Raw genomic sequence first — 72,089 nt, forward strand, 5'->3', positions numbered from 1 at the left:
AATTACTTCTTGCTCGAAAACTGCGTCACTTCAGAGGGAGTCGTTTCTCACAATGTTTTATACTACCAACCTCTCCCCAATATTCGTTACCAAGTAAGGTTTTATGCCGATAATTATTTTCAGTAATTACCAATAGTGTCCACTGCCTTTAAAAACATAATTATTTAAATATGCAGAAAAAAAAATAAAAACAAAAAATACATTGTGAATACATTCTCCTGTGCTTTTCAGAAACATTCGCGAAAAGCCCATGTCATCATCGCACATGTGACGTAATTGGGTGGGAGCTCCTTTTTGTTTTCGCCGCTTTGAGCAATTTTTGAGTGCGAACGTTGACTACTGACCAGTAACGTACATGCCCAGTGATCTACTCACTCGAACGACTCATTTGAAAGTCTAGTCAACCATCGGGAACACTCCGTCATACACCTTTCCGCAATAATTACTCGAACGCCAGCGTAAAGCTAAGATTTAGGTGCACTGTGGTCTAGCTGGTGATCAAAACAGGAGCGTCAAACATCATGGCAGTAAATACATGGCAAAATACTGGGTGCGTTCGTTTAGCTTCCCTGGGTCGACCCCGGTGTGTGACGAGGTTTTTTTCTGGGACGAACGTGTGCAGATAATTACCCACGTTCGTCCTGGAAAAAACCCGCCACACACCGGGGTCGACCCAGGGAAGCTGAACGAACGCACCGAATGTATGATACAAATCAAAATGACAAGGGTAATTTGATCCATGGCTATCCCACAACTCATTCAACAGTTTGCGCTTGCGCAAATGGTATGCGAAAAGTATGGCTTTAGCCGTGGTGTCACTGGTGCCCTCTGCGCTTTACGCGTGTTACCAAGGAACAGGCTACCAGGACCACGGAATGAACAATGGTCTTGGCATGGGTCCAACGGTCCAATGGTCAACCAGCCTGGGATCGAATAAAAATAGTCCACCTTTTATAAGTAGGATTTGAAACACGATATGGAAATAAAGTTGATACACGATATGGAAATAAGGTTTACGGTAACACCATGCAATGAATATCTCTAAATGAGTTGGGTTCTGAAAAAAAAACACGTTCGTTTCAAGTCGACGTTTGTATTTGCACACATTTATTTCATTGCTGCCCTACATTTAAACTTACACATTTTACAAAGTTTTATAAATATATTCAAATTATGAGTAGTTTACAGTATTACTTAGTATCTTAGGATATGAAAGTTTACAATGATTTAGATAGTTATATATTAGGAAGCTTTTAAAGTAGGACAACAATTAGGTTAGGGTGAAGCAGAGGCTTTTGTGCCTTAACCTATGGACAGACAAACAACATAAAATACTATACGAAAGAAAGAAAACACAAGACAGACTAGACAAACAGAAATACACGACAGAGGCTAATATTTGATGGTGAGTAAGTTAACAATATACTTAAATAAACCTATGAATAAGCATCAAGAAGTTTTTTTTTGTTTTTTTTCTTGTGAATGCAGGAAGAGTGATTGAAGATTTAATTGAGTTAACTCAAATTATTCCAAGACATAACGCCACGTTTCGATCAGTATGCTCCAAACATAGTGCACGCTCAAACTTGCTCTAATTTGTTGCAACACACAAAGCATCGTCCCTTGACGTCAACGTATTATCAAATTAACGTGCGTCATCAGCGGCAGAAGTGTTTCTAGTTTTTTTGTTTGGCTGTTTTTCTCTCTCGATAACTACAAGCAGTTTCCAAAAGTATAAATAATATCAAAATTACATGAAAAAAAAAAAGAAAAAAAAATCATAAACAAGTTTGGGGGCTGTCAGGTTAAACATCGCTCATGTAACTTAATTATAGCTGTCTTGAATATATACATATAAAAATAGTTCTTTAAAAATTATTTTAAATCAAACTTTTTGAATCGGTAAAAGTAAGACTTTCCGAGGTAATATAGCTTGTCTATGTTTATGAATCAATAATATGTTTATAATACTTCAATCTTTTCATCGTGTTAATTTTTTGTATTTAAGATTATTATAATCATTCAACAACTTAATATATATATTTTTCGAATTCTATAATTGCATCAATAAATCTGTGATTAATAATTCGCTTTAAAAATGTAATTTTATTTGAATTGTTTTATTAAAGGGACACATTGCCTTGGATCGGTTAAGTTGGTCTATGGAAAGGTTTTGAAACCAATTGTTATAACATGGATATGATTAGAAAGTTGTTTTAAAAGCATAATATAATGATCCACACAAATATGCCTCGAAATTGCATGGTTTTCTTTTTACGTCTTTTAAAACCAGGACTTGAATGCGGCCGGTCAGAAACACAGAGTTTGAGTCCAGTGGTCTTCATGGCTCGGCTAAGACAACTCACAATATTTAAATCTGCATATTTGCGTCTGTTTCATTGTGTCTCATAGAGTGATAATTCTACTAGTTATATTTTACATTTTTACATACATTTTGTTCAATAGATTTTTTGTAATTATAAGTGTATGTACATTTTTGCAAAATGAAAATAATTATATAATAATATGTTTAAAACTTCAAAATTTCACAATTTAAAACATGATACCTTGGCTATTTAAAGACAGTGGGTACTATTGGTAACTGTCAAAGACCAGTCTTTTCACTTGGTGTATATCAACATTATTCCTTAAATAAGAAACATGTAAAAATTTGAGCGCGGTTGCTCGTTGGAGTTGCGAGATGAAAGAAAAAAACACCCATGTCACACGAAGCTGTGTGCTTTTAGATGGTTGATTTCGAGCCCTCAAATTCTAAACTTCAGGTCTCGAAATCAAATTCGTGGAAAATTACCTCTCTCGTGAAGACTACGTCACTTCAGAGGGAGCTGTTTCTCACATTGTTTTATACTATCAACCTCTCACCAGTACTCGTTACCAAGTGAGGTTTTATGCCGATAATTATTTTGACTATGTACCAATAGTGTCCACTGCCTTTAAGTTAAATGACCCAAGTTATTCAATGAGGCACACCCAGTTTTGTAGCCAAAGTAAATACGGAGCTTTTTGGTAATACTAAAAAACAATATTCAATTCTAATTTCCAAATTACAAACTGCATATTATTGATGAGAATTATTGAAACAAATGTTATGTATAAGATGAGATTTGCACACTCTAAGCTAAAGTAACTTGTTTACCAGTGTTGTAGGTCTGGAGACCAGTTTTGCCAGTCTCAGGTCTCAGTACCCTGTGGTCTCTGAGTTTTTGTGGTCAAACCCAAAAATTCTTTTTCCGTATTTTTTGTTTAAATTTGTTTTTTTTTCCGCAAGTCGCCTAACACACAAGGCCTGCAGGCCACTTCAAGGTGTGGGCTACAATCAATTTTTTTTTCAAGGGGCCTTTGCCACTACTCCTGGGGCTGAGACAGGGTTATACCCCCTTTAAAGTCAAAACCCTTTTGATCTCTGGCTGTGCTCCGGTTCTATGGGTTGATGTGGCTGGCTGCCTAAGGCGCCCTTGCATGCCCGCTTCTCGAAACATGTTGTAGCCGCGTCCATTGTGATTAAGCTCTGAACTGTGAGTAAGGATGATTAGCCTCCCAAATTATTATTACAGTCTTTATCTTTAAGTTCGCGCTAATCCTCCAATCAGATTTGCAGAATGGACTGGTGATATAAACCGAAGTTGCATGACTAATATCACTACCTCTATCTTGTTGGTTCTATGTCACACGCCAAGTTTGCTTGAAGACAAATATGTTATCACACACGCGCTCGTGGAAAAACGGAAAAATGTAGCACGTCTGCATCCCATACCAAAACGCAGAAACGCTATATTTTTCGGTATTCCAATCGCGCTTGTGTGATAACTTAAAATATACGGATAACGGCTCTTTACCCATCAAACGTGTCTGGATTTGGAGATTTGTAATCTGCCGGTGTGTACATGACGTCAGTTCTGATTGCGTACTTCTTTCCTTTCTTCAGTAACGACCCTTCATGGTAGATACGATGCTCAAAGATAAGAACACGCCCTGAAATGAATCAATATTTAATTTTTATAAAATGAAAACATAATGGTATTTATAATACTACTTAAAGGCACTGGACACCGGTGGTAATTACTCAAAAAAATTGTTAGCGTAAAAACTTACTTGGTAATGAGCAATGGAGAGCTGTTAATAGTATAGAAATATTGAGTGGCTCAGAGTAGAATGGAACAGTCCAAATACCGAGCGATAATATTCCTTCCATTCCATGAATTAAAGCCACTCAATATTTGTTTTATATAACTGACATAATATCCTTGTCATTTGATGTATTTTAAATCATAACATTATGAAAAATCACACAAATTACTGACAACCAAAAATCATATAGCGCCGCGGTAGTGGCAACAATGCACAAATCGGATCACAACCTTTTGCACAGGTGCTCATTTGTTTTAGCAGCGGCGCGGCGGCGCTGTACTGCTCAAAAACATTGGGAACAAGGATGATCCTAACTGTTGAATGGGAAATGCTATTCCCCATGGGCGAATAGGTCTTTTTGATCACCGGTGCAGATTGGAGTAATAGTGAATGTCACGTGAAGTAAGTTCAACCAATCAAATGACAAAGATCTGATTCTGTATGTCAGTTATATAATATAAAACATTGTGAGAAAAGACTCCCTGTGAAGTAGCGTAGTTTTTTAAAAAGAAGAAACTTCTCACTAAAAATTTGAAATTGAATTCAAGACCTCAGCTCATCTCTCGAATTCAAGCAACTTAAAACACACAACTTTTGTGATAGGAGTGTTTTTTTCTTACGTTATTCTCTCGCAACTTCGACGACCAATTGAGTCCAAATATTTTCACAAGTTTGTTATTTGTGCATAGTATATATGTTGAGATACACCAAGTGACATTTACCAATAGTGTCCAGTGCCTGTGAAGGGTCTGTTTACATTTGGACATGACCCTTGTAGTGTATTTCGCGTGGGATGGTAGACACACACTGCGCAAAGGAGCTGCCATACTGGAAAAACGTTTTATTAACTATACCTGGGAATGCAGGTCATGGTGTGACCTTTGACATGAGCTGTATGCAAAGTAGACAGTACTTAATATTTATGAGCTGGGTGTAACCAAGTGGGCCAAAGCAAATATATCACAACCCTGAAAACTGATGGCAATGCAATGTACTTTGTAAGAAGCCTGTTTTGTACAGGATTCATTTTAAAATCCCGTTGTTGACATTTAAAGCTCTTCATGGTCTTTCTCCAAAGTACATACAGGATCTTGTTTCCATCCGGAAAGTATCTTCTTATAAACTTAGGTCAGGGAATAATGGTATTTTCTTGGAGTATCCTTCTGGTAAAATGATGACTACATTTGGTGATAGGGCTTTTTCTGTGGCAACATGTCCCTTTAATAGTCGCAAGAAGCAACACTAGTTGCCCCAGTCGCCCAGGCCTACAGTTTGTATTTTACATGTTTTTAAACCTATGGAATGAACTCACCTGTTTTGGGAACGCACTCGACTCTCTCAAATTCATCCATGGAGAGAAACGTTGTACTGCCTCCTTGAAAACCCTGTCAATAAAAATACGTCACGTTTAAAGTCACTGGTCACTATTGGCAATTACTCAAATTAATTGTCAGTATATTAACTTACTTGGTAACAAACAATTGAGAGCTGTTGATAGTAAAAAACATTGTGAGAAACGGGTCCCTCTGTAGTAACGTAGTTTTTGAGAAAGAAGTAATTTCTCACTAAAATATTTCAATTGAATTCTATACATCAGGCATCTAATTAGTGCCGGGCGAAAAATGAAATTTTGTTATTCGGATATCGCTGGCCAACTATCCGAAATAACCGCTTTTTTGCCGCTAGAGGGCGCTGTTCGTTTGTGAATGAGATCTTATGGGCGGATCGGTATTAGTTTTAGACAGTGTCACTCGGTTCATTCATAAAAATGACCGGATCTAATTTAAAGATGGCGATTTGCTTTTTCTTTTGATCGTGATTGACTCTACGTGAAGGAAAACTTTTGTAATCTTTGAACAAATTACGTGAGAAATGTCATTGTTTTAACTCTTCACGGAGGTGAGCATAGTTAAATACTTAATTTATGCTGTTTTATGCTGTCTTAATAGAAGTTTCATAAGGATTCAGACAAAACATTCATATCAGTTGTCGCCCGACGTCCGCGGATCTTCGAATATTAAAGAATATCCGGTTACTCGGTTTTACAGAATTATCCGGTTTGTAAATAGGTATTCGCGCCCTATGCGGATATCCGGTTAAGAAAAAAAAGGCATTCGCGGTTACGGATAGGAAAACCTATTCGCCATTAACCGGATATTCGAATAATTCGCCAAAGGCCTACATCTAATAGCACACACTTGTGGAATCAGGTTTTTTTTCTTCATTATCTTCTCGCAATTTCAACGACCAATTGAGTTAAAATTTTCACAGGTTTGTCATTTTATGCATTTATTAGGATACACCAACTGAGGTGATTGGTCTTTGACAATTACCACAAGTGTTCAGCTCCTTAAGTATATATTATAAAAAGCTCTAATGTATAAAACAAGACCCTGATTCGACAATCGACTCATTTTGCTTCATAAATAAATGAACACCGGCTTAAAGGAACACGTTATCTTTGATCAAAGTTGGTTACGGTAAAGCGTTTGAAACCGTTTGTTATGAAATGCCAATGGGTAGTTAGGTAATTTTAGAAAGTAGAAAATAATGAGCCACACAAACATGCCTCGAAATTGCACGATTTTCCGTTTAAGACGCGAAAGAACATGGTCGGCCATTTTGTGGAGTCAAAATTTGACTCCATAAATTGGCCTCATAAATTTGCCCGCGTGTTAGTTCGCAACGTAAAAAGAAAATCGTGCAATTTAGAGTAACACTTGTGTGGATCGTTATATTCCACTTTTAAAATATCTTTCTAACCATAATGTATTTCATAACAAACGGGTTCAAATGCTTTTCAAAGACCAACTCGACCGATCCAAGGCAACATGTTCCTTTAATGTGAAACAAGCTGCATTACATTACCTCATTCAGATAGATTTGTACGGTGATGAGAGAAGCTTCACCGTTGTCTCGTTGATAAATGCCGTCATGATGCGGCTTAAAGTATTCTCCAGGGACATAGCGGAGAAATCGGAGTCTGCGAAATAAACACACAAAGTGATGAAGCTGAGTATGACAAAGTTTAAAAGCACTGTACACTATTGGTAATTACTCAAAACAATTGTTAGTATAAAAACTTCTTTGGTAACAAGCAATGGAGAGTTAATGATAGTATAAAAGCTTGTAAGAAACAAGCACCCTCTGAAGTAATGTAGTTTTTGAGAAGGAGGTAATTTCTCACTCGAATAATAACAGATTTCAGCTTAAGCCTTTTATTAGGCATCTGAAAGCACACAAAAGTAGCTAAGCACAATAAAATGTTGCTTAACAGGAATAAGGTTACCAGCCAAACTAACATGTCACATGTACAATTTTTGACTGGTAACCTGCTCATTATGCGTAGCAGAAAATTGTTTACCAATATTTTCTGCCTTTAAAGACAGTGTACACTATTGGTAATTGTCAAAGACTAGCCTTCACAGTTGGTGTATCTCAACATGCATAAAATAACACCCTATGAAAATTTGAGCTCAATCGGTCATCGAACTTGCGAGATCATAATGAAAGAAAAAAACACCCTTGTCACACGAAGTTGTGTGCGTTTAGATGGTTGATTTCGAGACCTCAAGTTCTAAATCTGAGGTCTCGAAATCAAATTCGTGGAAAATTACTTCTTTTCTCAAAAACTATGTCACTTCAGAGGGAGCCGTTTCCCACAATGTTTTATACACTCGACCTCTCCCCATCACTCGTCACCAAGAAAGGTTTTATGCTAACAATTATTTTGAGTAATTACCAATAGTGTCCACTGCCTTTAAGCATCTCTATGAAATTGGGCCCAAATCTTGAGCCCTACACCACTGATAAGCCCAGTTCATACTTCCTGCGAATGCGAAGCCAGTTTTGGTGACGCAACAATCAGTATGCACTCCCTTTCCACACGAAGGATTCACAGTAAGTATGAACCAGGCTAAATAGTAGTCTTTCCATACCACACATGTCTATGGTACTCAGTGCTTGAACAAACAGGAACCTTAGACAGAATGTAGCAGGTTCTTTTACATGCATTACACAACACACAGGACCAACAGCTTTATGTCCCATCCTAGGGGCGCAGCAATAATGGCTAAGTGTCTGGCTCAGGGACACAAGTGTCAAGAACGGGACTCGAACCCACACTCTGATGCTGAACAGAAACACAAGAGCATCTATTTGCTCGGCTACGCGCCAGGCCATCCTTTCAGTGTAGAGTCAGTACTGCTCAAACAGCAACACTACACAGCAAAGTTGATATGGACACAACTGACTGTGCAATGCCTCAAACCCCATAACCCAAGAAAGAGTTCAACTTAAGTGTTTTATGTTCTTCATTTTGTTACTAACCTTTCGTTCAACATGTTCAAAGCTAATTTCGTGTTGCCGAATTTCCCCATGGTCTGTGGAATCATCTCCGTAAACGCTATTTGTTTGCATTCCACTAGCGCGCGTGTGATAACGTAGATTATCTTCAAGCAAACTCGGCGCATGACATAACACACAAGGCGCAGGTAGTGATATGGGCAGTCAATATAGGTTTATATCCAACTTTTTGTTAATAACCTTTCGTTCAATGCTATTTTCGTGCTGCCGAATTTCCCCATGGTCTGCGGAATGAACTCTGTAATCCTTTCCCAGAATGCATGAGCTATCTCTTCAGAATCAATAATACACCGGAAGTTGTTGCGAACATTAGGCATCAGCTTCTGCCTAAAAAGGTAATAAATAAACAAACAAAGAAAATAAATGATACAAACTGTTCTAGCAATGCAAAGGTCGAGGGTTCAAATCCCCCTCGAGTGATTTGCCTTGGGTTGTCTTTTTCACCGGCTCGAAAAGAACTGATTGTGCTCAATACACTGGTGTATTAAGGATACAACAAAATTATATTCTTTATCCCATTGCAAAACTAACCTCTTTTACTATTCTTTGATACTACATTTTGTAAACAAGGTGATTTAGCTAATAGACCTAGTAAGAAAATCCTGTGTTGTAATGTTGAATTTTATTTTAAATGATTTTCATCAAATAAGCAATTTGAAATTTGCAAAGTAAGGTAGATTTGAATAATGTTTGGTAAAATGACTTGCTTAGTCACAAGTTACCGCCTAAAATTTGAAATAGTTTTCCAAGTTTTTGAGTTGAACACAGCAAAAGTCTGAACTTGATAACTTAGACTGGACCATTCCACATGCCAAAGAGGGGAGTCAGGTCCCACATCTTGGCGTATTTCTTTTAAGGGGGGCTGAAAAATATCTGCACTCATATCGGGAGTAAATGGTCAAAAACATACTATCCAAATTACATTTTGAAAAAACCAAAAAACCAAAAACACAAGTCTGGGAACTGATCCCCTCTTAGGTATGGAATTGTCCAGTTTAGGATATCAATGAACGACTCCCTCAGGGGAGGGGTTAAATAAAGATCAAGGTTGAACTCTCACCTTCCCATACCAATATTGACAAGGGCTTGCTCGTACCCTCGTTCCTCAGACACGCGGATAAGCTCATCACATTCCTGTAGGTTTTCGGGAGGAAAAATTGAGGCATTGCTTAAAGGGGCACTGTCCACGACCACATGATCACAGCGAGTCTGTGGCAAAACATTTTAAAATTCTGAACTCTCACCCAAAATCACTCCCACGGATGATGGCAACTTTAAAATATGATGGGATTTGATCCACACAAGGGCAAAGTTCAGAGCTACATGTAAACAGCGCTCACTCTTTACAGTGGTCCGTTGGCAGTGTCTTAGCCAGGAATTTGGAAAGTGGGAGTGCAAACTGAAAAAGTGGGAGTGCAACCTAAAATCACTACAAAAAATAGAAACGTGTGCGTAGCACACAAAAAGAGCGCACAGCGCCAAGTCTGTCTCACCCCCCCCCCCTTCTTAAGGGCCCTGGAAGCTCTGGATACTGTAGGTGCTCTCTGGTGGTTTCTGATGCATTTCTGGTACCTATTTCTGTTACAAGTAAACTATTTTGATTTAATTTTTGTTTTGTTTTCAACTCGAAAATGAGAGGCTTTAAAGCACAGATATTGTAAAGGTGATCGACGTCCACTATACATTATTAAACTCTATAAAATGTTTCTGGGTCAATTTTAGGCCAGTTCAAAGCAGTTACTTGGGCCATGGAGCTGCGCTTGGACCCTGAAATGATTCAAAAGCGATCAAATAATGCAGTACAAGTTTGCTGTCAACAAAATATTTTTTGGCATGTGTTTATACTCTTGATACAAATTTTTGCTTGAAGACTAAAGAAAATGGAGAGGTATTGAAGAAATTAAGAGTTATCATTTACTAATGTAAATTTTCTATCCATTCTTGTCCATTTGATTTCAGAACTGTATGCCTAAGGTCAAGAAGCTGATAATAGTAGTGGTATTTATTTTATTTATCAATTAATTAATGTAAAATAATGATTCACACAAGTATTTGCAACCAACCAAAATGCCAAGAGTGATTTACATGTACCATAATTGTTTGCTTATTTTAAACTGACTGACCATGGTAATTAATATTTTCCTTAGTATTTTTTAAGGTTTCATAACGTTCAAGTCTTATAGGTTGTTTAATTGTTGAATATTATATGTTTGAATATTATATGTTTTTGGCACATTTTAATGTAATATCATACAGTGTACATGTACATGTACATTCATGTACACATACAATACATGGTAGTATATGTTTGAAGCTTGTGTAACTTATTTTTTCTGGCTAGCAAAAAGTAACATCAACCCATTGGCATCTGTGGTGTCTGCGTGATACACAAGTACATATTTTGTTTGAGAAATGAGTGTTTGCATGTGATACACATTAGAGAAGTATTGTTCTAAAAAAGTAGTGTATGGAAAGTAATACCAGCGTTTAATATGCAAATGAGGTGACCATGTGATTGGAAAGTTTAACCAGCATAAACATAGCATGGAGGAAACAAAGGGGACTGGGGTTGGGTTAAAACCAGAGAAGAATATGACAGATAGTTAGTGTCAAGTACTGGCAGATTTAATTTGTATTGTGTGGTTTGATCCATGTTTCAAGTGAAACTACACACGGTACACTGGGGTATGGTTCCATACTGGGGTATGGTTCCAATATTTTGTGTGTGTTATGGGAGAATTTTGCAGCACTTTGTGGTACCTGCCTTAAATTATTTATTGCAGTTAAAAACATGCATCATCAACCCATTTCTAAAAACAATAACACAAATAAACTTACTTTTTTGCTAGCCAGAAAAAAATAAGTTACACAAGCTTCAAACATATTTTACCATGTAGTGTACATGTGTACATGAATGTACATGTACATGTATACTGTATGATATTACATTAAAATGTGCCAAAAACATATAATATTCAAATTGCCACCACACCATGAAGGAGTTGAGTGCCAAAGCTGAAAATTGGTGTATAAGTAGATATAATATATATGTTTAACTGGTATCAATTTCAAAAAACATTTCAATTGATCGCGGGGTCAACCGGGGTCAAGACGGGCGGGGTCTTTTTGACCTTTTTCTGGCTGGAACCAACTTTGGGCCCATGCTATTTCTGAATGAATGCATTGGTGAGCTTATAATTGCTTATGGGTAAAGACATGCACCCATAGATAATACCTAGGGAATATAGGATTTATTTGACCCCTCATGTGGGCACAGGGTGACCCAAAAAATCACAAAAAACATTTTTGGCTGATTAAAGTGCCTATTTTAGGTGACCATAACTAGAAAATTAAAGGAGATACATCTAAATTGAGTGCAGATTCATGAAATTTGGCAAGAAGTAAGATGGAATACCAAATTTGAGCTCTCTACCTGGTACAATAATTAAATTATGAGCTTTCAAAGTCGGAAATTATAAAAAAAAATCACTTTTCGCGTCCGGCGCGAGCACAAAATGGCCGCCTCGACCAAATTTCAATGGGTCATATCTCGCAAACGACATGGAGTATGACTTAGCTTTTTTGTATGTGTTCATTTGAGCCACATTCAATCATTCTGATGAAGTTTCATCAAAATCTGAGGGGGTCACCTGGGAACTTTTCTGAAAACTGGTTGATTTGACACGGAATGACCCTTTTAAGGACGGAATGAGTTGCCAGACACTGCTCAAGATGGCATGGTTTATGTATATGTTGATACACCAAGTGAGAAGACTAGTCTTTGACAATTACCAATAGTGTCCAGTGTATTTCATGGCCTTTAGGTTGAAATGTTTACACTAGTAGTTACCCATCACTTGTTGCTGCTGGTATGGTACCAGGGGTTTCATGGTTGCATCTGCATCTGTGGCCAGGGCTTCATCACAGGGCTGGTTCATGGAGGAAAGGATTGAGACCACAATATCTGCGGTGGACCCTGGGGTGTCATTATGCAATATTACGACCAGGGTGCAGGTTGATGTTTGTAGGGATGCGGTGGACCTCCAGCTGACACTGCATTCACTCCATCTGGGCTTTGATGTGGTTAGAACAACTGGTCACAAGCCAAACGCTGTGGGGGTGGTCTCTCTCTGGGGGTACGGTCGGGCATCTTCAGGCAGACCAGGTGCGACGGCTTCATCGGGAGCAGTTGCAGGGGGCGAGGCTTTGGCGTCTTGCTGGCAAGGCGCCTCCTGTTGGACTGGTTGACTGGCTTCTTTAGAGACGATGGGCTTGATTGAGAGCATCTTCGACTGGACCAACATCATCCTCAGCTTATCACTGGTTCTGGAGCTTGGTCGATGGAGATGAGAGAAAGGGTTCGCCCCGGTGTTTCTGGTCCGATCGGTAGCAAATTGTGCCACAGCACCTTGTAAAGCATTACATGATGCTATAAAGAATTAGGTCTCATAATTCAAAACGTAGTCCCACATCTGGCAGGAAATACTGTATGTTACAGCGCCAGGAGCGTCACCGGGTGAAGGACGTTATGCGCTATGTAAGAAGCCACAATTATTATTATTCTCCAATGCTATCAAGGACACATTTGAAACGGGGAATTGGTTGTCGGTCCGTCACAGTCTTGCGGTTTAACTCTCGGTATTCGATACACAGACTGAGAGACCCATCCTTTTTTTTACCCACACTTATTTTGCTAGTGTTACTGCAGCTGCTGAAAATACTGATATAGCTACTGCCATTGCTGCTGCTTCCATGTTATGTTACTGTTGCAGCAGTTGCTGTTGTTGTTGCTACTACCGTGTTGCTATTTATGCTGTTGCTACTGCTGCTGCTGATGCTGCTGCTGCCACTCACTGCTGCTACAATATTGTTGCTGCTGCTAGTGTTTGTTATTGCTGCTATTAGTCTACTATTGTTCCTGCTGCTGCTCTTACTTCGATACTAATGTTGCCGCTGTGACTGCTGCTGATATTGTTGTTGCTAGCGTTACTGATATTATTATTGCTGCTGCTTCATTGATATGCTACTACTGCTGTCGTTGCTGCTACTGTACTTTTAGTTCTGCTGCTGCTGTTGTTGCTGCTACTTCTGCTGCTCAGTACATGCCCTGATTTTAAACTAGTCCAAGGGAGCACATAAACACTCCACTGATTTATTTGGTTTACGTGTACAATGATGTCTACTGTTTATGTTACAGCCCAGTGTACCTTTTCGCAAATGAGTTTTCCCTGAGTGAAGTTGGACAGCATGGACAGAGCCGCGTCTGTTGTTTGCTTTCTTCTAGCGTGGGGTGCTATTGCACATCTCGCTAAATCTGGTAAGTTATTGTTTTGAATATCAGGTTGTCAACCACAATTGGGGAAACTGACTTCGGGTAACAGTTAAGTGATTGGGGAGAGATTAGAAACATTGAATAACAAGTTATTAACTACAATTAGGGAAACTGACTTCCGGTAAAAATTAAGTGATTGAGGTTTAGAGTAGAACAATTTTACTATTAATCAGAAATTTCTAATTTGCGTGCCAACGCTCTACCAACCGACCCCTTTATGCGGTCTCGTTGTTCCAAATTGGATCAGATCCCTGGCTGTTCGTCTTAGACCCAATACTTGTAGATGTACATTGTTCACCGAGTCGAGTCTAAGTACATTTTAAGTTTCACACCCAAGTTGCATAAGAAACTGTACTGTTCAACCATGGTTCAACTCAGGTGCATCGCTATATATAGTCCACTTCGTGAGCGACACAGCCGCCCACATTTAGGGCGTGGCAACTGTCCATGTACAGCTGGCACAGCTGCAGCTGCAGCCTTTCTCCTCTCTCGGGCAGTGAGCAGGCCAGCTCTTCTCTGCTCCTCGAATATGACAAGGGCTTGACGTGTGAGAGCGCGCCTATCTGTACAATCCTGAGCACACTGTTTTGGGAGGAATACAAGCATTTGTGATTTTGTCTTTCACGCCACTATTGTACCTCTTGCGAGATGTTCCTGTAGTTCTCCTACTAAGAAATAGTTCTGCATAAAACAGTTTTTTTTGGGAGCGTGGAGTCTTTCGTTCGGATCATGTGTCCAGTCCAAGGATTGATCTCAGGCTGTGCACGTGGAGGCGTTCCAGCAAGCATTTTCAGATGTCTTCTGTACACGATCCAAGTTTCACATCTATACAGCAAACTTGTGAGGACGATTGCCTTGTACACCTTAAATTTTGTATGCGTTTTATGCTGTGTTGGTTCAGATTCCGTGCTCGCAGGCGTCCAATGGCTCGGCTTTCCTTGCAAATCATGGTCCTGATTCCTTTTTCAAGAGAGCCATCATTACACATAACACTGCCGAGATACTTGAAGCTTCCCACTGTCTTGAGCTTTGTATTAAACTTCAATCGAAATCGAAGGTGGAGGGACAGCTACCGAGGCAGATTGGTATAGCACTTCTGTATTACAAAGGATGGTGGTAAGGCACAATAGTTGCGAGGCTCCTGCTATCTTGCGCCAAATAATGCAAAGCCATCGGTAAAGAGTGGCACAGTCATGTTCTTCAAAATGAGATCCATCAAGTACACTCCTAGCTCGAGGTCGCGTACAGCATGGTTGAGAACACTGGAGAAGAATAGGGTGAAGAGCCCAGCCGCCAATAGAGATTTGGAATGGCTGGGAATTTTCTCCCTTCGAGAGTACAATACCATTTATGTCATCATAGAAGAGGCGATTCATTTTGAAAAAAACTTTCGAGGACAACCCGGTTTTGACAGTATAGACCACAGCCCTTTGCTGGTTAGATCTATGAAGACCATAAAGAGGTCCAGGTTTTGTTAGATGCATTTTTCCTGAACCTGTCGTACTGTGAAAATCATATCGATGGTACTACGGCCAGCACGAAAGTCACACTGAGACTCAGGTTGACTTTTCTCTGACGCAGTGCCGATGAGGCGATTGAGTATAAAACGAGCCAATATCTTTCCAGCAATGGAGAGGGCAGAGATGCCATGGTGTTTCCCGCAGTCGCATTTGGTTTTGATTAGAGAAACAATCATCGCACCCTTGAAATCCTTGTGCACATCTGCATCCGCCCATATGCTCGTTAAAAGGCTGTGAAAGTTGCGCCACTGGACCTGCTGCATTGAATAACTCTGAAGGAACTCCTTTCATTCCAGGAGCCTCACCAGAGCTGGTCTGACTGATAGCTTTTCTAACCTCATCAAGAGTAGGAGGGGGGTCAAGGCTGTCAATTGTGGGGTTCTGAGTGATCTGATCAAGGGCAGAACTGTCGACAGTGGAAGGTCTATTGAGCAGATTGTTAAAGTGCTCCATCCATCTCTCACTGATGCTGTTATTTATTTCTTGAGCAATGTCGTACCATCAAGCGGGGCGGATTTTGGTTTGGACGGTCCGTATAATATCTAAAAGAACTGGAGAACATGAACTCTTTGTGTCGGCATAGCACTGGACTTCATCTGCTTTCCTATCCCACCAGGCATCTTGCATTCAGTATGTGCTCGGTTTTGGAGGTGTTGAAAACAACGACGTTTCGATGTAAAAGACATGGCATTCTGCCAAGCCGTAAATAATTTCTGCTGTTTATTCAGCATTGTCCTGATACTTTCGTCGGTTTTATCAAACCAGTGACTTGAACTGGTCACAATTAAGAAAAGTAAAGTCAATCAGGTGCCTTTGTTTAGATATTGTATGCATCAGGTTGTCTTATACTTGTCAGCTAGCCTGAAGAATGTGTTGGTAGTCGACAGGTCGTTTTCTGCACACAGGCTCAGAAGTAGAAGGTCAGTTTCACTCATTTGTCGCCCAAGGACCTGTGGACAATTTTTGAAGTCGCTGCCAACTATGACATTAATATCGTCAGTAAGGAGAAGTTCGTCAGCAGGGGCGTTGTTTAAATTATACGACCAATGTCCCTAAAGAGCCTTTACTTCAGCGCTACTAGCCAAAGTAAGTGCATCAGCACCTGGTGACGAGAAGTATTAAGAGAGGAAGCCAAGTGTCATGAACCTTTTAAGAAACCAACCAGTCCTTTTTAGGATTAATACCGCACTTCCAAAGAGAAATAAACCACAACCATTATACCTTGAAATACAACGGCAAATGCCCGCCATATTAAGGGGTCGTTTTAGATTTGTGTTTTAAGCCTGCTTTACAGTGGTTCGAATCTAAATAAATTCTGTTTGCCAAGAGTATTAGCAAACAAAAAAATCGTAAATTGTGGGAGTAGTAGTGGGGGGGGGGGGTTTATACAAATACAGCACATAGTCTTCCACACCTTGGGACTGTCCGCTGGCCTTCTTGAAGGTCCCATGACCATTAGCGGTCTGTGCTTAAGCCAGCACCGCTCACTGCGCGTAGTTTAGCAATGAAACTCGGCTTGTGTTTGTCCGTTTGCCCGTTTGCCGTTCCCAAGGCTGTTGGAGTGCTAGAAGAGCGGAAGTTCGCTCCCAGGCAACCCCGCTTTCGGCAACCAAGCTAGGGCTGGACACTGTTTTGATTGTATAGCAACATCTCTTTGGGATCTTCTACTGAACGTCCTATAGCCTAGGCCAAACGATATAAAAGGGGACTTCTGGAACACTCTGTTTTTTTTTTTTTTTTTTTTTTTTTTTTGGGGGGGGGGGGTATAATCAATTGCAGCACATAGTCCAGCGGGACTTCTGGAACACTTATGTTGATTGATTAATACTGGGGCGACCGGAATATGAACTGCTGCCTCGTTTCGGGTACCGTAACTATCTCTCGAAACCTACTCTCTAGAAGATACCCACAACAAATCGAAACAAATCGTCACCGTAAAGCTCTTTGGATTTCTAGAAACTACCCGGCCCTTGTTGCTCGAACAAACAAAACAGCACAGCTCCTTTTTTTATTTCCTTAAACGCACGAACTAAAAAACACAGTTTTTGCATTTCTCGAAGCCACCATCGTTCCGCTACATTGAACTCTCTTTGGGCTGTTGCACCAGAAACGTGGCAAAAACATTGTAGGCCCTCTTTATCTTCGTATATGCGTACGAGACAATACTTCTTTGGACATATCATCTCGATTTTCTAGTTCTTGGTCGTATGCATGTTGGCTAGATAGCAAAATAAACTTCTCGAAAGGAAAACTAGTCGGTCCTCCTTGCATGTACTCGAGCTGCATCGCTTTTAGTTGCCAGCGATTATATATCTAGTTGGGAAATCGAATCTAGCTTGTGTGGAAAATAACACTTTTCCGTCGCAGAGAAGGCAGACATCCAAATATCTAGGAGCACCTAGAAGAAAGGAGGTAGAACACCAAGCCTGTGGAGTATTTCTAACAAGAGATCAAGCGCCATGGAGGTGTCGAAGCCCAGATGCCGCTTCTTTGCAAGCTAGGAGCTATTCGAACTACTCCGAGCAAAAAGAAAGATAGCGTAACTTCTATTGAATACCGGCGTACCGTGCGTAGGATACACAGCAACTCCGTGATCGGTGCAGAGCATCCCTTATATCCTAGATACGAAACTGCTTACATATTTCCTTTCTGGCCTCCCGTATTCTCTATCTGCATTAGCTCCAGAAATATGTCCCACGATAGTTGAACGGCATATCGGCCCACCCTTCGTCGTACTCGTAGGCTTCCAGGCACGTAGGCACCCAGGTGCAGACGTGGTTCCTTACCGAGCCAGTGTTGTCGAGGATGGTGGAAAGTTGCTTCTACTGCCATTGCTGCGACTCTCTTTCTCTAGTAGCAGTGTTGTGTGTTCCACCGAAATTGCCTACGACATAGCGTTGCTAGCGGCCACCCCAGTGGTTTCAGCTAGGGATATTCGATAGCGGCTACAAGACGTACTATAGTGTTCGAGCAACTAGGAATGCCCCATTCTTCGCTTCCCTACCCGGTTCCTAGCTCCTAGCTACTATTTGGGGCTGGCTCGTAGCGGCTATACTATACAGCTTTTTCGCTTCCCTGCCCAAACTCCATTCCTAGCTTCTATTTGCTCTTCCAGCTGCTATTTGCTCTTCCAGCTGCTATTTTTTGACTGCTGCCCGTTCCCCAGTTCCTCGCTTCTATTTGCTCTTCCTGCTACTATTTTGGGCTCCAACACCCCATACATCGCTCCCCTGCCCAAACTCCGTTCTTAGCCTTTGTTCGCTCTTCTAGCTGTGTTGTTTGGGTCGGCTGTGAGATGCGTTTGAGTAACTAGGATCGCCCCATTCGAGCTGTTTTGGGTAGCTTCTAAAGTGTAGGTTTCTAGATATCCAAAATGGAACTGTGCTATTGGTTCGGCTACGAGGTGTACTGTACCGTTCGAGCAACTAGAGGTGACCCATTCGAGGTGGCTTCTAGAAATCCAAACACTGTGTTGTTTAGCTCGTGCGTTCGAGCAACTACGGGCCGGGTAGCTTCTGAGAAACTAGGATCGGTTAGCTTTTAGAAATCCAAAAAGAGCTGTGCGGCTACGAGATGTACTAAAGCGTTCGAGCAACTAGGGGTGCCCCATTCGAGTTGTTTTGAGTAGCTTCTAGAGGGTAGGTTTCGAAAGATAGTTTTGGCAGCCGAAACGAGGCAGCACTTACTTTTTCGGTCGCCCCAATGAAGCGCAGATAATGGTCCTGGGACCTGCAAGGAGGCAAACGGACAGCCCCAAGATGTGGAAGACAATGTGCTGTATTTGTATAATTTTTTATACCCCCCCCCCGCCAAAAAAAAAAAAAACATAAAACAAACAAAACATACAAAACCAAAAGTGTACCAGAAGTCCCCTTTCTCAATGCCTTTCTCTTACTACTGTTGGCAATATTTTTGTGGAAAACTAAAACACGGTCACCCAGCAATAAGTAAACTTGTGTTTTTCTAGTCCATAGCATTTGGAAAGTAGAACGGGAGTCATGGGATAATAATACGATTTTAGATTAAAACATGCAAACAACCTACACAACTTGCCCCCTATGTTTGTTATTGTTGAAATTCTGTCTACGTATTCAAACATATGTGATGAAATGACAATGGAAAGTTTTATTGAGTTGTATTTGGTTATGCATGGTGGGAGTATGAGATTTACGGTGGTAGCGGCTTGTGTAAAACTCTTACGAGTATAGTGTATGTTCTAAAAAGAACCACGTTAATGTAGGGTAATAAATAAGCATAATTATTGTACAGTTGATACAAATTTGAGTTTACTATCTCAATAAAGTTTTAGTCATTCTTCATTCTTTATTATATTATCAAAACATTGATAGTAATACCTTTTCTATCAATTGAAACACCAACCCATGACGAGCATTACACTTCTGTGTCATTGGCGCTGTAAAACCTCATCTCTCACGGTATGTCAGGTTCCATCATTCAACTCAATATCCAAAAGTGAAGATTTAAACCCACACATTCCGATGATTTTAATTTCTTCTGTTTCAGATTACTGTGGTTCATCAAACGTATTAGTTGGAACAGCTCCAGTCAATCTGACATCACCAGGCTATCCAGGAGTCTATCCTAACTCAGTAGATTGCCAGTGGGAGATCAGGGCTCCAGACTGGTTATATGTGGTGGTGTCCATACAAGATTTATACACAGAGGAGGGATATGACTTTGTTTACATTAATGGCACCCTTCTTGATGGACACACCGCGTCAATAGAACTAAACGGAATCACACAACTAAAGTCCATTGCATTTACCTCTTTGACGACAACTTATATCCGCTTCGCAGCTGACGATATTGTTTCAGAAAGGGGTTTTCTTCTACAACTTCAAGGCACCAATAATTGTAATACCACGGATTTCAACAGAAACATTACAATTTATTGATCGAAATAGTTTATTGTTTGGGAATTTATCTCAGATGCAATTATTTCCAATCGTCAATTAAACACTTCTTAAAAAAACAATAATTCGACATGCCTTTCGAGAATGACTTGAGCTGCTTCAAACAAACCTAAAAAACCTTGGAGGAAGATTTAAACCCAAGATTTAATGACTTACGTTCCCGAATGAACGTACAAGGAAGGACAACAATTAAATTTGTGGTCAACAAGGAAAAATAATTTTCGCCTCCAATATTGAAACACTTTATCGCCGCCGTTTCCACAAAATTATGACTGTGTTATAACAAACAAATAATTATGTGTGTGGAGTTTAATTGTTTCTTTTTTGAAACTGCTGTTTCGGAGATGAACAATTATTTGTTAAAGAAATTATTACCCTTTTAATGAGCTAAAGCATTTTTTTCAACCGTTGTCTGAATGGTAAAAAAGGGGAAAAGAGACGTGCCTGCGCTTTACAGTTTGTCAAGCAAAGCATTTTACTATAACTTAAAGAATTTATCACCTCGTTAAATAAAGTCACACCTGTATTTGTTCATAGCTGGGTACTAATGTATAAACCAACTACTGAAAATCAAATAATTAATCGGTCACGCGCACTAGTGTATTAACGATACTATGGAGCGTTACGTCCCGTTTCCATCAAAGAAACTGTAAACAAATAGATTAACATATTTTGATTTTGTTTGTTAGACGACGTTGTCGTTTCGTGAAATGGTGACGACATTTCACATTATGGTCTCTGTAATAGCTACAATTTCCTACCACTTGTTCGACGAAGTTGTCATTTCGTGAGATGGTGACGACATTTCACATTTTGGTCTTTGTATAAATAGATACAAGTTCCTGCCACTTGGAGGATGATCTCGACTGTAGGAATGGGATATGCGTCGCTGCACAAGCAAGGTGTGACGGTAATCTTGACTGCCGATTCGGTCCAGAAGACTATTCATATGTGGATGAAGAGGATTGTGGTGAGGACCATAGCATTAATGTTGGTGTTATTGTCGCCCTTGTAGCTGTAATTGTTGTTTTTGCTGTTGGTGTTGGTTTCGGTTATGATATCGTTGTAGTTTTTGTTAACCTTATTGTCGTTGTCGTTGCCCTGTCGTTGGCGTCGCCGTTTGATTTGTCTTTTTGATTTGGGCCGTTAATACCTCTAAATGATGGTTTTCCAATTCATATTTGCAACATGCAGTCAGGGTGAGTACACATCCGCATCTGGTTTGAAATGCCTGGAGAATTATACGAAGGTTCGCTATGTGGTTAAGGTTTTTCCTTATGGCGAAAATGATGAAATTTACTAGTCAAAAATTGTAGAAAGCCCAACAGCCGAATGAAGATCGAAGACAAGAAAAAAGACGCGCACGGCCTCCAAGAAACAAAGCCTCCGAAAGACTCGAAAAAAGTAGTTGACATGCCCGAAGGTGAGTAAAACTGCTCTTTCTTTGCTACAACCACGTACCGAGGTGTGGATAGAACGATTCTATTTCTGGTAGATCCGAATGCAGGAGAAGAGCAACCGGTCCAGGAATATTTCCTCCAGCGAGAAGTCGAGCGAGACTGTAAGAGCTTTGCAAGCTAGCAACTCATCTCCTCTGCAAACTAGGAGGTGCTCGAACAACTCCGCGAAAGAGGAAAGATATGCTTTTTTATCGGGGTACCGTAAACATGGCGAAACACCATTGACTATTGTAGAGAAAGGTATAGAACCTAGCTCCTGCACAGAATAGGACGAGCGCTTCCTCCCCTAGAACACAGAAAGCCACGGCCTCATTACAAAACTACCAGGCAAGACCCCCATCGTTCCGCTACATTGCACTCTCTTCGGGCGGTTGCACCAGAAACGTTGCAAAATATAGCCTAGGCCAAACGATATAAAAGGGGACTCTGTTTTTTTTTTTTTTTTTTTTTTTGGGGGGGGGGTATAATCAAATGCAGCAGATAGTCCTCCGGGACTTCTGGAACACTTATGTTGATTGATTAATACTGGGGCGACCGGAAAATGAACTGTTGCATCGTTTCGGCTACCGTAACTATCTCTCGAAACCTACTCTCTAGAAGATACCCAAAACAACTCGAATTATGGCACCCTAGTAGCTCGAACGCTATAGTAAATCTCGTCACCGTAAAGCTCTTTTTGGATTTCTAGAAGCTACCCGGCCTTTGTTGCTCGAACAAACCAAACAGCACATCTCCTTTTTTTATTTGCTCAAACGCACGAACTAAAAAACACAGTTTTTGGATTTCTCGAAGCCACCATCGTTCCGCTACATTGAACTCTCTTTGGGCTGTTGCACCAGAAACGTGGCAAAAACATTGTAGGCCCTCTTTATCTTTGTATATGCGTACGAGACAATACTTCTTTGGACATATCATCTCGATTTTCTAGTTCTTGGTCGTATGCGTTTTGGCTAGATAGCAAAACAAACTTCTCGAAAGGAAAACTAGGCGGTCCTCCTTGCATGTACTCGAGCTGCATCGCTTTTAGTTGCCAGCGATTATATATCTAGTTGGGAAATCGAATCTAGCTTGTGTGGAAAAATAACACTTTTCCGTCGCAGATAAGGCAGACATCCAAATATCTAGGAGCACCTAGAAGAAAGGAGGTAGAACACCAAGCCTGTGGAGTATTTCTAACAACAAGAGATCGAGCGCCATGGAGGTGTCGAAGCTCTCCAGAAAGCTCAGATGCCGCTTCTTTGCAAGCTAGGAGCTATTCGAACTACTCCGAGCAAAAAGAAAGATAGGGTAGCTTCTATTGAATACCGGCGTACCGTGCATAGGATAGACAGCAACTCCGTGATCGGTGCAGAGCACCCCTCTTCCTAGATACGAAACTGCTAGCATATTTCCTTTCTGGCCTCCCGTATTCTCTATCTGCATTAGCTCCAGAAATATGTCCCACGATAGTTGAACGGCATATCGGCCCACCATTCGTCGTACTCGTAGGCTTCCAGGCACGTAGGCACCCAGGTGCAGACGTGGTTCCTTACCGAGCCAGTGTTGTCGAGGATGGTGGAAAGTTGCTTCTACTGCCAATGCTGCGACTCTCTTTCTCTAGTAGCAGTGTTGTGTGTTCCACCGAAATTTCCTTGGGCATAGCGTTGCTAGCGGCCATCCCAGTGGTTGCAGCTAGGGATATTCGATAGCGGCTACAAGACGTACTATAGTGTTCGAGCAACTAGGAAAGCCCCATTCTTCGCTTCCCTACCCGGTTCCTAGCTTCTAGCTACTATTTGGGGCTGGCTATACAGCTTTTTCGCTTCCCTGCCCAAACTCCATTTCTAGCTTCTATTTGCTCTTCCAGCTGCTATGTTTTGGCTGCCTCGTTGCGGCTATAGCTGCTCCCCGTTCCCCTGTCCCTAGCTTCTGTTTGCTCTTACGGCAACTATTTTGGGCTCCAACACCCCATTATTGGCTTCCCTGTCCAACCCATTCCTAGCCTTTATTCGCTCTTCTAGCTGCTATGTATGACTACCTCGTTGCGGCTAAAGCTGCTGCCCGTTCCCCATTTCCTCGCTTCTATTTGATCTTCCTGCTACTATTTTGGGCTCCAACACCCCATTCATCGCTCCCCTGCCCAAACTCCGTTCTTAGCCTTTGTTCGCTATTCTAGCTGTGTTGTTTGGTTCGGCTATGAGATGCGTTCGAGTAACTAGGATCGCCCCATTCGAGCTGTTTTGGGTAGCTTCTAAAGTGTAGGTTTCTAGATATCCAAAATGGAACTGTGCTGTTGGTTCGGCTACGAGGTGTACTGTACCGTTCGAGCAACTAGAGGTGACCCATTCGAGGTGGCTTCTAGAAATCCAAACACTGTGTTGTTTAGTTTTGTGCGTTCGAGCAACTAGGGGCCGGGTAGCTTCTGAAAAAGGGGCTGTTTGGTTCGGTCGAGAAATTAGAGTCGGTTAGCTTTTAGAAATCCAAAAAGAGCTGTGCGGCTACGAGATGTACTATAGCGTTCGAGCAACCGGGGGTGCCCCATTCGAGTTGTTTTGAGTAGCTTCTAGAGGGTAGGTTTCGAAAGATAGTTTTGGCAGCCGAAACGAGGTAGCACTTACTTTTTCGGTCGCCCAAGTGAAGCGCAGATAATGGTCCTGGGACCTGCAAGGAGGCAAACGGATAGCCCCAAGATGTGGAAGACAATGTGCTGTATTTGTATAGTTTGTTATACCCCCCCCCCCCCCGCCAAAAAAAAAAAAAAAAAAGAAAACAACGAAAAAAAAAAAATAATAAAAAAAAATAAATAAACAAGAGCTAAATTGCATTTGTGCACAAATGCAGAGCTGTTTCGTCATTAAAATTTTCAAATTTCTCAACTGAGTTATAATTTTGTTAGGTATTCAAAGCAATTTGCCCAATGTGGCATAAATAAAAAAAAATGTGTGAAAGGTGCAAAAATTGAAAAAATCTTAAAAAATCACGTGATGACGTCATCATGACGTCATGTCAGATTTCAAAAGAACTTGTCAATATCCAACATGATCGCATAATCACTTAGGGAGTTATATTAGTTCAAAAAGTGCACCTTTAAGGCCGCGTCACGTGACCCCGATGACGTCATTGATCTGAAACTTCACAAATATGATGCCTGCCTGTCAGTTAACAGGTGTGTAAAATTTGAAGTGATTACAAAAAATTGCACTACAGACATCTTCAAAATGTCAATTTTGAAGAGTTTTCAACCTGCCACTAGAGGGCGCTGTTGCAATTTGTGACGTCATCAACATTTTTGTTGAACTGCCCACCCTTGCTAGACACTTACGTCCTTAGAAAGCAACTTCATAATTTTTACCACTTTTGAGTTACAAGGCACTTCCGTTTTTGGCCCATTACGACCGGAAATAGAGGTCATGTGAGGTCACGCACACAAAATAAAATAAAGACCTAATTTATCCCTACCCAATCCCGCAAACAGAATCCTAGGGTCTCTTTTCGCTGATTTGATATAAATTTTAAAACATTTAACATAAAACACCTTTAAAATGACGTCACGTGACCGCTGATGACGTCATCATGACATCCTTGCTGTAGGATCATCATTGCACCATAACCTTCGATCCCTTGCAATTCCTCTTTAGGAACTATGCAAAAAATTGTGTGTACTGAAACAGACAAATTAAAAAAACTTTAACAAAAACAAGAGCTGTTTCGCTGCGCTTCGCTACGAAACAGCTAAACAAACTTTAACAAAAACAAGAGCTGTTTCGCTGCGCTTCGCTACGAAACAGCTAAACAAACTTTAACAAAAACAAGAGCTGTTTCGCTGCGCTTCGCTACGAAACAGCCAAAAAAAACTTTAACAAGAGCTGTTTCGCTGCGCTTCGCTACGAAACAGCTAAAAAAATAAACACACATAACATAAAAAAACAAAAGGGTACCAGAAGTCCCCTTTCTCAATGCCTTTCTCTTAATACTACTGTTGGCAATATTTTTGTGGAAAACTATAATACGATTCACCCAGCAATAAGTAAAATGTCATTATTTACTATGTCAAAGTAAACTCGTGTTTTTCTAGTCCATAGCATTTGGAAAGAAGAACGGGAGTCATGGGATAATAATACGATTTTAGATTAAAACATGCGAACAACCTACACAACGTGCCCCCTATGTTTGTTATTGTTGAAATTCTGTCTACGTATTCAAACAAACGTGATGACATGACAATGGAAAGTTTTATTGAGTTGTATTTGGTTATGCATGGTGGGAGTATGAGATTAACGGTGGTAGCGGCTTGTGTAAAACTCTTACGAGTATAGTGTATGTTCTAAAAAGAACCACGTTATTGTAGGGTATTAATTAAGCATAATTATTGTACAGTTGATACAAATTTGAGTTTACTATCACAATAAAGTTTCAGTCAGCTACAAATTCATTCTTTATTATTTTATCAAAACATTGATAGTAATACCTTTGTTATCAATTGAAACACCAACCCATGACGAGCATTACACTTCTGTCTCGTTGGCGCTGTAAAACCTCATCTCTCACGGTATGTCAGGCTCCATCATTCAACTCAATATCCCAAAGTGAAAATTTAAACCCACACATTCCGATGATTTTCATTTCTTCTGTTTCAGATAACTGTGGTTCATCAAACGTTTTAGTTGGAACAGCTCCAGTCAATCTGACATCACCAGGCTATCCAGGAGTCTATCCTAACTCAGTAGATTGCCAGTGGGAGATCAGGGCTCCAGACTGGGTATCTGTGGTGGTGTCCATACAAGATTTCTACACACAGGAGGGATATGACTTTGTTTACATTGATGGCACCCTTCTTGATGGACACACCGCGTCAATAGAACTAACTGGAATCACACAACGGAAGTCCATTTCATTTACCTCATTGACGACAACTTATATCCGCTTTATAGCTGACGGTTCAGTTTCAGAGAGGGGTTTTCTTCTTCAACTTCAAGGCACCAATTGTAATTCACCGATTACAGACACATTACCATTTATTTATCGAAAGAGTTTGTTGTTTCGAAAGTTACCTTACATGCAATTATTTATATTCGTTGATGAAACATTTCCTTAAAAACAACAATTTGACATGTCTTTCGAGAATGCCCTGCGCTGCTTCAAACAAACTCAAGAAAAAACATTAGATGAAGATTATGTTTATTTTGGCGACATTAATTCTATATAGTCAAAGGAATAACACCATCTTGTTTATTAGTTTTTATTCATCACAACTTTCAGTGGAAATAAGTTTACGCAACATTCAAGAACTTACGTTCCCGAATTAACGTGCAAGGAAGAACATCAAATTGAGGTAAACAATCAAAACAAAAAGACAATTTCCATCTCCATGAAACACTTTATCGTCGCCGTTTTCAAAAAATGACAATCGTGTTAACAACCAAATAATTATTGACGACAACTTATATCCGCTTCGCAGCTGACGATACTGTTTCAGAAAGGTGTTTTCTTCTACAACTTCAAGGCACCAATAATTGTAATACCACGGATTTTAACAGAAACATTACAATTTATTTATCGAAATAGTTTTTTTGTTTGGGAATTTATCTTAGATGCAATTGTTTCCAATCGTTAATTAAACACTTCTTAAAAAACAAAAGTTCGACATGGCTTTCGAGAATGACTTGCGCTGCTTCAAACAAACCTAAAAAACCTTGGAGGAAGATAATGAACAAATTGGCACAAAATTCTTCACAACCTCCAAAGGAAATAAGTTAACCCAAGATTTAATGACTTACGTTCCCGAATGAACGTACAAGGAAGGACAACAATTAAACTTGTAAGGAACAAATAATTTTCGCCTCCAATATTGAAACACTTTATCGCCGCCGTTTTCACAAAATTATGACTGTGTTATAACAAACAAATGATTTCTTTTTTGAAACTTCTGTTTTGGAGATGAAAAATTATTATTTAAAGAAATTATTACCCTTTCAATGAGCTAAAGCGTTTTTCTCAACCGTTGTCTAAATAGTAAAAAAAAGGGGGAAAAGAGACGTGCCTGCTTTACAGTTTGTCAAGCAAAGCATGTTACTAAAACTTAAAGAATTGATCACCTCGGTAAGAAAAGTCACACCTGTATTTATTCAGAACTGGGTACTAATGTATAAACAAACTACGGGAAATCAAATAATTAATCGGTCACACGCACTAGTGTATTAACGATACTATGGAGCGTTACGTCCCGTTTCCATCAAAGAAACTGCAAACAAATAGATTAACATATTTTGATTTTGTTTGTTAGACGAAGTTGTCATTTCGTGAATTGGTGACGACATTTCACATTATGGTCTTTGTAATAGCTACAATTTCCTACCACTTGTTCGACGAAGTTGTCATTTCGTGAAATGGTGACGACATTTCACATTTTGGTCTTTGTATAAATAGATACAAGTTCCTGCCACTTGGAGGATGACTTCGACTGTAGGAATGGGATATGCGTCGCTGCACAAGCAAGGTGTGATGGTAATCCTGACTGCCGATTCGGTCCAGAAGACTCATCATCTGTGGATGAAGAGGATTGTGGTGAGGACCATAGCATTAATGTTGGTGTTATTGTCGCCCTTGTAGCTGTAATTGTTGTTTTTGCTGTTGGTGTTGGTTTCGGTTATGATATCGTTGTAGTTTTTGTTAACCTTATTGTCGTTGTCGTTGCCCTGTCGTTGGCGTCGCCGTTTGATTTGTCTTTTTGATTTGGGCCGTTAATACCTCTAAATGATGGTTTTCCAATTCATATTTGCAACATGCAGTCAGGGTGAGTACACATCCGCATCTGGTTTGAAATGCCTGGAGAATTATACGAAGGTTCGCTATGTGGTTAAGGTTTTTCCTTATGGCGAAAATGATGAAATTGACTAGTCAAAAATGAGAGCAACATCTCAATTCGACGGAATCTATGGGAAAATTGCTTGAAAAGGTTTTTTTTCCCATCAGCAACAAAGAAAAAACAACACATTACAGAAAAGGAAAAAAAATGTAGTAAACGAGATGAATAGATTTTTAATTAGCTCACGAAAGCTTCAAGAGTTGCAAAATCAAGGTCCCATGTAGCGTGTGCACGTGGTAGAGGTGTGGTCACATGATAATCGTCAGTGCATTATTTGAATCTGTAAATGCCCTCGATTTTCAGGGGCGTTTTAGATTGTGTATTTTAAGCCTGCTTACAGTGGTTTCATTTTTATTAAAAAAATCAATACAACAATTTTGTCGTTAAATTTCTACCAATCTTTTGGAATTAAAACACGAAAATTTGTGGTAATGTGTTTATAAGTGCAGAAGGTAAAATACGGTTACACAGCAATAAGTACAATGTCATTATAGACCCTGTCAAAGTAAACTTGTTTGGAAAGAAGAACATGCGAAAAACCTACTATAATTCCCCCTTACGTATATTTTCCAACTCTATATACATCTTTATGCATACGTCATGAAATAACAGTGGAAAGTTTTTTTTAAATAGATTTGAAACTTTGCATGGTGGAGGATGAGGTTTGCTCTGGTAGCGTAAATCTCTGACGAGTAGTTGGTTTTGAAAAGAACCACGTTGTTGTAGTAAGGGTATTATTTAAGCATACCATTATTATACATAGCCACAGTTGATACAAATTTGAGTTTACTATCACAACAAGGTTCCAGTCAGCTACAAAATCATTCGTTATAGTTATTAAAACAATGATAGTAATACCATTCTTATCAATTGATACACAAACCCATGATGAGCATTACATGTCTTTGTCATTGGCGCTGTAAACCCTCCTTTCTAAAAGTATGTCAGGTTCCATCATTCAACTCAATATCCCAAAGTGAAGATTTAAACCCACACATTCCGATGATTTTCATTTCTTCTGTTTCAGATTACTGTGGTTCACTGAACATTTCAGTTGGAACATCTCCAGTCAATCTGAAGTCACCAGGCTATCCAGGAGTCTATCCTAACTCAATAAATTGCCATTGGGAGATCAGGGCTCCAGACTGGGTATCTGTGGTGGTGTCCATACAAGATTTTTACACACAGGAGAGTTATGACTTTGTTTACATTGATGGCACCCTTCTTGATGGACACACCGCGTCAATTAAACTAAATGGAATCACACAACTAAAGTCCATCGCAATTACTTCATTGACGACAACTTATATCCGCTTCGCAGCTGACGATACTGTTTCAGAAAGGGGTTTTCTTCTACAACTTCAAGGCACCAATAATTGTAATACCACGGATTTTAACAGAAACATTACAATTTATTTATCGAAAAGTTTATTGTTTGGGAATTTATCTTAGATGCAATTATTTCCAATCGTTAATCAAACACTTCTTAAAAAACAATTGTTTGACATGGCTTTCGAGAATGACTTGCGCTGCTTCAAACAAACCTAAAAAAACCTTGGAGGAAGATGATGAACAAATTGGCACAAAACTCTTCACAACCTCCAAAGGAAATAAGTTAACCCAATATTTAATGACTTACGTTCCCGAATGAACGTACAAGGAAGGACAACAATTAAACTTGTAAGGAACAAATAATTTTCGCCTCCAATATTGAAACACTTTATCGCCGCCGTTTTCACAAAATTATGACTGTGTTATAACAAACAAATGATTTCTTTTTTGAAACTTCTGTTTTGGAGATGAAAAATTATTATTTAAAGAAATTATTACCCTTTCAATGAGCTAAAGCGTTTTTCTCAACCGTTGTCTAAATAGTAAAAAAAAGGGGGAAAAGAGACGTGCCTGCTTTACAGTTTGTCAAGCAAAGCATGTTACTATAACTTAATAATTGATCACCTCGTTAAGAAAAGTCACACCTGTTTGTATTCAGAGCTGGGTACTAATGTATAAACCAACTACTGGAAATCAAATAATTAATCGGTCACACACACTAGTGTATTAAGGATACTATGAAGCGTTACGTCCCGTTTCCGTCAAAGAAACTTTAAACAAATAGACTAACATATTTTGATTTTGTTTGTAAGAAGAAGTTGTCGTTTCGTGAAATGGTGACATTTCACATTATGGTCTCTGTAATAGATACAACTTCCTGCCACTTGGAGGATAACTTCGATTGTAGGAATGGGGTTTGTGTCTCACGACAAGCAAGATGTGATGGTCAGCCTGACTGCCAATTCAGTCCAACACACTCATCATCTGCGGATGAAGAGGATTGTGGTGAGGACCTTAGTGATAAAGTTACAGTATTTCTGGGGGTTCAAAAGCTTTAGCTGCTTATACTTAGAGAAAATATCTGATTCCAGCAAGTCTGTTTATCCAGAGAACGTGCCTTATGAGTGTGTATAATCCAATGCCCAATGGTTTCAATGGATACAAGATGAAGTGACGTACGCTTTTGTATGTGTTTATGGGACGAGGTGGTGAAATTTTGTCAGCTCGCTCCTGTATTTTCGAACGTCTGCTGCTTGTGTATGTGTACTTAGAAGCTCCTATATGAAATTGAGTGCTTTGTCGAAGGTACGTCAGGCAGGCTTTATTCACGAGCCCTAAAGAGTGACGTCAGAAGTTCACCGACTTTTACAAGCTGGGCCCCATTTCATAGAGCTGACTAAGCAGAATTCTTTTTCTAAGTGAATTCTAAGCTGATTTAAGCAGGATTCCAGATATGGTACATGTGACATAATCATGTTTTTATGGCTGATAACCTTATTTTGGTTAGCATCAATTTTGTTGTGCTTAGCTCATTGTTGTGCGGTGCCTGCTGTGTGCGAAAGGGTAATACACAACATTAAATGCATGGCTCCAATGGAATATTGGATTTGTAAAAACCACTGCCTGCCCATCAGGGTCTGCACAGAATATGCCCTCATTATTATCTTCCTGCAATTCCTTTCAGGTGCTTGTGGTATTACTAAAGTTCACGTTGGAAGCGAACCAATAAACTTCAACTTAACCAGCTACCCAACCGGCTATCCTCCGTCTCTCGACTGCAACTGGAACATCATTGCTCCGGATTTCATGTCATTAGTACACGTTGGAATAAGTGATTTTTCAACAGAATACTTGAAAGACGTAGCTGTCCTTAAGGGAATCAATATTTACGGAGAAACTGTGTCGTTTGTGATGACAGGATCCATCGATAAACTGATATCTATAACATTGAATTCATCGGAGGAAGTGTCCTTCAGCTTTAAAAGTGATTCGTATGTTAGTGGGCCAGGGTTTCTACTAGAACTTTACAGCAGCAATGGTAATTTCTCCTGCAAACTTTCTAAATATCTCAAGTGTTGCTTTTTTGTTCCAAGGCGTACGAGAAGGAACATTGACAAACCGTAGTTCGTAACCCCCAAAAATATCCATAAATTTACATTATACTTAAACCGTTTGAAGATAGTTACAGTAGAAAGCTAACCTTAGAATTTTACTTACTGGGTGCTGTTTTTTCTTTTAGAAATGACTAAAACAATGCCACGAATAAACGTTATACATGCTTAAACAAATTCGTGTGTAGAGACGGAGTTTCGCGATGTGTTTTGCTCACTTCCCAAAAACTACAGCACCTCAGAAAGTAATTGTTACGGCAAGCTTTCTACTATCAATATCTTCAAACGGTTTAACTTTAAAGGAACACGTTGCATTGGATTGGACGAGTTGGTCTATAAAAAGCTATGACTCCCATAAATGACCGACCGTGTTAGTCGACGAGGTAAAAGGAAAACCGCGCATTTTCGAGGCATGTTTTTGTGGATCATTGTATTCTACTTTTACAACACCTTTCTACCCATATGCAAAAAAAAAAAACGGTTACAAACGCTTATCAAAGACCAACTCGACCGATCCAAGGCAACGTGTTCCTTTAACTTCGTTGTCCTACAAAAAGTACCAAGAACCTTTCACATCCAGTACCAAGGGATTCCAGGCAAGCTCATTAACAAACGGGATTTCCTTGGGATTCCCGGCAGGCTTAATTCACAATCGGGATCCCCTGGGATTCCCGGCAGGATAATTGATTCACAATCGGGATCCCCTGGGATTGCCGGCAGGTTAATTCAAAATCGGTATCCCCTTGTGATTCCCTGCAGGGAAATTCACAATCGGGATCCCCTTGGGATTCCAGGCGGGATCATTTTTAAACGGGATCCTTTGGGACTCCCGTTACTTCTTATCATGGAATACACAAATTGTATGTTGGCTGTTAATCTGGTATATGCATTCGATGTCGTTGAAACCTTTAATTTAATATAAATATGGGAAAATAACAGGGAACGCTTTATATGATTTGGACTGAAAATAAAACAAATTTGACATCATTCCATCTAAATCCTGCAAATCCCACTGGATCCTGGCAGAATCCAATGTATGTCTGGGATTCCTGCTTGGATACCCCCGTCAAAGATTCTGTCGGAATCCCGTAAAATATCGCCTATTTCTTCCGCGATTTTCCCTGCTGTAACTTGCTAGGATCCCGTGTCGGGATCACGCGTGGTATCCCGGTAAATTTGTCTATAGAGATTTTATCTTCGAATTTGTCCATTAGCCCTCATGGTGTTTTCGAAACACAACTTAATACTTACTTCTTCTTGTGATCTAATTCCAAATTAACACAATTCCCTCCCTTTTGAAGGTACTGTTAACATATCTTGTCCTGGTACCGATGTCTTTGATTGTGAAGACGGCTCTTGTCTGAATTCAAGTGGAAGATGTGATGGTTTTAGAGATTGCCAAATCAGTAGAAAAGACGAGGTCGATTGTGGTAAGAACTTTTTATTTTGTGTTCATTTGAAGCTACAAGGGTGCTCACTCAAATTCGCGCATTTGATGGGAATTATCAATGAGCACTTGTGGACGTACGCTGGTAGCACGTTTTTTGTAATCTTGCCCGAAGTATTACAACGTTTACTCCTTTCTCAAGGAAGCTGTTGCTCACTCCAAAACCGTGACTAACTTCGTACAAACTTTTGTACTAATACAGCAGATTTTGATAAAGCATGTTAAAACACTTTAAAGTATTTCGTTACGAAACATTCGCACGGTCGCAAAAGTAAAGGTATGTGTTTTTAAGCACTGTGGGAAACAAATCTTATACACGTTTTGTATATATATTGTTTAGACATCACCATATTCATTTTAAAGGAAAGGTACACGTTTGGTAATTACTCAATACAAACATTAATTTAAAAACTGACTAGGTAACGAGCATTGGAGAGCTGATGATAGTATGAATCATTGTGAAAAACCACTCCCTCTGAAGTGGCATAGCTTTTTAGAAAGAGCTAGTTTCTCACTAAAATAATGAAATACTTCTGATACACACAACTTATTCCAACAAGGATGTTTTTCTCTCATAATTTTCTCGCAACTTCGTTGACCAATTTAGCTCAAAATTACACCAAGTGAGAAGACTGGTCTTTGACAATAACCAAACGTGCACCTTCCCTTTAAGAAAACCAAGTTAACACGCCATTTTTATATATAATCTCAACATCAAGATTCTAATTATCGCTTTTTATTCATAGCCACCGTGACCTGTCCTGGATCTTTCAAGTGTAAGGATTCGTCAACATGTATTCACATGTCTGCAGTCTGTGATGATAAATTCGACTGTCCGGATGAAGATGATGAAACACAAGCAGCATGCGGTAAGTTTTAAACTATGGTCCTGCTACAGACGATGTGATCTCTGACGACACTCGAAAACCATAACATGATTCGCGCGCATACCGCAGGGCAAAACCTTTGTGTTTTGGCAGCCAGCTAGAAAGTACACGCAATCTTACCGTGTCTTTTTGCTAGGCGAAACAAGACGTGTACAGTGTTTTGTCACAAGAGGGCGGTTTTGAATGTAAACATAGTTCACATCGTCTATAAACTATGGTTTGGCTCTTGAGATTGCGATAATGCAATGTATGACCTCTATTTCCGTCCAAAACTTGGAAACAAATATTTCGCGAGTCAAAAAGAGTTCAGATTTGACACTAAGCAATCACTTCGATCGCAGTGTGTAAATGAAAAAATCGGTTTGAATTGATGACGTGATTGATATTGTCACAGCATTATATAATAGTTTAGTAACCAAAACAATAATATACCAGAACCACAATTGCTTCGTGCGAAGAACTTACAAGAACAAAAAAATAATTGTCACATGCACGGTACAAATTGGAGATGGCGGAGACCTTTAGATGAGCTTTTCCCATTTATTTGCACTCAGTGTACAACATTACACAGGTGAAACTATAAATAACAAATACATAAATAGCTTATTAAATGACACGAAAAAGGCACATTATAAACAATTAAGGGAAGGGGGACAAAGGTGAACCATATCAGACTAACAAAAACAACTTTAAATGCAGAACGAGATACAGCAATAAATCAAGCAACGACCGAGGGCCGATACAAAAGTGAAACTTGAATATAAGACACTACAAAGACAAATCCGGCGTTAAATTGCAACAGCGAAATAACTAATACATTTAATAAACTCACATCATTGCCGGGAGAAACTCAGAAACTACGTCCGTGCACATGGTAAATGTTCTGCGGTATTCTGGGGGCGTTCACTGGTATTCTGGTACAAACATTACATAAACCAACGATAAATATACAGGAAACAAACGGGGGCATCCTGAGGTATTCTGATATAAACGTTAAATAGCCAAAATATACAGGAAACAACGGGGGACTTGCACTACAATATAATCCCAAGCAATAGAATAAATACTGAATGAAGCAGCAAGAAAATGAATTACACGAGAAATTAACTCCAGAGACCATAAGCCGTAAAAAAGGGGGACCGAGTGAGTTGGCTCAAACGGCGATAAATAACTATAAGGAAAATGAGAAAACGACAACTTGCTAAATATGCCGAACAGGAAAATGTTAACATAAGGGAAGTTTTGACTGCGAAGGTTAAAATAAAGATATTTATACATAAGGAAGATGAATGCTAGAAATAACAGTTGTAAACAGAATAAGGCTACTTACGGGAGATGGCTACGGAAAATTACATGTCTGAGAAGAACTAAAATAAACTCGAACACAACACAACGGAATCAGGAACAGAAATGACTTGGAAATACAGGCACCCAGGTATATGTATACAAAAATAGGGGCTTGCCACACCTTAAGCGAAATTCCTTAAATGCCCGCAGGCGATTGGCTGTGGCCACTGAACTTTGACTTTATGCAAACAAGGGTAAACTGATAAACGTAAGAGAAACGTATAAATTACAAACAACAATATAAACACATCACCGGTGGGAGATGACAATAATTGATGTTTAGAAAGTAGTTACAGCGGTATTACTTTTACCAGAGACCTTCCACGACATGTTTTTATAGTGGAAAAGTAATTGCATCAAAATTACTCGGTTTGTTCTAAGAACTTTTCATCCCTTTATACAAACAAATCAAGGCATGTTTGTTTCCGCTTATTTGTTTTTATAATGACAAAGATGACCGATGTCCGACAATGTGTTCTTGTATTGTCTCTGATGATGGCTATGTCAGTCAGTGCAACTCGGGATGGAATCAGGGGACTGTAGGTGACATTGGTATAAGAACGACACACCTGTAAGTACACAAACAGTAAAGCTATACCATTGCTTGTGTTATTGACCACTTTGTTCATTATGTGCCAAAACGTCAATTTGCTTTTCTTCTTGATGTGTAGTTTTTGAGGGTAACTATTGTTTTTGTTGCTGTTCTTATTGTTGTTGTTGTTATTGTTGTTTTTGTTTTGTTGCTATTGCCGTTGCCGTTGCCGTAGTCGCTGCTTTTGCCGTTGCCTGCTGTTGTTAATGTTTTTTTTTTTTTTTTTTTTTTTTTTTTGCTGTTGCTGTTGCTAATGATGTTGCAGTTGCTGTTGTTGTCTTATTGTTTTGTTGACAAGTCTCTCACAAAAAGTTTTCATTTTCCTACAGCAAACTTGCCAATGAAAACATCATTCAACTGAATACTGGAATCTTCAAAAGTTTGTCTTTCCTGGAATCACTGTAAGTTGCTCGTCTAATCTCGTGACCCTTAACAGATTTTAATGCTTAACAGAATAGCTTTCATTTTCCCAAACTAGACATAATTTGTATTGCTGGTTGGATGGAAACATCCGAAATGCAAAACAGAACGCCATGCTTGTGTTTGAAAAGGGTTGGAATTTAAACAGCGGGAACTTTAACTTTTAACCCTTCAACGAGTTCCCTCTCATCCAACAGGCACACAAAGTTACCATACGAGTTTGGAGTATAGTCTGAACCACTTTTACATTTTCTAAGAGGGCGTCAGTTTCAAGAACGTTTTTGGGTAGTGTGAGCTGGGGGAACCCTACCAAGCATCGACTCCTTCTACGTATCTTAGCATCATGACCAATCACATTCAACCCTTTGTTTAAGAAGAACCATACGAGAAAATTGTTCTGGTGGTGCCGTTGATGCCTGGCATGCAATTATGATTAAGTATGTAAGCGTACAATAGGGTTGGGATAAAAACCCAATTTCACCTCACAAAAAACTTCGGTATAATGTTTTTAATAATATTCAGCTGGTGTTTAATTTTTTATTTTATCCAATTAGAGTTCTGACAAACAACAGCTTACGGGACTTTAACGCCGGCACATTCTCCGGACTCTTTAATCTCACTTCCCTGTAAGTTATTTGTAACCTGTTTCAAAAACTGTTAAATATGAAGATGTTTTCAGTAGTGGCCTGACTGCCTGGAAGGATGGGGTTATACAATGAAATTGAGAGAGTTCAGGACTTATCGGTGTTTTGCTGGGACAGCTACAGTACACGTGCTTCATCTGAAAGTAAAGAAAACACCGATTAGCAGGATAAAAAAATCTTGTTCTTGTCTAGTCCAGAATATCAGTTATTTATTAAAACCAAATATGAAGATTTTAAATTTTTTTTCACGAATCCAGGGACCTCTCACAGAATAATATTTCGAGGCTTCAGAGTAATATCTTCGAGGATCTTCTCAACTTGAGAACATTGTAAGCAAACAAAAACCTCGGTTTTTATGATGATGATGACGGTGACAGTGACGGTGACGGTGATGATTATGATGATGATGATGATGATGATGATGATGGTGATGATTATGTGGCGGTGGCGGTGGCGGGGCGGTGGCGGGGTGATGGCGATGATTATGATGGTAATGATGATGATGATGACGATGACGATGAAGATGGTGATGGCAATTGCGATGGTGCTGGCAGGGCGATGGCGATGGCGGTGACGGTGACGATGACAATGGCGATGACGATGGTGATAGTGATGTTGATGGTGATGATGATGATCATGATCATGATGATCATGATCATGATGATCATGATGATGATGATCATGATGATGATGATCATGATGATGATGGTGACGTGACCTGATCTGTCTACTTTCAAAAGTCTTATAAATGTTTTGTTATTATTATTATTATTATTGATGGTGATGATGATGATGATGATCATGATCATGATGATGATCGTCATGATGATGATGATCATGATGATGATGATCATGATGATGATCATGATCATGATGATGACGATGACAATGATAATGATGGTGAATGTTTATGTTTATGATTTTGATGGTGATGATGATGGTGATGGTGACAGTGACGGTGAGGGTGATGAAAATTACAATGACGATGAAGGTGACGTGACGATGACGATGACAATGACGATGACAATGACGATGACGATGACAATGATGATGATGACAATGACGATGGTGACGATGATAATACAAAACATACTAATTCAATTGGTGCCATTAAACCCAGCATTTAGTGGGATTTAAGCTTGGTTTAATGGCACAATTAGCAGTTTAGCAGTTAATGACTTCCTCCATTATATGATTAGCTTATCTGGTTTACCTAATTCAACGCGCACTGGTCCAAGGTCTACGGTGATTTCTCCTTTGATTTGCGTTGACAATTCCTTAGTGTGGGGAAAATGCCTTGGCATGAATACATGGCCTGCCTAATGCATAGCGTATCGGTCTGCATTATTGTAATGCGGGGTTTTAAACGAATATCATCAATTTCGTGTCTTTACGAACTGAAAATATTGACAGCTTTTTAAACACTAACAAAACTCAGTTGCAAGAGTGGGGAAAAATCGGCTAAAGAAGTTAGCTTGCCAATCCTTGAAACCAGTAACGACAATCCGTAAAAAAAGAGCAAAATTCACTTTTAGTTGCAATGTTGTGATCTTTAGTTGTTCCAATTTTAAAAACTATTGAACGTCTATTTGTTGAAGGATGCATTGAACTTCAATACTTTCAAGGGTTCAATCAAAAGATCAAGACAACCAAATTCCAAAATAGTCCTTCTTATCAAAAAGAGCAAACACAGTTCCAATTAATCCTCTTTTAATTACTCTCCAACAGGTTGTTTGTAAGCCAAGCGTATCAATAGAAGGGGACTAAAGTTTGATTTAATTTGTTTTAATGTCTCCCCAATAGGTTGGTTATGGATAATCCGTTACTCTCAATAGATAGTGGAGCTTTCAACTCGTTGAGCAACTTGAGAGAACTGTAAGTCAAAACATGCTGTTTCAAGTCAAACAAAAGCCTACAAGTTATGAGGTGTTTAGAGCAATGGAAAATTGGCAGCCCATGGCCAACGTTACAAAGAGTTAAGACTGATCTTAACTGCGAATCAGTCCTTATTGCTATTAAAGCAAAGTGTTGTGTCACAATGCAAATCACCATCTTTATCAGTTTTGCCCTTGCTCTCAATCAACTCTGAATGATATTGAATTTTATTTTGGTTATAGTTTTTTGATCCGAGGTAAATGGAACAATGAAAGATCTACAATGAATATCGCTCCGGGGGCTCTGCAAGGTCTGCACAGTCTGGAAATATTGTAAGTCTGATACTTAATTTCCCTATTTATTCTGTTCCGGTTAAATATGTTATTAGGAGCCTGTGCGAAATTTCTTGCTCCAGTCTGTGTTTTGTTTGGCTGTTTGGGGGTGGTATTTTTTTATAGACTTACTAGGCTTTTTGGGAAAGTGAACCAGTGAGTGTGTTTGGCTTTGTGTTTCCTTTTTTGTTTTCTTTGGATGTTTGTTTGTTTGTTGGTTCATTGTTTGTTATTTTTTATGTTTCTGCTTTTCTCCCTAAAACGCGTTTTTAGATGAATCATAATAATTTTAAATGTATTCACTTTGAATCAAGCAATGATAAGGGGTCTTTTTGGAGGGGCTGAAACACACATTTCCATCACACATTTTGTGCACAAAATTGTGAATTAAAGAGTCATAAAGGCCAACCCAGGGCCCAATTTCATTGAGCCGCTTAACGGTAAGCAATGTTTCCTTGCTTACTGTAGCAGTACAGTTTTATTGAGCGTAAACCTACGAGCGGTTGCTAGCTTAAGCGCGCGCAGCATTTTAGATCGTTTGCTCAATCAAAAAAAGAAGAAAGTACTGACGAAATGGCGGATGAAATATATGCAGAATGGCGATGAAAAACAAATCATCACCTTCTCTGTCTAAAATGTATTATTTGTAATGGTTCAAAGCGCCCATTGAAAGGTTACACACTAACTTGGGAATAGACAAGAAGAAGATACATTGTACAACATTTCTGAAACATTTAAGATAAAAGCTTACTTCGCTTCACCTACCTCACACACACACACACACACACACGTAAAATACACACCGCTGCGCCGCCATACTAGCAAATTATTGCAATGATACACTATGCGCTGTCCTTAAACAGGGTGCTTATGCAGAAAATTGGGGCTTGAATGACCCTTTTTGCTTGTTTACCGCTTTAAGCAAAAAAAAAAAATAATAATAAACTTGCTAAAGCAAGGCCATGACATTACAAATTAATTTTCTAGGCGCGCCCGTTAAGCACAAAGTCGACCGTTAATCAGCTCCATGAAATTAGGCCCAGATGTAAACCCAGTGATTAGTGGATCCATCTGTTCTTCGTAACAGTCTCCAAGGTATTTTGCCATCCTGTGTTAGGTTTTGTGCTTTCCAACACCATTCCCTTGTGAATATGGAACCTTCCTTCATATATGGTGTATTTCAAGTAGTTTTAATTGTTAAACTCCCTTGCAGAAGGCGCTTTAAACACAATGGTAATTTGGGGACACTATGTGACAGCAGCTTTTCCAGGTAAATCTCAGTAGTGTGCGGTTGCTCAGAGCAGCGACAATAATGGTTATTCACCTTGTGAGTCTGCTGCCACCTAGCGTTTTCAAGTCTCCTAAAGTATACATTTTCTTGGGGTTATTCAGAGCACACCCGTATTTATCTTTTGTTTAAATTACTGAATTTAACACAAATCTACAAATCAATTGTATTCTAGATACGTCGATGACTACCGCCTGTGCTGTAGATTTGATGAAGAAGTACCATCGAAAGAGTTTGATTACTCTAAATGTACAACGACTGAGTTGCAACCACCGCTAAACATCTGCGGTAGTCTGATGCGTAATGATCCACTACGAGCGTCTTTGTGGATTCTCGGGTTGAGCGCCCTCATCGGCAACTTGGTGGTCATCATCTGGAGATGTAGACGGGGCAAAGAATTAGGCGAGAATGAGACGCACTCATTTTTGGTTCTTAATTTAGCTATATCTGACTTGATGATGGGGGTTTATATGTTGATCATTGCTATTGCTGATATAAGGTTGGGTAAGAGTTATTCCAGTGTTGCGAAGGAATGGCGGTCTAATGTGGTTTGCAAGATTGCTGGGGTAGTATCAGTGATGTCTAGTGAAGCATCGGTATTTTTTGTCACATTGATCAGTCTGGACTGTCTTTTAAGCATTGTATTTCCCTTCAGCCGTGTTACCATCAGAGGAAAGATAAGCAAAGTTATTGTGGTCATATTATGGTTAGTATCTGCATGTGTTAGTATTATCCCGACTGTATTCAGTGGTGATAGTGATTCCAATGTATACGGTTTGTCGGATGTGTGCATTGGTCTCCCCCTGATAACTAAGGTGCTGTCTAGTTACTCATTTGTAGATAACTCCATCAGTAGCGTATTTGGTGCAGATTCAATCGCTATACCGGTACCTGATGCAAGAGAACCGGCTTGGATCTACTCAATCGTCTTGTTCCTTGGCGTCAATTTGTTTTGTTTTATCGTTGTGTTGAGCTGCTACATAGCGATCTTCGTGAAGGTTAAACGCTCATCTAGGCTGGTGAAAGTAACTGCTCGCCGACAGAGGGAAGTTAAGATGGCGATAAAGATGGCTCTTATAGTCGGTACTGACTTCGCATGTTGGATGCCGGTGATCATTATGGGGATTCTATCCCAGGCTGAGATTGTAGAAATTGGTCCTGATATGTACGCCTGGATCGTTGTGTTCATACTCCCAATAAACTCCTCGCTAAACCCGTATCTCTACACTTTCTACTCTAAAATAACAGGACAGAGCAACACAAAGAAACCCGAACCGAAGGTGGAGATGAAAATAACAAAATCCACTGAGACACTAGAAACCCGCGCCTCTGAAAATAGTCAGTAATATTAAACAATGATTTTAATACCGTTTACAAACTATGATTTAATTTTCACCCTGCTATTTGACAACTAGCCATGCTTATTACAAGGGACTTGTCATAACAAAAGATATAAACTTACCGACAGCAATCGGACAGTCTTTCAGATGGTCTAGAGATTTAATTTTACCATTCCCGGGGCACACCTGTTAATATTTGCTCGCGTGGGATCAGATTATTGTCCAAAATGATATCATTACTACACGAAAGACCAGGGCTAATTTTTTATGTTCAAGGTCAATGGGGATTACCCGGGAGACAGCGGACATTCTATACTGTAAACAATTCCGGCGGGTAAACGGCCTTGCTATTTCCACACAATTTTAAATTATGTTTCTCAAGCGTGTTTATTTGTCAAGAAAAAATTAACTTTTCCTATTTTGTATATGCAGGGTGATTAAAACAAACAATTAGCCGTTGCTAAGTAACGCAAAAAGGGTTAAAACTTCAGTTATTCACACGACAGCTAAATATTTGTCATTTAAAAGACTTTTCAAATCTGTACCAATGTCAGTTTAGTTTGTAGCAGTTTGCAACCTCTCAGTCAGTTTTCTCTCATATTATGATACTTTTTAAATGTGTACCATGTAGGTAAATTTAGCAGTTTGAAACAGCTAAGTAAATTTTTTTCCTGTTTTACAAGACTTTTTAAATTTATACCACAGATCAATTTAGTTGGTAAGCAGTTTGTAAAACCTCTCATTCAGTTTTCTCTCATATTACGAGACTTTTTAAATGTGTACCATATATAAGTAAATTTAGCAGTTTGAAACAGCTAAGTCAATTTTTTCCCTCTTTTACAAGACTTTTAAAATTTATACCATAGGTCAATTTCGTTGGTAAGCAGTTTGTAAAACCTCTCATTCAGTTTTCTCTCATATTACGAGACTTTTAAAATGTGTACCATATATAAGTAAATTTAGCAGTTTGAAACAGCTAAGTCAATTTTTTCCCTCTTTTACAAGACTTTTTAAATTTATACCATAGGTCAATTTAGTTGGTAAGCAGTTTGCAACCTTTCATTCAGTTTTCTCTCATATCATGGGACGTTTTAAGTGAGTACCATTAGGTCATTTTAGCAGTTTGAAACAGCTGATTTATTTTGTTCTCTTTTGAAGGACCTTTTAAATTTGTACCACAGGTCGGTAAGCAGTTTGCATCCTCTCATTCAGTTTTCTCTCATGTTATGAGACTTTTTGTGTGTACCATAGGTCAATTTAGTTCGTAAGCAGTTTGCAACCTTTCATTCAGTTTTCTCTCATTATTAAGAGACTTTTTTAATTGTGTACCATATAGGTCAATTTAGCAGTTTGAAACAGCTAAGTAAATTGTTGTCCTCTTTTACAAGACTTTTTAAATTTATACCATAGATCAATTTAGTTGGTAAGCAGTTTGCAACCTCTCATTCAGTTTTCTCTCATATCATGGGACGTTTTAAGTGAGTACCGTTAGGTCATTTTAGCAGTTTGAAACAGCTAATTTATTTTGTTCTCTTTTGAAAGACCTTTTAAATTTGTACCACAGGTCGGTAAGCAGTTTGCATCCTCTCATTCATTTTTCTCTCATTATTAAGAGACTTTTTGTGTGTACCATAAGTCAATTTAGTTGGTAAGCAGTTTGAAGTAAACAAATTCTTGAACAATAACATATAAAAACAAATGGTGCAATAATGGTGTAATAATCAGCTAATAATTGACTGGCATTCCTTTAAGAGTGGTTGCCTAAACGCTTCCCTTGTTAAAGACAGTGGTACATTGGTAATTGTCAAAGACCAGTCTTCCCACTTGGTGTATATCAACATATGCATAAAATAACAAACCTGTGAAAATTTGAGCTCGATTGGTCGTCGGCGTTGCGAGATAACTATGAAAGAAAAAAACACCCTTGTCACACGAAGTTGTGTGCTTTTAGATGCTTGATTTCGAGGCCTCAAATTCTAAACTTGAGGTCTCGAAATCAAATTCATGGAAAATTACTTCTTTCTCGAAAACTATGTCACTTCAGAGGAAGCTGTTTCTCACACTGTTTTATACTACCAACCTCTCTCCATTACTCGTTACCAAGTGAGGTTTTATGCTGATAAATATTTTGAGTAATTACCAATAGTGTCCACTGCCTTTAAAGGGAAGCGTCCTTAAAAAGACACTGGACACTAATTGTAATCACTGTTAGCATACAAACTTACTTTGTATAAACGTTCAATGGAGGGCTCAATGTTGATTAAAACATTGTGAGAAACTGCTCTCTGAAATAACGTATTATTTTCGAGAAAGAAGTAATGTTTCACTGAAATACTTGAGTTTGGTTTCGAGACCTTAGAATTTGAGTAATTACCAATAGTGTCCACTGCCTTTAAAGGGAAGCGTCCTTAAAAAGACACTGGACACTAATTGTAATCACTGTTAGCATACAAACTTACTTTGTATAAACGTTCAATGGAGGGCTCAATGTTGATTAAAACATTGTGAGAAACTGCTCTCTGAAATAACGTATTATTTTCGAGAAAGAAGTAATGTTTCACTGAAATACTTGAGTTTGGTTTCGAGACCTTAGAATTTGATTTTGAAGTCTCGAAGCCAAGCATCTGAAAGCACACAATGTCGTGTGACACGGGTGTTTTTCTTCCATTATTATCTCGCAACTTCGAAGGCCAATTGAGTTAAAATGTTCACAAGTTTGTTAATTTGTGCATAATGTTGAGTTACACCAAGTGCGAAGACTATTCTTATTACTAAAGTTGTCCAATGTATGTAAGCAAACCGGTTTTGAATTTATTGTTTTGAATGAAAGAAAGAACAACCACAAGGTTGGTTCACGTCTTATCTCTACGAGTCTTTAATCTTAACAAATAATGATCTTAACAACACTGACGTTAATTAAATAACATGGCATTTGCCGGTTCACAAAAACATTCGATGTAAGATTGCATAATTATTATACTGGATTTGATGCATTGCTCGGTGAGATATCAATGTACATTTATTTGATTAAAGGTAACACCATGTGTTTGTCTACATGCCACGTAGATTTTGTTCTTTAAATAACTTTTTTTGTTTGCCATTCTATAACCGCGGAGTAGATTTTCTGATTTCGGAAGACTACTCAGCTCTGAAAAGAGTGAGTTCTTAAAAATTGGTCTCCTATTGTCATGAGAGTTATCAAAGTACCCAAAATGGTTTAAAGGATTCCTCTTTTGAATCGATTTTTATAGAAGAAGAAAAATTCCCCATCGAAAAGCACCTCCACAGTGGCAATTTTGATGTGCTAATCGTGAAATTTGCAGCCGGGCAGTCTGGCGCAAGCTCTGGCTTCTTGGTCTGTGTGGAATTCCCGATTACGACACTTGTATCATTGAAAAAGCACCTCATAATCACTCCCCTTCACCCGGGAGTAATTAAAAAAAGTAAGTATTTGCACCAGTAGGGATTATCTGTGGTTTAGGCGTTGACTGATGTGGAATATAAGACAATAGTAGAATCGCAACGTCTTGTTTGAACATGTTAATCTTTATTTTTTAGAAGTGTTGGCTCTGAAAAGATCATGCTTAGTCTCGACTAAACAGTTTAGTTGTCTAACATTGAACAAGGTTCGGGAAAATATTTACATCAAAATTTCCCAAGTTTTTAAATGTCAATATTATATTATATAACTTTAATTTAAGACTTTCTGGGAAAATTTACCAATTGAAATGGGATCCAAAGCTAACAAGATTAGGCATCACTTGGCCAGAGATTATTGACATCACCATAAGACCAAACAAGTTGACAACATCATCAAGTACTTTGTCGAGAGTCCTGCAGAGAGTCAATGGGGAGGGAACGGGGTGGCCGAGTAAAAGAAAAGAAACATGTTTAGCGTCCGGTTTTCTCAAAAAAAGGAAGGAGTATGTTTTTTTTTTTTTTTTCTTCTTTTTCATGATGGCCGCCATTCTTTTTAAAATGCCAAGTATTCATTGTTTTTTTTCTACTGCTCAAATACACAATACATAAATGAAACATTTTGGTCAAGACATTCAGACACGACATGCAGATTATTTTAGCTGAGATCTTTTAAAATAACCTGATCATGAAAAAAAAAAGAAAAAAAAAAAAAAAGGAGGCGGCCTCTAAAAAGGAATCGGGCGTGGACGCTTAACATGTTTCTTTTTTACTTGGCCTTAGATCTTCTCGTACCTTTTCGATGTCCCCAAGATCTTGACCTACCTTTTGTAGAGCTCCACATCGTCAGAAAAACCAATACCACACACTCCAAAGAAACCTTCAACTTCATGGGACAGTCAGTTAAGAGCTTGTGAACATAATCTGAAAGACAATACAAACATTAGTTGAGAGCATGTTTGGGCTTGTTTCCCATGTTTCTTAATGTTGTGAATTTTAATTAGGCATCGGACACTTTTGGTAATTAGGCCTACTCACAATAGTTGTTAGTGTAACGTATTTCCAACAGGTCCTTGTTTGCTCTGTAGCCAAAGGCAGACAGAAAAAAAAACGAACTCAAGTTATGTTCAATATGAAACACGCTGTATTTATGTATACTTCGAGAACGACAACTTATTCGATGCTAACTCACTGAACTCAGCATTTGGTCTGTCTACACAACTTAATCATACACAATACATTGCAAGAAACGGCGCCAACACAACGCATACGGTCAGCACACCTGGATAATCTCTTATTATTATGTTATACAATGTTTTACATCATCGATAGTTCGTCCAATCACTGAACAGTTCACCAAAAGTTCAAGCCAGCTGCCTCTGGAGCGTTGTCCTCCAAGATCCGGCGGGGCCTCTATACAACGCACCGGCGGGGCGTATAGTTTCAGTTCGTTACATTAGCATTAGCATTTTAGCATAAAAACTTGCTTGGTAACAAGCAATGGAGAGCTGTTTAAAGTATAAAACATTGTGAGAAACGGCTCCCTCTGAAGTAACGTAATTTTTGATATAAAAGTAAACATCATACTTGAATTTAGTTTCGAGACCTAAGAATAAGATTTTCAGGTCCCAAAATCAAGCATCTGAAAGCACACAACTACGTGTGACAAGGGTGTTTTTTCGTCCATTATTATCTCGCAACTTCGACGACCGATTGTGTTCAAACTTTCACGCTGGTATGTTGTTTCGTGCATGTGTTGAGACACACCAAGTGTATTAGACAATCACCAAAATGTCCAGTGTCTTTAAAGGATTTGGGTACTTTTTTGTAACACACAACCCAATTTCCACAGATGCATCAATTGAAGACAATGATAGTAGAAAGCGTAGCTTAAAATATTAGTTGCAGAGGTGCTGTAGTTTTTGAGAAATGAGTAAAACAATGTTACTGAGATGAAAGTTATTTTCATAACATTGTTTGAAACACTTATCAAAAACTACAGCACTTCAGCAATGAATATTTCCACTGAAGCTTTCTACTATCATTATCTTCAAACTGTGTAAGTTTAGTGTAAATCTGTGGACAAACTTATGTCTAATGCCTTTGTATGGATCGTCCGTTCTTTTCAAATATTCTCTCCATCAAATTTTAAGGAACTTGCCACAAATCTTCGTTTCACAATGTTGTACATTATGATTTTCCAGAAGAAAAAAAAAACCCTAAAATTTTCCCCAAGTTTCAATAGCTGCTTCCAATTTTGGATGGCAATCGTATAAAGTGATTCCATGATTCTAGTTTCTATCTGGCAAAACAAAGTATTCAATGAAAACAAAATTGATACAATGTATGTATTAGTATCGGTCTGATCAATATGAACCCACTGTCAAACAAAATAATGTTGGTTTAGATTAAGTGAATGAGTTACTTACATGATCCCCCTTCTACTCTTGATGATTATACGAATACGAATCAGTCTTATTAAAAGTGGTCTTTCGAATGGGATGGACTGAATTGTGAACCGGTTGTCGAAATAGTTGCCGAAAATGGACGCCATTTTGTTTATATTAATGAATAGGCCCTTACAACAAAATATTATATAGTTTGCCCGATAACAACATTTTAGTAGTGGCAGACAGTTACTTTGTACTAGAGTTTAGAAAGTGAAGGAAATGGGCAAGCTACTGTGTGGAATTATTTCATAATTCACATACCCTCATTTAGGTTCACGGTTTACGACAAATTAATGAAAACTTTCTTATGAAAATGGAAATTTCACAATAATTACCATTCAGTCCTGATGTGCACTTCGATGCAGCAACGTGTGTCTATAAGTTTAACACACGGCAGCAGTAGCCATCCTTGCTAGATACGCCGAGTGGTGAGGCTTTCATCCTCCGCTAGCTGAGCGATGCAACTCTGGTAAAGCCAGCGGTGAATTGTAGCGCTTGTACCGCGGGCTGTGCTCCTCCTCGCTGGTAGCGGCACGTTGTTCAGTAATGTCATCACTAACCATATTCAAGAGAAAACCTGGTGTATTTCGGCATACAAGTGTGATTGAGTCAAACTAATGGAGCTTACCAATTCAGATGCAAGCTCAACAGAGAAATAACTCCGTTGTTGTCGTATTTTTCTTGACTATCTTCATCAGAAACCAAGCCCCCTTTCGCTGTATCAGCTAAACATCAATGTCACCATGGACAAGTTATTTTTTCGTTGTCTTCAGCATGGTGACTTAATTGAGAAATTCCCACAAACGGGATCCATTTAAACTGCTGGTTTATTAGTGTCACATAACTGACGTTGATAAAGAATCGTTGATAGCTTACCACCAGGTTTCTTGAAGGCTGAAGAGGAGGTTGTTTTAGCAGACGACCCAGTGCAGAGCCATGAGAGTGTCCATTATCCCGCACACGTGTAAAACCACAACACAAGTTAAACACACGCTTCGTGCTGAAAAGAGCAATGGTCGCAATTGGCTACAACAACGCGCAAACGTGATTTGCATATATAACAAAGAGATTTGTATTACAGTTTGACAAGTCTTCGTTGAAAGAATGCATAGTCTAGACTTTGCTTTTTTTATAGAAACTTCTGCAGGGGCATAACAGCTATATTTATTCACTTTTTAAATTGTTTATGCTTTTTTTCTTCTCATAAAGTTGGAGTTGCTGATTCGAAGATTCCGCTTGTAAACTTATTTTAATAAACTTTGTATTCATCTATGCAATCATTTAAAGACACTGGACATTATTGGTAGGCCCCCTGATTGTCAAAGACCAAGCTTCTAACTTAGTGTATCTCAACATAATGCACAAAATAACAAATGATACTTGAGCTTGGTCGCGAGATATGAAAGAAAAAACACGCTTGTCACACGAAGTTGTGTGCTTTTAGATGCTTGATTTCGAAACCTCCCAAAATCTAATTCTTAGGTCTCGAAACTGTCAAATTCGTGGGAAATTACTTCTTTCTTGAAAACTATGTTACTTCAGAGGGGCCGTTTCTCACTGAAACAATAAAATACTTCAACCAGATGTCTTGTATTCCTATCTGAAAGCACGCAAATTAGTCCAACAAGGGTGTTTTTTCTCTCTCTCGCAACTTTGATGACCAATAGCTCAAATAATGTTCACAGGCTTGTTATTTTATGCTTTGATGTTGGGATACACCAAGTGAGAAAACTGGTGTTTGACAAAAACCAATCGTGTACCTTCCTTTTTAACCCAAGAAGGGTCTGTGAATTTTAAAACAATTCAAGACAGTTGCTTGCCCATTTCCTTCACTTTCAACCAAATTTTTAGGTGAAAATATATGGAGTTATTGTATGTCGTAATAAGCTTGTCGTATTGTTTTAACCGTCTGCCACTTCCAATACTAAAACAAAAAACGGGCAAACTATGTTTTGTTGTAAGGGCCTAGGCCCATTCATTAATATAAACAAAATGGCGGCAAGTTTCGGCAACTATTTTGCAACCGGTTCATTCAGTCCAGCCCATCCGAAAGACCAGTTTATATCTGAAAGACAGACTCATACAATCATCTAGAGAAGGGAATCATGTTTATAACAAATTAATTTATGAATCTACAGGTAGTTGGGTGGTAAAGGTCCAACTCCATAAAACACTGACTTTTCCATACCATAGTTTCCTGTATAAAGTATTCCACTTTCAAATATTTGAAGCACTGTATATCCATGCCATTGTGTCATGTGTAAAGTATGGACCAAAGGTTCAGTAAGTATAAAATGCGCAATATCCTGGGGGGACCCACCATGGTGTAGTGGTAGGGTGTCGGACTCCGAAGCCAATAGTCCCTGGTTCGTGCCACGGTGGTGGCAGTGCGGTGAGTGGCCGGCCGCTAAGTCTCGACTCACCGCGCAGTGGCACTCAAATGTCCGTTTAATTTAATTTTATTTTGTGTTGTTCGTTCATTTAAAGTTGTTCATTATACCATGGAGGAATACTTGGGCTTAAAAATAAACTTGAACGCAATTTAAGTATTAGGAGCAGCTTACACCCAAAATAAATGGGTTCGAGTTGCGTTTTTTTTTTTTACTACGTTTATGAAATTGAAAGAAAAGACACCCCTGTCAAACGAAGTTGTGTGCGTTTGGATGGTTGATTTCGAGACCTCAAATTCTAAACTTGAGGTCTCGAAATCAAATTTGTGGAAAATTACTTCTTGCTCGAAAACTGCGTCACTTCAGAGGGAGTCGTTTCTCACAATGTTTTATACTACCAACCTCTCCCCAATATTCGTTACCAAGTAAGGTTTTATGCCGATAATTATTTTCAGTAATTACCAATAGTGTCCACTGCCTTTAAAAACATAATTATTTAAATATGCAGAAAAAAAATAAAAACAAAAAATACATTGTGAATACATTCTCCTGTGCTTTTCAGAAACATTCGCGAAAAGCCCATGTCATCATCGCACATGTGACGTAATTGGGTGGGAGCTCCTTTTTGTTTTCGCCGCTTTGAGCAATTTTTGAGTGCGAACGTTGACTACTGACCAGTAACGTACATGCCCAGTGATCTACTCACTCGAACGACTCATTTGAAAGTCTAGTCAACCATCGGGAACACTCCGTCATACACCTTTCCGCAATAATTACTCGAACGCCAGCGTAAAGCTAAGATTTAGGTGCACTGTGGTCTAGCTGGTGATCAAAACAGGAGCAGTAAATACATGGCAAAATACTGGGTGCGTTCGTTTAGCTTCCCTGGGTCGACCCCGGTGTGTGACGAGGTTTTTTTCTGGGACGAACGTGTGCAGATAATTACCCACGTTCGTCCTGGAAAAAACCCGCCACACACCGGGGTCGACCCAGGGAAGCTGAACGAACGCACCGAATGTATGATACAAATCAAAATGACAAGGGTAATTTGATCCATGGCTATCCCACAACTCATTCAACAGTTTGCGCTTGCGCAAATGGTATGCGAAAAGTATGGCTTTAGCCGTGGTGTCACTGGTGCCCTCTGCGCTTTACGCGTGTTACCAAGGAACAGGCTACCAGGACCACGGAATGAACAATGGTCTTGGCATGGGTCCAACGGTCCAATGGTCAACCAGCCTGGGATCGAATAAAAATAGTCCACCTTTTATAAGTAGGATTTGAAACACGATATGGAAATAAAGTTGATACACGATATGGAAATAAGGTTTACGGTAACACCATGCAATGAATATCTCTAAATGAGTTGGGTTCTGAAAAAAAAACACGTTCGTTTCAAGTCGACGTTTGTATTTGCACACATTTATTTCATTGCTGCCCTACATTTAAACTTACACATTTTACAAAGTTTTATAAATATATTCAAATTATGAGTAGTTTACAGTATTACTTAGTATCTTAGGATATGAAAGTTTACAATGATTTAGATAGTTATATATTAGGAAGCTTTTAAAGTAGGACAACAATTAGGTTAGGGTGAAGCAGAGGCTTTTGTGCCTTAACCTATGGACAGACAAACAACATAAAATACTATACGAAAGAAAGAAAACACAAGACAGACTAGACAAACAGAAATACACGACAGAGGCTAATATTTGATGGTGAGTAAGTTAACAATATACTTAAATAAACCTATGAATAAGCATCAAGAAGTTTTTTTTTTTTTTTTTTTTCTTGTGAATGCAGGAAGAGTGATTGAAGATTTAATTGAGTTAACTCAAATTATTCCAAGACATAACGCCACGTTTCGATCAGTATGCTCCAAACATAGTGCACGCTCAAACTTGCTCTAATTTGTTGCAACACACAAAGCATCGTCCCTTGACGTCAACGTATTATCAAATTAACGTGCGTCATCAGCGGCAGAAGTGTTTCTAGTTTTTTTGTTTGGCTGTTTTTCTCTCTCGATAACTACAAGCAGTTTCCAAAAGTATAAATAATATCAAAATTACATGAAACAAAAAAAACAAACAAATCATAAACAAGTTTGGGGGCTGTCAGGTTAAACATCGCTCATGTAACTTAATTATAGCTGTCTTGAATATATACATATAAAAATAGTTCTTTAAAAATTATTTTAAATCAAACTTTTTGAATCGGTAAAAGTAAGACTTTCCGAGGTAATATAGCTTGTCTATGTTTACGAATCAATAATATGTTTATAATACTTCAATCTTTTCATCGTGTTAATTTTTTGTATTTAAGATTATTATAATCATTCAACAACTTAATATATACATTTTTCGAATTCTATAATTGCATCAATAAATCTGTGATTAATAATTCGCTTTAAAAATGTAATTTTATTTGAATTGTTTTATTAAAGGGACACATTGCCTTGGATCGGTTAAGTTGGTCTATGGAAAGGTTTTGAAACCAATAGGAGACTTTCCAACGCTAGGCGGCAGCAGACATACCGGGTAAATTTCCATTGTTTACGTAGTTCTGAACTTGCGCATAATTCTGAGAACAATGGATTTACCCGGTAAGTCTGCTGCCCTCTATCGTCCCAGAAAGTCTCCCATTGTTATAACATGGATATGGTTACACAGTTGTTTTAAAAGCATAATATAATGATCCACACAAATATGCCTCGAAATTGCAGGGTTTTCTTTTTACGTCTTTTAAAACCCGGACTTGAATGCGGCTGGTCAGAAACACAGAGTTCGAGTCCAGTGGTCTTCATGGCTCGGCTAAGACAACTCACAATATTTAAATCTGCATATTTGCGTCTGGTTCACTGTGTCTCATATAGTGATCATTCTACTAGTTACATTTTACATTTTTACATACATTTTGTTCAATAGATTTTTTGTAATTATAAGTGTATGTACATTTTTGCAAAATGAAAATAATTATATAATAATATGTTTAAAACTTCAAAATTTCACAATTTAAAACATGATACCTTGGCTATTTAAAGACAGTGGGTACTATTGGTAACTGTCAAAGACCAGTCTTCTCACTTGGTGTATATCAACATATTCCTTGAATAATAATATGTTCAAAACTTCAAAATTTCACAATTTAAAACATGATACCTTGGCTATTTAAAGACAGTGGGTACTATTGGTAACTGTCAAAGACCAGTCTTCTCACTTGGTGTATATCAACATATTCCTTGAATAATAATATGTTCAAAACTTCAAAATTTCACAAGTTAAAACATGATACCTTGGCTATTTAAAGACAGTGGGTACTATTGGTAACTGTCAAAGACCAGTCTTCTCACTTGGTGTATATCAACATTATTCCTTAAATAAGAAACATGTAAAAATTTGAGCGCGGTTGCTCGTTGGAGTTGCGAGATGAAAGAAAAAAACACCCATGTCACACGAAGCTGTGTGCTTTTAGATGGTTGATTTCGAGCCCTCAAATTCTAAACTTCAGGTCTCGAAATCAAATTCGTGGAAAATTACCTCTCTCGTGAAGACTACGTCACTTCAGAGGGAGCTGTTTCTCACATTGTTTTATACTATCAACCTCTCACCAGTACTCGTTACCAAGTGAGGTTTTATGCCGATAATTATTTTGACTATGTACCAATAGTGTCCACTGCCTTTAAGTTAAATGACCCAAGTTATTCAATGAGGCACACCCAGTTTTGTAGCCAAAGTAAATACGGAGCTTTTTGGTAATACTAAAAAACAATATTCAATTCTAATTTCCAAATTACAAACTGCATATTATTGATGAGAATTATTGAAACAAATGTTATGTATAAGATGAGATTTGCACACTCTAAGCTAAAGTAACTTGTTTACCAGTGTTGTAGGTCTGGAGACCAGTTTTGCCAGTCTCAGGTCTCGGTACCCTGTGGTCTCTGAGTTTTTGTGGTCAAACCCAAAAATTCTTTTTCCGTATTTTTTGTTTAAATTTGTTTTTTTTTCCGCAAGTCGCCTAACACACAAGGCCTGCAGGCCACTTCAAGGTGTGGGCTACAATCAATTTTTTTTTCAAGGGGCCTTTGCCACTACTCCTGGGGCTGAGACAGGGTTATACCCCCTTTAAAGTCAAAACCCTTTTGATCTCTGGCTGTGCTCCGGTTCTATGGGTTGATGTGGCTGGCTGCCTAAGGCGCCCTTGCATGCCCGCTTCTCGAAACATGTTGTAGCCGCGTCCATTGTGATTAAGCTCTGAACTGTGAGTAAGGATGATTAGCCTCCCAAATTATTATTACAGTCTTTATCTTTAAGTTCGCGCTAATCCTCCAATCAGATTTGCAGAATGGACTGGTGATATAAACCGAAGTTGCATGACTAATATCACTACCTCTATCTTGTTGGTTCTATGTCACACGCCAAGTTTGCTTGAAGACAAATATGTTATCACACACGCGCTCGTGGAAAAACGGAAAAATGTAGCACGTCTGCATCCCATACCAAAACGCAGAAACGCTATATTTTTCGGTATTCCAATCGCGCTTGTGTGATAACTTAAAATATACGGATAACGGCTCTTTACCCATCAAACGTGTCTGGATTTGGAGATTTGTAATCTGCCGGTGTGTACATGACGTCAGTTCTGATTGCGTACTTCTTTCCTTTCTTCAGTAGCGACCCTTCATGGTAGATACGATGCTCAAAGATAAGAACACGCCCTGAAATGAATCAATATTTAATTTTTATAAAATGAAAACATAATGGTATTTATAATACTACTTAAAGGCACTGGACACCGGTGGTAATTACTCAAAAAAATTGTTAGCGTAAAAACTTACTTGGTAATGAGCAATGGAGAGCTGTTAATAGTATAGAAATATTGAGTGGCTCAGAGTAGAATGGAACAGTCAAAATACCGAGCGATAATATTCCTTCCATTCCATGAATTAAAGCCACTCAATATTTGTTTTATATAACTGACATAATATCCTTGTCATTTGATGTATTTTAAATCATAACATTATGAAAAATCACACAAATTACTGACAACCAAAAATCATATAGCGCCGCGGTAGTGGCAACAATGCACAAATCGGATCACAACCTTTTGCACAGGTGCTCATTTGTTTTAGCAGCGGCGCGGCGGCGCTGTACTGCTCAAAAACATTGGGAACAAGGATGATCCTAACTGTTGAATGGGAAATGCTATTCCCCATGGGCGAATAGGTCTTTTTGATCACCGGTGCAGATTGGAGTAATAGTGAATGTCACGTGAAGTAAGTTCAACCAATCAAATGACAAAGATCTGATTCTGTATGTCAGTTATATAATATAAACATTGTGAGAAAAGACTCCCTGTGAAGTAGCGTAGTTTTTTAAAAAGAAGAAACTTCTCACTAAAAATTTGAAATTGAATTCAAGACCTCAGCTCATCTCTCGAATTCAAGCAACTTAAAACACACAACTTGTGTGATAGGAGTGTTTTTTTCTTACGTTATTCTCTCGCAACTTCGACGACCAATTGAGTCCAAATATTTTCACAAGTTTGTTATTTGTGCATAGTATATATGTTGAGATACACCAAGTGACATTTACCAATAGTGTCCAGTGCCTGTGAAGGGTCTGTTTACATTTGGACATGACCCTTGTAGTGTATTTCGCGTGGGATGGTAGACACACACTGCGCAAAGGAGCTGCCATACTGGAAAAACGTTTTATTAACTATACCTGGGAATGCAGGTCATGGTGTGACCTTTGACATGAGCTGTATGCAAAGTAGACAGTACTTAATATTTATGAGCTGGGTGTAACCAAGTGGGCCAAAGCAAATATATCACAACCCTGAAAACTGATGGCAATGCAATGTACTTTGTAAGAAGCCTGTTTTGTACAGGATTCATTTTAAAATCCCGTTGTTGACATTTAAAGCTCTTCATGGTCTTTCTCCAAAGTACATACAGGATCTTGTTTCCATCCGGAAAGTATCTTCTTATAAACTTAGGTCAGGGAATAATGGTATTTTCTTGGAGTATCCTTCTGGTAAAATGATGACTACATTTGGTGATAGGGCTTTTTCTGTGGCAACATGTCCCTTTAATAGTCGCAAGAAGCAACACTAGTCGCCCCAGTCGCCCAGGCCTACAGTTTGTATTTTACATGTTTTTAAACCTATGGAATGAACTCACCTGTTTTGGGAACGCACTCGACTCTCTCAAATTCATCCATGGAGAGAAACGTTGTACTGCCTCCTTGAAAACCCTGTCAATAAAAATACGTCACGTTTAAAGTCACTGGTCACTATTGGCAATTACTCAAATTAATTGTCAGTATATTAACTTACTTGGTAACAAACAATTGAGAGCTGTTGATAGTAAAAAACATTGTGAGAAACGGGTCCCTCTGTAGTAACGTAGTTTTTGAGAAAGAAGTAATTTCTCACTAAAATATTTCAATTGAATTCTATACATCAGGCATCTAATTAGTGCCGGGCGAAAAATGAAATTTTGTTATTCGGATATCGCTGGCCAACTATCCGAAATAACCGCTTTTTTGCCGCTAGAGGGCGCTGTTCGTTTGTGAATGAGATCTTATGGGCGGATCGGTATTAGTTTTAGACAGTGTCACTCGGTTCATTCATAAAAATGACCGGATCTAATTTAAAGATGGCGATTTGCTTTTTCTTTTGATCGTGATTGACTCTACGTGAAGGAAAACTTTTGTAATCTTTGAACAAATTACGTGAGAAATGTCATTGTTTTAACTCTTCACGGAGGTGAGCATAGTTAAATACTTAATTTATGCTGTTTTATGCTGTCTTAATAGAAGTTTCATAAGGATTCAGACAAAACATTCATATCAGTTGTCGCCCGACGTCCGCGGATCTTCGAATATTAAAGAATATCCGGTTACTCGGTTTTACAGAATTATCCGGTTTGTAAATAGGTATTCGCGCCCTATGCGGATATCCGGTTAAGAAAAAAAAGGCATTCGCGGTTACGGATAGGAAAACCTATTCGCCATTAACCGGATATTCGAATAATTCGCCAAAGGCCTACATCTAATAGCACACACTTGTGGAATCAGGTTTTTTTTCTTCATTATCTTCTCGCAATTTCAACGACCAATTGAGTTAAAATTTTCACAGGTTTGTCATTTTATGCATTTATTAGGATACACCAACTGAGGTGATTGGTCTTTGACAATTACCACAAGTGTTCAGCTCCTTAAGTATAGATTATAAAAAGCTCTAATGTATAAAACAAGACCCTGATTCGACAATCGACTCATTTTGCTTCATAAATAAATGAACACCGGCTTAAAGGAACACGTTATCTTTGATCAAAGTTGGTTACGGTAAAGCGTTTGAAACCGTTTGTTATGAAATGCCAATGGGTAGTTAGGTAATTTTAGAAAGTAGAAAATAATGAGCCACACAAACATGCCTCGAAATTGCACGATTTTCCGTTTAAGATGCGAAAGAACATGGTCGGCCATTTTGTGGAGTCAAAATTTGACTCCATAAATTGGCCCCATAAATTTGCCCGCGTGTTAGTTCGCAACGTAAAAAGAAAATCGTGCAATTTAGAGTAACACTTGTGTGGATCGTTATATTCCACTTTTAAAATATCTTTCTAACCATAATGTATTTCATAACAAACGGGTTCAAATGCTTTTCAAAGACCAACTCGACCGATCCAAGGCAACATGTTCCTTTAATGTGAAACAAGCTGCATTACATTACCTCATTCAGATAGATTTGTACGGTGATGAGAGAAGCTTCACCGTTGTCTCGTTGATAAATGCCGTCATGATGCGGCTTAAAGTATTCTCCAGGGACATAGCGGAGAAATCGGAGTCTGCGAAATAAAAACAAAAAGTGATGAAGCTGAGTATGACAAAGTTGAAAGGCATGGACACTATTGGTAATTACTCAAAACAATTGTTAGTATAAAAACTTCTTTGGTAACAAGCAATGGAGAGCTTATGATAGTATAAAAGCTTGTAAGAAACAAGCACCCTCTGAAGTAATGTAGTTTTTGAGAAGGAGGTAATTTCTCACTCGAATAATAACAGATTTCAGCTTAAGCCTTTTATTAGGCATCTGAAAGCACACAAAAGTAGCTAAGCACAATAAAATGTTGCTTAACAGGAATAAGGTTACCAGCCAAACTAACATGTCACATGTACAATTTTTGACTGGTAACCTGCTCATTATGCGTAGCAGAAAATTGTTTACCAATATTTTCTGCCTTTAAAGGCAGTGGACACTATTGGTAATTGTCAAAGACTAGCCTTCACAGTTGGTGTATCTCAACATGCATAAAATAACAAACCTGTGAAAATTTGAGCTCAATCGGTCATCAAACTTGCGAGATAATAATGAAAGAAAAAACACCCTTGTCACACGAAGTTGTGTGCGTTTAGATGGTTGATTTCGAGACCTCAAGTTCTAAATCTGAGGTCTCGAAATCAAATTCGTGGAAAATTACTTCTTTTCTCAAAAACTATGTCACTTCAGAGGGAGCCGTTTCCCACAATGTTTTATACACTCGACCTCTCCCCATCACTCGTCACCAAGAAAGGTTTTATGCTAACAATTATTTTGAGTAATTACCAATAGTGTCCACTGCCTTTAAGCATCTCTATGAAATTGGGCCCAGATCTTGAGCCCTACACCACTGATAAGCCCAGTTCATACTTCCTGCGAATGCGAAGCCAGTTTTGGTGACGCAACAATCAGTATGCACTCCCTTTCCACACGAAGGATTCACAGTAAGTATGAACCAGGCTAAATAGTAGTCTTTCCATACCACACATGTCTATGGTACTCAGTGCTTGAACAAACAGGAACCTTAGACAGAATGTAGCAGGTTCTTTTACATGCATTACACAACACACAGGACCAACAGCTTTATGTCCCATCCTAGGGGCGCAGCAATAATGGCTAAGTGTCTGGCTCAGGGACACAAGTGTCAAGACCGGGACTCGAACCCACACTCTGATGCTGAACAGAAACACAAGAGCATCTATTTGCTCGGCTACGCGCCAGGCCATCCTTTCAGTGTAGAGTCAGTACTGCTCAAACAGCAACACTACACAGCAAAGTTGATATGGACACAACTGACTGTGCAATGCCTCAAACCCCATAACCCAAGAAAGAGTTCAACTTTAGTGAATACAAGGCAAGATTGTGACAGTGGATTGAGTAGAGCATTCCTTTTTATAGACCTCTTCGGATGTTCTTCATTTTGTTACTAACCTTTCGTTCAACATGTTCAAAGCTAATTTCGTGCTGCCGAATTTCCCCATGGTCTGTGGAATCATCTCCGTAAACGCTATTTGTTTGCATTCCACTAGAGCGCGTGTGATAACGTAGATTATCTTCAAGCAAACTCGGCGCATGACATAACACACAAGGCGCAGGTAGTGATATGGGCAGTCAAAATGGGTTTATATCCAACTTTTTGTTACTAACCTTTCGTTCAATGCTATTTTCGTGCTGCCGAATTTCCCCATGGTCTGCGGAATGAACTCTGTAATCCTTTCCCAAAATGCATGAGCTATCTCTTCAGAATCAATAATACACCGGAAGTTGTTGCGAACATTAGGCATCAGCTTCTGCCTAAAAAGGTAATAAATAGACAAACAAAGAAAATAAATGATACAAACTGTTCTAGCAATGCAAAGGTCGAGGGTTCAAATCCCCCTCGAGTGATTTGCCTTGGGTTGTCTTTTTCACCGGCTCGAAAAGAACTGATTGTGCTCAATACACTGGTGTAATAAGGATACAACAAAATTATATTCTTTATCCCATTGCAAAACTAACCTCTTTTACTATTCTTTGATACTACATTTTGTAAACAAGGTGATTTAGCTAATAGACCTAGTAAGACAATCCTGTGTTGTAATGTTGAATTTTATTTTAAATGATTTTCATCAAATAAGCAATTTGAAACTTGCAAAGTAAGGTAGATTTGAATAATGTTTGGTAAAATGACTTGCTTAGTCACAAGTTACCGCCTAAAATTTGAAATAGTTTTCCAAGTTTTTGAGTTGAACACAGCAAAAGTCTGAACTTGATAACTTAGACTGGACCATTCCACATGCCTAAGAGGGGAGTCAGGTCCCACATCTTGGCATATTTTTTTTAAGGGGGGCTGAAAAATATCTGCACTCATATCGGGAGTAAATGGTCAAAAACATACTATCCAAATTACATTTTGAAAAAACCCAAAAAACAAAAACACAAGTCTGGGAACTGACCCCCTCTTAGTTATGGAATTTTCCAGTTTAGGATATCAATGAACGACTCCTTCAGGGGAGGGGTTAAATAAAGATCAAGGTTGAACTCTCACCTTCCCATACCAATATTGACAAGGGCTTGCTCGTAGCCTCGTTCCTCAGACACACGGATAAGCTCATCACATTCCTGTAGGTTTTCGGGAGGAAAAATTGAGGCATTGCTTAAAGGGGCACTGTCCACGACCACATGATCACAGCGAGTCTGTGGCAAAACATTAAATTCTGAACTCTCACCCAAAATCACTCCCATGGATGATGGCAACTTTAAAGTATGATGGGATTTGATCCACACAAGGGCAAAGTTCAGAGCTACATGTAAACAGCGCTCACTCTTTACAGTCAGTGGTCCGTTGGCCAAATAAGGGAATCAATGTGTGGTGAAGAGGTTAAATAGTGGTTTAATCCCAACGAGGCCTGGACCGGTCCTTGATAATTTTACCGAGTCGAAGTCGAGTTAAATTATAAATAACCAGGCCTCGGGGGGTTTAAACCACTAGTTAAAAACCGATTCAACACACTTTGATTCCCATTCATAATTACCTTTTCGTTCAACAACATCAACACTTATGGTCAAAAAGTAAAATAAATGCAAAAACTATAATTGTTCAATGATTTCTTTCAACACAACACCCCTCCAGCTATGAAATGGTAAAGCCCTCCGCCGCCCTCGGGTAAACAACTCCTTAAAGGAAATGCTGTGCGCGTTGCGCGTATCGCGTGATGTGGCACAACTGTTTCAGTCGTTGCTCTCGACCAATAGGAATAAAAAAAAACTGTCTTATAAGATCAGGTGCAAGCTCGCATGTCACACCCATGGGTCAACACTTTTTACTGGACAAGCCAAAATTCACTCCAAATGGTTTTACTGGCTAGTTCAGAGTTGAAATGCATCCCTGTTTTCATTTAAAATACGGATGAGTGAAAAACTTACTCTGTCAAACCATGGAGGAAGGAAGAGAAGGAGCTCCAACGAAGGGACTTCAAAAGTCGAACCTGTGGTACCGCGGTTGCTTAACGACACCTCGTAATCACCCACATACCTTATACAGACAATGGGCGACCTGGCGTATGTGAGTTTGCGCGTGCGCACTTGGTTCTTCACTGAACTATGTCGTATGAATATAATACAGAAGAAAAGAATTTTTTTTTGAGACCTGACAAAAACTGTGCACACTTTCGCCCCCAAATCGAAAAACAATTGAATACCAACCACCCTCATGTGCTAACACCCAAATTTTGAACCACCGCTAGCTACCGAAATTTACAAAAGAAATGTAAAAATATGCCGTAATGTTTCCGTGAAACACCACAAACGTTAAATGAAAACATGTATATTCACATGTCTTGTCTCCAATGATTCGACTTAACACGAAGGCAACGGCGCAGTCTGGCGCTACCACACCTTCTGAACAAAGAGATCTAATCCTGCTCGTTAATCGGCCGTCCAGCTGGAGGTCTCCTATCTTTTTCCACTGGTCAGACAGGGGCATTGTCAGGGTAATCTTTTGTTACTCTGCGGTTTTGCAGGTCGTTCGAGCTCCTTCTCTTCCTTCCTCCATGGTCAAACCAATTATTAAGTACGATGACACAAATGCAGCGCAGCACTAAAATGTGATGGAGTATTAACAAAAAGACAAGTCTTCTCACTTGTTGTATCTCAACATATTCATTAAATATCAAACCTCTGAAAATTTGAGCTCAATTGGTCGTCAGAGTTGCGAGATAATAATGGAAGAAAAAACACCCTTGTAACACGAAGTTTGGACTTTCAAACACTTGATTTCGGAACTCAAATTCTAAACTTGAGGTCTCGAAATCAAATTCGTGGAAAATTACTTCTTTCTCGAAAACTACTTTACTTCAGAGGGAGCCGTTTCTCACAATGTTTTACACTATCAACCTCTCCCCATTACTCATACCAAGTGAGGTTTTCTGCTATTAATTATTTAGGGAATAACAGTGCGAGTACCCGGTCTTTACTGCGTGGTAATGACCGAGTTGGCGCTGTTGACCGAGCCGGAGGCGAGGTTCGTTAACAGCGCCAGCCACCAACCAAGGTCTTTACTGCGTGGTAATGACCACGTTGGTGGCTGGTGCTGTTAACGGACCAAGCCGGAGGCGAGGTCCATTAACAGCGCCAGCCACCAACCAAGGTCATTACCATGCAGTGAAGACCGGGTACTCGCACTGTTATTCCCATTAATAAATACCTTTTTTAGCGAATTAAACGGCTAAAATTGTCTAAATTTTGTGACTTTTCTCTCGGCGGTACTTCCAGACATGTTCAGGGGCCATTTTTGAGCTTTTGATGGTTCCCATCTCTTTCGTGCGTTAATCACATTAATGATCTTTGAGACCAGTGACTCTTTTAAATAATGATCTGTTCAGTGCCTTCACTGGGGTCAAAGGAGGCAAGTGATTGGATGATAGCTGTTCCTTGTGCATTAAAACGCGCGCATGAGCTCGGCGTCAGTTTATACGCGCGCACATGTTACACAAAATTGACACATTTTCAGCGCGCGTACGCGTAAGTGCGCGAAGTTGCAATGAAACTTACAGGGATATAAATGAGCGTGCGATACAGTGAAACGCGCAAGGTTTACACAATGTATGCTGATTTAGTGGCCACTTATTCGCTATTTTCCAAAGCCGGTCTTTATACCACCGTTAACACTCCCACATGTGACCGGGTTTTGACCAATCAGAGACTTAAAACCGTCCAAGGTATTTATTAATTTGAGTTATTACCAATAGTGTCCACTGCCTTTAATGGAAATCATTTAAAGGCAGTGGACACTATTGGTAATTACTCAACAAAATTAATTATCTAAAATAATTATTAGCATGAGGTTGATAGTATAACACATTGTGAGACACGGCTCCCTCTGAAGTGCCATGGTTTTTGAGATAGAAGTAATTTTCCACGAATTTGATTTTTTGAGACCTCAGATTTAGAACTTGAGGTCTTGAAATCAACCATCTAAACGCTAAATGTTTTTTTCTTTCATTATTATCTCGCAAGTCCGATGACTGATTGAGCTCAAATTTTCACAGGTTTGTTATTTTAACTATGTGGAGGCTAGTCTTTGACAATTACCAATAGTCGCCACAATTACCTCCTTGGTGAAGACATTGTCCAGTGTGAATGCAAGTTTCTGTCCTTCCTTATAGCCAGGTGGTATGATATCGGTCTTCACTGGGACTGGCCACTCTGATGAGCTTTTTGATAACACCTGTAAAGTTCTGAATAATAAAGAAACAATAGGAAAAATGTTGATTACTATTATAGAGCACCCTCCTCATCACCCAAAGCCCTTGTGTTTACGTTTACGTTGGTTACTCGGCAGAATCCTTAAAAGCCATTGGACACTTTCGGTAAACGGTACTGTCTAAGGCCCACACTTCGTGTATCACAACTTCTATAGGCCTATAAAATAACAAACCTGTGATAATTTAGGCTCAATCGGTCATCGGAGTCGGGAGAAAATAACAGGAAAACCCACCCTTGTTTCCGCACGTTTCGCTGTGTCATGACATGTGTTTACTAGGCTATAAATCCGTAATTCTCGTTGTCGAGAATTGATAATTGTTTCAATGTTTTCTCAACAAATAAAGCATTTCATGGAATACTATTTCATGAGAAGTCGTTTACTTTAACCTTCTGTAAACCCTGTAAGTTATTTGTAAATTTGTGAACTTTTATTTTTTGTTTCTGTTCCGAAAGTGTATAATGGCTTTAAGTGAGGACGTTAGGCCAAGGTAGCGTGATTGTTGATGTAGTGTGCAGATCGGATCGGACACAAAAGTGCCATTAGAAATTTCAAAAAAATAAAACTGAAGAAACTGAAGGTGATGAAGACAATACAACTGGAACTGAACTGGTGCTACTGCTAGACAAAGTGCAAGTAAAACTGGGCTGCTGCTAGTATAATAGACTTGATGCAACTCCTCCCCTAACATTGCCTAACGGACTCTAAGGTTGGGGCGGCCAACACCACAACTGGGAGCGAGTTCGACTTCAGAAAATGCACTGTAAATTATAAGAATCGGATAACTTTCCGTATGGCGCCACCACTTTTTCACTCATTTTTACAAAAAGGGATATATCAATCAGGTAAATTAGATACTATATTATTTTATTTCGAATAAAAAAGTGGTGGCGCCATATGGAAACTTTTCCTAAGAATCAAATACCTGAGCAAACAGCCACCCCCCCCCAAAAAAAAAAAAAAATAGTGGGGCTATATTCATTATTATTGTGTGCGTTCGTTTAGCTTCCCTTGGTCGACCCTGGTGTGTGGTGGGTTTTTTTCCAGGACGAACGTGGGTAATTATCTGCACACGTTCGTCCTGGAAAAAAAACCGCCACACACCGGGGTCGACCCAGAGAAGCTAAACGAACGCACCCAATGTATTTATATTATTGCCTACCTAGTTAGACTGGCCTTCTCCATTTTAACTCCGTTCTGCTTGGCTGTCACAATGTACAAAGACACGTTTATTATTGACTGTCGGTGTCACTACTCACTGCACTAGTCTATATTGGCAGGATATACTGGCTGAGTACGAAATACAACCAGTGAAGACAAACTGCCTGCTGTGTAGTAACAGTAGTGTACTGTAGTAGGCAGTGTAGGCCTATTTTTGCAGGAACCAAAACTGGCCCAAAGACAAAAAAACGGAACGGGTGTGTGTTGACTTCTCTTCTCTTCTGGCATTACGAGTTGAACTGTCACATTCTTTTAACCATTTCGAAACGTACGGAAATAACCTATGTCGTCACATTTTAACATTTCACACGTACGCCATGATTTAGATGATGACTAAATTGTAAACATTGCATTTCTTTCATAAACTTGTACACACAGCGCACCCGAAACTAAACGTGCACTACTGAGCTGACGTTGTTATTGATGATGTCACCATAGACTTGTGGACAAGTCTCTCACGCGTCTTTACTGATTTTATTACTGCTGCAGCTAGCAGCATGCTGACCACTGCCCCCCCCCCCCCCCCCCCGGCCCCCTTCTTGTTGACGTAGTCGTGAGAGCAGAGCACTCATATCTACAGCGGAACGCCACTCTCACGGGAATTAATATAGTTGCAAAATAAAACAGTTAGGCTTTCATAACGGCGACAAACAACGACTTAGTAACAAGTCTAATGTGAAACCTGCAGACAAATTCAACTTGAACAAGTCTGTTGCTGTCGTCGATTGGGGACCGACGCGGTGGGGAAAACAACTTAAATTTAGATAAGCCTCGGCGTTTGCAAAGAAACAGGAAACTCAGATTTTTAATAGACTGGTTTTATGTCTAAAGCGAATTTTCATTTACAAACACAAAATAATATTGTATTGAATAATCATTGTTACAATACTTTTGTGATGAGTAGCGCCCGTGGGTTTGCGGTCCAATTAGACTCAGCCTGAACATCACGTCACACCAAGCAATAACTGGCCAGAGAGTGGCCTAGGTAGGTCAATCCTCGTCCATCTTCACCTTTCACCTAGATTCATATTTGGACCAATCAAAACACAGAGCTCGATAGGGAAAGTTTGCGTCACTGCACCTGTCCATGACATCAATGTATCCAATGAAATCGCTAGCTGAAAAACAACCTCCTAGCAGATAAAGACAGACAGACAGTGGATCAGTCCGGGGTTGGACTTTGAATGCCGACGCCTTTATTTGCTTTTATTTTGAAGGGGATGTATGCGATGGGATGTCGCGAATAACCTAGTCTCTATAGTCAAGGCGCACGCGGTACCCCCAGATGTCAAGCACGAACCCCAGGTATAACGATTGAAAAAAAATAAGTTGTTTGCGCCTTGATTAACGGCTACGAACAACCCGGATCTGATCACGCATGTGCCTGTAGTAGTAGACCAGCCAAACTTTAAAAAGTGCTCTAGAAAAAAAAAAAAACATAGTTTGTTAATGGCTAGCATCCATGGTAGATGTATGGATCATGGGCTCGGGAAGACGATTAGGGTGGATGCCCAGCTTGATTTTGAATTTTAAGGTCATTTGGGGGTAAAAAGGTCAAAAAAGGTCAAAAATCAATATTTTCATAATTTATGTCAAATTTATTCACATTTGATAGATCTATCCATGAAATGTGTTTTTAACTTTATGTTGATACTAGAAACCTATGTAATTAACGTATAAACTTTGACCTTGTGCACAAATGTATAGCAAAACGAAGTGTAAAAGTGTGATTATCTTGAAAAGGGTACATTTTGAGTACACCAATTGTTTTTGCACTCCCCATCCTCATTGGTGCATTTATTGGTTTCAAATAACTTTTTTTGAAAGGTGAATATACCCAGGCAGTTTTTGAGAAAAAATAATAATTCAAATACCACCTTCATGTGGGGTCTTACCGACTTATTTTAAGGTCAAAGTTTCAAATAAAGCAAAAAATTAGCATTTTTGAAATTTTCACAAAATTTGATTCCAAGTGATAGACCTATCCATAAAATGTATTTTTACGTTAATGTTGATATGCCAAACGTATGTAATTAACGAATAAACTTTGACCTTGTACACAAACGTATAGCAAAGCAAAACGTGAAAGTGTGATTATCTTGAAAGTGTAAATTTCTAGTATACCAGCTTTTTTTGCACTCAATGGTGCAGTTATGTGTTTCAAACAACTTTTTTTTTGAAAGGTTAATGTACCCAGGCAGTTTTTGAAAAAAGAAATTACTCAAATACCACCTTCGTGTAAGGTCATATTGAGGTCAAAAAAAGCCAAAAATGTCAAAATTTAATTTTTTTTAATTTTTTCGCCAAATTTTACCCCAGGCGGCAGATCTATCCATAAAAAATAATTTCATCATCAAAATGACATGCCAAGTCTGTGAAATTATGAGTTAATCCTTTGTCTTGTACACAACGTATAGGAAAATTAAATCTTCAATTGCAATTTTCTCAAAAAGTGCGTATCTTGAGCAGTGTTTTTGCACTTTCTATCCCAGCAATGCATATAAATGTTTGAAAACAACTTTTTTTGTGAAAGGTCAATATACCAAGGCAGTTTTAGTTTAAACTAAATTCATATTACACCTTCCTCATTGGTAAATTGAAACAAGAAATGCGTATGCTGATTCATGCAATTAGTTTGATATAGTAGTTGTATAGTTTGACGTGCTCAAAAAATGCATGTTTGTATCAAAGTTATTTCAACACTCCCAATCTTTCCAAGTACATGTATGCAGTTAAATACACAACTTTTATTAGTGAATTAACAAAGTTGAACATTCTTTTTGCAGTAAAATTTTGTTTTTTCCTAGGTAGGCCTATACATTGTAGCTACGATGGGGGGTATGGGGTATCGTGCAGTGGAACATTGTATACTTTCTTATCTGGAGTGCCATTAGTCAAAGCTAACTTCAGAGCTACATGTAACCAGGCACACCAAAACCAATACAGCCTGACATACTTTTATGCCAAGTTTCTTTGATGAAAGAATTCTCACTACTCTTCAGGCACTAGCAGACCGCAATGACAATCTCATCACTTTGATCAATCAGTTTGTGGACATAACACAGGTCAGAAACATACCATCATCACAGTTGCCCGGCCACTATACACTTCAGGAAGAAATGAACTTAGACGGGCAAGTCCAAAGTTTGAGATTTAAATCTTTTTTAAGGGAGGACTACGTCTGCTTAAACAAATTCAACAAGCACTCTAGAAATCCAAACTCCCGACTGTGGTCTCATTACATTGTGATGGTGGAGATTGAGATCCAGGACTCGGAAAGACAGATACTTGATCACCAATCTGGAAGCTTTTTCCGTAATGCTGCCGTCCCCATCATCTATGACCACAGTAACTTTGATCGATATGGATGTGTTCATCTGGCAGATATGAAACTCCTCAAGAAGACAGAGATGTTGATGATGTTTAGAAGCTTTCATAACAAACAGTAAGATTTGATGTGTTCCGACTAAACCCAACCTTGGCGAAGAAGATGACACAGACTCTGATATTGTTAGAGAGATACCACTGGTATCTTTGACAACAAAAGACATTGCACCAGTTGCTGTGGTAAAGTGATCTTCTAACAACTCCAAATCATGAAACGCAGTATATAATAACCATCTGGAAGCACCGTCTGCTTCAAGAAACTGATGGTTTTAGTGACGCCCTGAAGAAAACATTGCGCAAAAACTTTCTCTGATCTGTACAATGCAAATGTTTCAAACAAACGAATTATGTACGGTACAAAAGCCTATCAAAACGGACAGAAAGTTACTGCAACAATTGCTCAATGCTGCCACTGGAACCTACAACCTGGTCTTGATCGCTAGATTGGAGAGGGCTCCACCAAGGCAGTGACACAGTCGAAGAGAATGGGAAAGAAAAAGCCAATTCGAAAGTTCATCGATAGACCGGGGTTCCACACCTATACACGTCAGGTATGGGCTATTGAACAAACCTGATCTCAAGTTCTTGTCAGACGTTTTTGTAGAAAGGGCAAGGGTCTACTGGAAAGATGAGGAATAGTACAGGCGGGGGTTCCTTTATGTTACGGAAGCCATGGTCCTTTAGGAGAGATGACGTTTTGAGGACACCTTAGCAGGCTCACACCCGGTTGATGCTCCATGCATAGAGGCAGTCAATGAAGGATAAGAGTGATTTGCAGGTGGAGAAATGTCACATTTGTGTGTTCAAAAGCGTCAGAAACTTGGAAATAAATGCACATTAGTTATCCGATAGGTGCAGTAACTGAGAGACTTGCCAAGCTTACATGCTCTTAAATGATGCAACACAGCCTCTCCTACATGACCATTGGGAAAAGCAAGTCTCCGAAAAGCAAAGTTAATATGTGTCAAGGGAATCGGCAGTTAAGGAGAACTTGCTCTCATTGAGCAGTTTGGTAACACTACCTTGTGCACCTTGGTATAAAATCATCAACCTTGTCAGGCTCCAACTCTTTGATAAATAAGGCGAAGAAGTGTCTGGAGATGTTACCGCCAACAAGAGATGCACTGAAACTTCACACAGCATAAACTAGGAATACATGGACGTCTCATCTCTCACACTGACACAGACACACATGAGCTTAAAAGAAAGAATGGGGTTACCTGGAAGACTACCCCTATCTCAGATGCTTGATTTGAGCTAGTTTTATTAAGGTGCAAATCAAAGGGCACCAAGTCAAACTGTAAAACTATGTCAAACTGTTCTGCGTGAATAGCATACAAGTACCTTTTTGTTTCATTTTACCACATAAGAAAGTCTGATATGATTTTTTTTAATGCCTTGGTATATTGACCTTTCAAAAAAAAAGTTGTTTTCAAACAATTATATGCATTGCTGGGATAGGAAGTGCAAAACACCGTATTGTGCTCAAGATACGCACTTTTTGAGAAAATTGCAATTTAAGATTAAATTTTCCTACACGTTTGTGTACAAGACAAAAGATTAACTCATAATTTCACAGACTTGGCATGAAACTATATTAAATGGATAGATCTGCCGCCTGGGGTAAAATTAGGCGCAGAAAGTCAAAAAAATTAAATTTTGACATTTTTGGCACTTTTTGACCTCAAAATGACCTTACACGAAGGTGGTATTTGATTTTTTTTTTTTTTTTTTAAACTGCCTGGGTACATTAACCTTTCCCAAAAAATTTGTTTGAAACATATATATGCACCAATGAGCTGGGGAGTGCCAAAAAATGCTGGTATACTAAAAATGTACACTTTTCAAGATAATCACACTTTTACGTTTTGCTTTTGTATACGTTTGTGTACAAGGTCAAAGTTTATCCGTTAATTACATACGTTTGTCATATAAACATGAACGTAAAAATACATGTTATTGATAGATCTATCACTTGGGGTCAAATTTTGTGAAAATTTAAAAAATGCAAAATTTTTGCCTTATTTGAAATTTTGACCTTAAAATGAGTCGGTAAGACCCCCACATGAAGGTGGTATTTGAATTATTTTTTTTTCTCAAAAACTGCCTGGGTATATTTACCTTTCAAAAAAAGTTGTTTGAAACCAATATATGCACCAATGAGGATGGGGAGTGCAAAAACAATTGGTGTACTCAAAATGTACCCTTTTCAAGATAATCACACTTTTACACTTCGTTTTGCTATACATTTGTGCACAAGGTCAAAGTTTATACGTTAATTACATAGGTTTGTAGTATCAACATAAAGTTAAAAATACATTTCATGGATAGATCTATCAAATGTGAATAAATTTGACACAAATTTTGAAAATATTGATTTTTGACCTTTTTTTACCTTTTTACCCCAAAATGACCTTAAAATTCAAAATCAAGCTGGGCATCCACCCTAATCGTCTTCCCGAGCCCATGATCCATACATCTAGCATGGATGCCATCAGCCATTAACAAACTATGCCGTCCAAAGTGTAATTTCACACTTTGGCTGGCCTACTATAGATAGAGAAAAACATTCACGTCAAGGTTTTTACACAGTGCCATGCTTTGGGGGAAGTAGCCGCGCGCAGTTTTTGAGATAGAGAGGTTAATTTCTCACTCAAAAGTTGCAAGACTACATTACTGAAGCCCTTTATTTGGCATAACATGAAATGCTCAAAAAGTAATGCAACAAGGCTGTCTTTTCGTTCATTATTTTTTTGCAACTTCGATACAACCAATTATGAGTCAAAATGTTCACAGACTTGGGAGAATACTGGTCTTTGACTATGACCAAAGATGTCCAGTGCCTCCAAATAATTATCGAAAAGTTCAGTTGAGTTCACCACGCACATGGCCGTCGGATCATTGCCACATCCCTCATGGTGAAATGCAATGTCAACAAACATCTGGTTGTTTTACTTGACGGCTATTTTTAGAGAGTTATTTCGCCCGGGCCGTCTGACCAGTAGGGTGTTTTTGTGCCGAGGTTATTGCTCCTGCCTACCAACGCGCAACTAACTCTGCGTGCGTCCAGGGGTGGATTTCACAAAGGTAGTCCTAACTTAGGACTAGTCCTAGGCAATGCTAAGAGATAGGACTAGTCCTAAGGTAGGACTGCCTTTGTGAAATCCACCCTTGTTCCCTAGTTTTGGTTTCAAGCCTGTGGTGTTTAATCGTCATGTAATGAATAAATAAAGAGGGCGCTATTTATGTTCACCGATATAAAAACAGAATTAGAATTGCCATCCTCAAAAATGAGTTTTTCTTAGGATTCCGTTTTTTTTTTTTTTAATTGATTTTTGGAAAACAGATTTCCCAAATTGAAAAGCACCACGAACTGCACCAATGTCCAGGGGAAACTGTTAAGTGCAGGGTGAGGACTGAAAATATTGTGAA

At 39.0% G+C, this 72,089-nt stretch overlaps 3 protein-coding genes across 3 annotated transcripts; 1 reads left to right on the forward strand and 2 right to left on the reverse strand.

Moving 5' to 3' along the window:
- Window positions 1–2,888: 2,888 nt before the first annotated feature.
- On the reverse strand, window positions 2,889–12,821 carry LOC117299646. The gene is made up of 8 exons (XM_033783195.1): window positions 12,677–12,821; window positions 12,365–12,490; window positions 10,256–10,281; window positions 9,575–9,723; window positions 8,695–8,841; window positions 7,018–7,132; window positions 5,462–5,534; window positions 2,889–3,993 (listed from the first exon to the last, which is right to left on the reverse strand). The coding sequence occupies exons 1-8, from the start codon at window positions 12,819–12,821 to the stop codon at window positions 3,854–3,856; spliced, it is 921 nt and encodes a 306-aa protein (XP_033639086.1). The 3' UTR covers window positions 2,889–3,853.
- Window positions 12,822–13,761: 940 nt separating this feature from the next.
- LOC117299647 lies at window positions 13,762–44,062 on the forward strand. The gene is made up of 15 exons (XM_033783196.1): window positions 13,762–13,831; window positions 19,891–20,241; window positions 21,133–21,270; window positions 29,632–30,030; window positions 30,804–30,941; window positions 31,621–31,974; window positions 33,349–33,477; window positions 34,241–34,363; window positions 36,182–36,299; window positions 36,650–36,721; window positions 37,295–37,366; window positions 37,642–37,713; window positions 39,188–39,259; window positions 39,502–39,591; window positions 41,055–44,062. Exons 1-15 carry the CDS (start codon window positions 13,762–13,764, stop codon window positions 42,223–42,225), a joined length of 3,369 nt encoding a protein of 1,122 aa, XP_033639087.1. The 3' UTR covers window positions 42,226–44,062.
- A 10,029-nt stretch (window positions 44,063–54,091) lies between these two features.
- Window positions 54,092–65,669, reverse strand: LOC117299709. The gene is made up of 7 exons (XM_033783264.1): window positions 65,212–65,669; window positions 63,897–64,023; window positions 60,834–60,907; window positions 59,954–60,100; window positions 58,220–58,334; window positions 56,664–56,736; window positions 54,092–55,196 (listed from the first exon to the last, which is right to left on the reverse strand). The coding sequence occupies exons 1-7, from the start codon at window positions 65,232–65,234 to the stop codon at window positions 55,057–55,059; spliced, it is 699 nt and encodes a 232-aa protein (XP_033639155.1). The 5' UTR covers window positions 65,235–65,669; the 3' UTR covers window positions 54,092–55,056.
- Window positions 65,670–72,089: the final 6,420 nt, after the last annotated feature.

Source organism: Asterias rubens, chromosome 14, assembly GCF_902459465.1.
Source record: "Asterias rubens chromosome 14, eAstRub1.3, whole genome shotgun sequence".
In the NCBI taxonomy this organism is placed as follows: Eukaryota; Metazoa; Echinodermata; class Asteroidea; order Forcipulatida; family Asteriidae; genus Asterias; species Asterias rubens.

What these genes read in the sequence shown, in the direction of transcription:
- LOC117299646 (XM_033783195.1), bottom strand. Translation starts at nt 12,821, where the DNA reads ATGATGTTGGTCCAGTCGAAGATGCTCTCAATCAAGCCCATCGTCTCT. An exon ending in CCAGCAGCAACAAGTGATGG is followed by an intron (nt 10,282 to 12,364) that starts GTAACTACTAGT and finishes GAATCATTTCAG; the next exon opens with GGTCCAAGCGCAGCTCCATG. An exon ending in AAAATAGCATTGAACGAAAG is followed by an intron (nt 7,133 to 8,694) that starts GTTATTAACAAA and finishes TTTATTTCGCAG; the next exon opens with ACTCCGATTTCTCCGCTATG.
- LOC117299709 (XM_033783264.1), bottom strand. Translation starts at nt 65,234, where the DNA reads ATGGAGAAGGCCAGTCTAACTAG. An exon ending in ACAATGTCTTCACCAAGGAG is followed by an intron (nt 60,908 to 63,896) that starts GTAATTGTGGCG and finishes GAAAACCTACAG; the next exon opens with GAATGTGATGAGCTTATCCG. An exon ending in CGAGTGCGTTCCCAAAACAG is followed by an intron (nt 55,197 to 56,663) that starts GTGAGTTCATTC and finishes GATTCATTTCAG; the next exon opens with GGCGTGTTCTTATCTTTGAG.
- LOC117299647 (XM_033783196.1), top strand. Translation starts at nt 13,762, where the DNA reads ATGGACAGAGCCGCGTCTGTTGTTTGCTTTCTTCTAGCGTGGGGTGCT. An exon ending in ACTTCAAGGCACCAATAATT is followed by an intron (nt 20,242 to 21,132) that starts GTAATACCACGG and finishes TTGTATAAATAG; the next exon opens with ATACAAGTTCCTGCCACTTG. An exon ending in GGTATAAGAACGACACACCT is followed by an intron (nt 36,300 to 36,649) that starts GTAAGTACACAA and finishes ATTTTCCTACAG; the next exon opens with CAAACTTGCCAATGAAAACA.